General features: G+C 30.5%; 2 protein-coding genes and 2 long non-coding RNA genes across 6 annotated transcripts; 2 read left to right on the forward strand and 2 right to left on the reverse strand.

Annotated features, from left to right (window-relative positions):
- The first annotated feature begins 1,048 nt into the window (after positions 1-1,048).
- LOC121209737 (uncharacterized) lies at positions 1,049-2,341 on the forward strand. The gene is made up of 2 exons (XR_005904831.1): positions 1,049-1,678; positions 2,069-2,341. It is a non-coding gene; the product is annotated as an uncharacterized lncRNA (long non-coding RNA).
- An 8,007-nt stretch (positions 2,342-10,348) lies between these two features.
- On the reverse strand, positions 10,349-16,364 carry LOC121209738 (CDPK-related kinase 3). 3 transcript variants are annotated; one of them, XM_041081009.1, is made up of 11 exons: positions 15,593-16,364; positions 14,322-14,452; positions 13,982-14,023; positions 13,623-13,731; positions 13,440-13,518; positions 12,755-13,051; positions 12,451-12,560; positions 11,600-11,707; positions 11,305-11,367; positions 10,761-10,928; positions 10,349-10,656 (listed from the first exon to the last, which is right to left on the reverse strand). In XM_041081009.1, exons 1-11 carry the CDS (start codon positions 16,145-16,147, stop codon positions 10,519-10,521), a joined length of 1,800 nt encoding a protein of 599 aa, XP_040936943.1. In that variant the 5' UTR covers positions 16,148-16,364; the 3' UTR covers positions 10,349-10,518. The 3 variants fall into 3 exon arrangements, with proteins under 3 accessions (XP_040936943.1, XP_040936944.1, XP_040936945.1); XM_041081010.1 differs by having other exon boundaries at positions 14,322-14,465; positions 15,593-15,725; XM_041081011.1 differs by lacking the exon at positions 15,593-16,364 and adding an exon at positions 14,563-15,526.
- A 25,414-nt stretch (positions 16,365-41,778) lies between these two features.
- Positions 41,779-42,445, reverse strand: LOC121209739 (uncharacterized). The gene is made up of 2 exons (XR_005904832.1): positions 42,134-42,445; positions 41,779-42,034 (listed from the first exon to the last, which is right to left on the reverse strand). It is a non-coding gene; the product is annotated as an uncharacterized lncRNA (long non-coding RNA).
- A 5,593-nt stretch (positions 42,446-48,038) lies between these two features.
- LOC107942872 (rho GTPase-activating protein 3) lies at positions 48,039-51,979 on the forward strand. The gene is made up of 5 exons (XM_016876602.2): positions 48,039-48,945; positions 49,950-50,070; positions 50,159-50,278; positions 50,457-50,687; positions 51,223-51,979. The coding sequence occupies exons 1-5, from the start codon at positions 48,506-48,508 to the stop codon at positions 51,733-51,735; spliced, it is 1,425 nt and encodes a 474-aa protein (XP_016732091.2). The 5' UTR covers positions 48,039-48,505; the 3' UTR covers positions 51,736-51,979.
- The last annotated feature ends 20,110 nt before the right edge of the window (positions 51,980-72,089 follow it).

The raw sequence follows: 72,089 nt of genomic DNA on the forward strand, positions 1-72,089 counted from the left end.
CCCGGGCGAAATTAGGCCTTTATAATATTTACATGTTAAATATTTATTTTCTTTCCACCTGTAAGTATGGTAAATTTTAATATTATTAAATCAAATTATTATTTCAAATATCATTATTATTTTTATATATGAAATATTTCAATTAATTATTTCTCGAATATCATTATTTTTATATGTGAAATATTTCAAATACGCATACAAAAATATATAATACTAAATTTACCACACTTATGATTTGGATTGAAAAATAAATATTTCACATATAAAAATTATATTTACTAGAAATCATGATATTTTTATAATTACGTATAAAAATAATATTATTATTAGAAATAACCATACCCGCAATGTAGATGGAGAAAATAAATATTTGACAGATAAAAATTATAGATAAAGAAAAATATATCAAAAAATTAGTTGATGTTTTTAAAAAATAAAATATATTTAACATAATGATAAATGTTAAATATATATTTTTCCATTGTATAATTACATATTTATTATTTTATTTATATAAATAAAAAAGTTATTAATTAAAAAGATGAATTAAAAATAAAACAAAAACTTGAAAACAATATGTTTATTAATTAAAAAATTGATTAAAAATTTTAAAAAATTTGAAAAACATGAAATAAAAAATTCAAATGAACTTATAGTAAATGAATCAAACTTAAGACTAAAGAAGAACACACTAACATTTGACCATTAACTAAAGAAACTAATGTATTAAAGAAAAGCATATTTTATAAAAAAAAATTTTCAAAAATCACTTTTTCAAAAAACATCCCTCTAAATAATTAAAATTTGGGCTTATATCCCTAATTCTTCCTTCAAATATGCATATACTCCTAATTTGGGGTAGTGTTTTAATCATGTTTGGTGACACCATCAATCATCTTATGCCTAAGCTTAATGGTATGTTTTACTCCAATGGAGTCATTTAAACCGGTGAACTTTGAATGTACGAGGAGTTTAACATCGTAATCATGTAGGGAATCCATACTTCATAAAGGAGATTTCAGACATGGTTTTCTGATAATAGGTAAAAGTTCAAAACACCCAAAGTATAAAGAGAGAAAAAAAAAGTACAGTGTTGAGAATAATAAAAGAGAAAGATTAGAGTGCAATTGGTCGTGGTCATTTCTGTAACTAAGGAAATAGCTTGTAGAGTAGAGTGATCAGCTATGTTTTGCCTATTTTACTGTTGGTTTCCCACTCCTTTTTACTCATCATATACACCCCCTCACAGCTTCACCCGTATCATTCTCTTCATTATATCATTACCGCCCCACTTCATCACTCTCCCATCCATCAATCCTCGTTCGCTCTCTCTCTTTCTATCTATCTCAGTCCCCCTTGAAAACAGGCAAGACTCTAGGGGGTGGGGGGAAGAGATAAGACAATTGTATTATTAACCCCTGGAAGACAAGCAGATAGTTACAATCAATAATTCAAAGAGAAGTCTCTTTTGAAGATGGTTTTAATTGGGATGCCCTAAAGGAGCTACTCTTTTGAGGGGAACGTTGTCTGGCCCGAGGACACCAGTTCCATTTCCATTTTGCCTCTACGGAAGCTGTTCGTCACTTGGTTGTTAAATGGTTTGAGCTTGTGCCAGTGTTGTCGGACCAGGCTTCATTCCTCCCAATTATTGCTCCCATATCGAGCCGTGCAGTAAAGGGTATATATCTTAGATCATCGATTAGCAGCATGTAAAGGTTTGGTTATGATTATTCTGGGTGTTCTTTCTTTCCTCCTTTAGGAGTTATTTGTTAATGTGCAAACTGTGGGGTAATGATGAAGGGTTTTCTTGACCGGTATTATTTTCATCATTACTTTTTTTTTGGGTTCATATTTCTGCAATTCTATGTGTTATTTTGTCAGTCTCAACTCCCAACACTCCTTTCAAGTTCACCATTTTGGCAGATACATCCCATGATGCCTTCCACTGTCTGATCTGTCTATTTCAGCTGTTTTCAGATATGGCTTTGAGTTGTTGTATATAATGCATTCTCTCTTTTCTTTTTAAATCTATTGCTTTCTAACTCATTTTTTTTCCATTTCTCTCTAGGGTTTCATGGTGGAGAGCTTGGCCTTGGTAAAGCGCCAAAGTTAAACGGAAAAGGAGTTGCCCTTTCTTTAACAGTTTGAAATTGCCATGATGCAACCAGCTTACTTTTTCCACTCCTATGTACATGGGCTCTTTATCTTCATTCATCTTACACTAACAAGATCAGTATTATCTGTTACCTGCTTTGCATAGGGATGGATGTAAACGCATTAAATCTTGAATTTGGTATGATGCAGAGTAATAATGTGGATTATCTTAGTTATATTTGTTCTATTTTATTTTCTCTATAGATAGCTTGCTTGCTTTATTTGAATGATTAATAGATCTTTCATTGTAATTATTACAAGTCTTGTAGAGTCGGCATAGGACAATGACAGATTTTGCAAGAAGTAAGAGCTATGCCAATGCAAGTGTTGACACAGACAGATATGAAATATCTGATTAAAGGCGAACCCCCTAATGCCATGGTTTTGTCACTCATGACATCTAAAACCCTAAATTTGATCAACAAGATGTCACTATTGAATGTTCAAATTTAGTAAAATGACTCCCTTAATTGTTCCATCAAATGCTTTCATTTTTTAAAGACGCACAAATTTCCCCTCCATGGATTCAGATGCACGCTTAATTTTTTAGTTTTTGTTGAGCTTTAGTTAAGGAGCACAACCAGTTGAATGAAGGGAATTTTTCCCTATTTTCGTGCTTCTTCGTCGGTACGCATTTTGGAATAGTGATTAAAACGAGGTTTAAAATATTTTCTATTGTTTACCTTTCCCATCAAACTTTGTGCATAATTTGCTATTAGCTTTATTCATGGATGCTGAGAAGCATAACAAACGAAGGAACCGTTGATTAGAAAAAGTAGCAGGGAAAAAGGGGTTTCTTTTTCTTCTGTTTCTAGCTCTGTTGGCCATACTTAACCCGTATCCCGGTAGCTTGTCACACGGCACAAGCATTTATCATCTAAATCCTTGGCTCTCTTTGTCCTTCTCAGCATCCCTACATTGTCGAAAGTATTGATCAATCATCATATTAAGTTAACAAGCGAAGTTGAAAGATTAGCGAAGTACATTTCAAGGATGTTTATCACCTGAAGTATTTGAGATTGTATCATGTTTATTACCATTATAATATCTTTTTTCTGGTTAGCAATAAAAAAAACCATGTATACTTTGTATTACTTGCATGTGCATTGTAATGATTGGTCGGTTTTTGCTTATAAGCATGACCAAGACTTCAAAATGGCTTGCTCATTACTTGCAATACAGCGGGTACCATGTTGAAAATTGGCTTTTTCCCTCTAGTCTTGGTGTGTGATCGAAATGCATTACAGTATCGACTCTGGGTATTTGCTCATCCGTTTTCATATGTGATGTGATGATAGGAACCGATATAAATTGCATTTCTGCAATCTTAATGTGAGTAATCTGTTTACTTAAATAAAACATGGTTACCTCCTGATTTGGGGCTAGGTTTGAATGATAAAAATTAGCAGAGCTCAGATTTCTACAACTGCTTTCAACCATCTGCACACAAATCTTGCTTGATGATACATTTTTCGTCAATGTTGTGAATTATCAAATCACACAAATGCTTAATTTAGTCATCCACTTCCTAAAAATCCAAGGGAGAAACAAAGATTCAGCATTGATTTCTCCGGAAAATACAAACATGCATATGAAGTGGAATTAATTTGGTTTACTAAAACTGCACGTCAATGATGTTTATGCAATTTATAATTAAGTCCCGTTTCCTTTCTTTCTAATACAGTATTTATCATGCGCGCAAGAAAATTTCTGAAAATACATGGAGAAAAAGGTAAGTTTAAACTTTGATACTACAAGTCGAAATTACAAATGTTAACTGCTTCTTATTGCTTGCAATTTTAAGTAATAAAAAATTGGGGTGCTCAGCACCAGAACCCTAAAAGCAAAATCTATTTATCAAATTCTTCCCATATAACTTATATAAATTTTTAACACTAAAATTGTACTTTTTATTAAGCAAGCAATTTTTTTAAATATTTATTCTTTTAAAATTTTATTATATCCGAACCTAAAACCTCTCACCAAATATTTACCCTACAAAAATATATAAATGGGTTTATATTTTATATACTAAAAATGTATTTTTTTTAATTTCAACTTAAAAAATTGTCATGTGACTTATTTCTTTTAATCTTTTATTATACTCTATATGATATTTGTCTGTCACTCTAACCTGTATAAAACCTCATTAAATAATATACCAAATATTTTGTGTAGGACACAAATTTACAAATATATTGATGATTCATGAAAATTCTCGAATTATTTTAATCACCTATCAGATATTTTATCATTAGATGATGTGGATATATTATATTTGGGACACGAGAAGCAGCAATGGAGGGTGGTTTCAAACTCAATCCCTTGTTTGGGCTTTTGGGATTAAACTCCTCCATATCACAACATTTTCTTTGGATGAAAAAGGAGGAAGTCAGAGGTGAGTGTAGTTAATTATCATTATCAAAACTCCTCATCTTAAAACGTGGAGGACGGAAACACCGTCTTCAACCAGTCGGCAACGCTTATATGGTCTAAAGATGAAATATTCAGTAAAATATTTAACTGCCCAATCAATTTTAGATGACATCTTGATATTAAGGAATCTTTCTTAAGTTGTAGGGATAATAATGAGCATAAAAATGTCTTAATAATGGTGTGTTTTTGAAAGAAAAAATATCCGCCATTAACACCACACATAAACAAAGTCCAGTTTCCAACTTTTTTTCAGACTCTGCTTATAAAGGTTTATATGGTTGGGGAATAACAGACTCAATGCGCAACCATTTATATTAAGAAAATTCCAAGGTCAAAGCCATGCAGTATGAACTCATTGAACGTACTTGCAATAGAATTTAATTATTTTAGGGTTCCGAGGAGCTGTATTATTTTTATAATTTTATTTCCGTAATTGAGATTGCTTATATTTATGAACTTGCAAGTAATTGTCCATGTAATACCTCGAAAATTACTACAGTAAGAAAGTAAGATATTATTATTGATACAGTTAAGTAATGAAATAAAGTGACAAAAAGGGAAGTTTTATTATGTCAACATTGGGAAGTATATTATGATATATTACATTATTAATTCAAGAAATGATTAAATTGTAAAAATGAGAAAAGTTTTATTACCCAAGAGTAAATACTCAAAATTAGTGTAAATATAAAAAAGTTAAAGAACTAATAGTGCAAATATTTTAGGGGTGAAATAATCTAGAAATTAAGAAAAATGGATGAATTAGGACCAAATCGAATAGGTGAAAAATTATGAGGGACTAAATCATAATTTTTCCAAATTAAGTGATGACTCAATGATGGAGTTTTAAAAGATTATGAAAGGAAAAATAATCAATTAGTAAGAGAGAGAATTCTAGAATGTAATGATTATGTTGATGATATTTTAAATTAATTAATTAGATAAATATTATTTTATTAATATTTTAATAAGATATTTATAATTATTTTATTATTTTATTTAGTATATATATGTGTGTGGAAAAACACACACACACACACACCAATCATCCATTATCTTTCCATGCATTTCACGTTAGAAGAGAAGAGAAGAAAGAAAGTTTTGCTTTCTTTACAATTTAGTCCTTCTACCAAAAATTCACCATTTTCACCTAGAAATTAAAAGAATTTCCATAGCTACCAAGAGAGAAAAATGTTAAGGAGACTAAGGGAAGTTACAATATCAAGTTGGATTCAAGAAATAGATGTTGGAGGAGAGAGAGAAATCAAGTTACAGATTGAAATCAATAGGACAAGGTAAGACACTTTAAGACTTCAATATATTTTAAGTAGAGTTTCTCATGTAAGGTAATATCAAAAGCATGAAAATGATGTTAAGTTAGGGTTTTCTTATATAAGATTCTATCTTCTTGATATATTAGTGAAGGGAAATAAGAGAAAATGATGGAAAATATTATAGAGAATGGAAATAAGGGTGTTATAAACTTGGTAATCAATATGTTGTACTAAAACAGTTTTAAACAGCAGCAGTAGTTAAATTTTGAAAAATCACCAAAAATTTTGAAAATCGAATTAGAGGTTGAATAAAATATGAAATTAAATTTTATTGAGTTTAGTTTTTCATAGAAGAAACGGTGTAAGCAATGGAATTGTAAATTGTGAGATATAATAAATTTTATGAGACAATGTCAAAATAATTTCGGGTTTCTCTATTTTGAATTTGAAAATCATAAAAAATTGGATAAAAATAATTATAAGCTTAAATTTATTTTTTTAAATACTTAATGAGTCTATTTTCAAGAGAAATAAACGGAAACATCATCCAAATTCTGTAATAAAATATAATTAATTTTTAGTAAGGAAAGGTCGAAGCTGTTAAACAGCAGAATAGGGGTAAGTTTAAAGATTTTACTATACTTATTGGTTAAATTATAAATTTTGAAATTTTTATGGTAGAAATATATTTGAGTCTAGTTTTAGAAACATCAAGCGGTTCTTACTTTATAATTCTGTAACTCAAGATATAAATAATTTAGTGACTATGGCTCAAGTGGACGGCTTGATATGAACATATGAGAAAATAGTGGAATTATATATACATTAAGGATGTGGAATGGAGAGGAGAAGGAGGAAAATATATATGAATATTTAATTAGCATGGGTTACATTAAGTGGTTAATTTGCATGTTTTAGGTTCGTGGACTAAATTGAATAAAAGTAAAACTTTAGGGGTAATTTTGTAAAAAATATCAAAAAGGACCAAATTGAGTGAAATGAATTGTTTTATTATCTAAATTAATAAATTGAATAAAATTATTAATTTAGATCAAGATTAGTTGAAAATTTGAGGAAAATAAAAAATTATCGAAATACCCCTGAATCTTGGTATTTTTTGTAATTTAGCCAGATAAGTTTGTGAAACCTAATTATGTGATATAAGGAAATATGAGTTGATGGTACATGAAATATTGATATAATGAATTAACTGATTTATGTTTATAAAGAAATGGTAAGAGAATGATATTTATCATGACATGTAAATATGTGATTATCTTTGATACGTTGATACAAGGAAAATAAGTTTGTTTAGGGGGCAATATGTTTGATTTTGACTGGTCCCAAATATGAATGCTAGATGAAATAAAATGTTTGATAAATAAATTTGTAACTCCGTTAATACCTCGTATTCTGTTCCGATGACGAATACGGGTAGGGAGTGTTACAGTCCATTTTGATATTATTTTCAGTAATTAGACATAAAAATTGAGTATGAAGTATGCATCCATCCTCTTGTACTTGAAACAAAATTATAAATTGGCATAAAAACGAATATAAAGCATCAGTTTGAAGATGACATTTCCTTCTTTGGTGCCATTCCTATTCAAAGTATTGATGATGAGGAGGAGGAGTTGATAAATTCATGGCATTACTGGTACTGGGCGGTGATGTTAATAGACGTAGCACTTAAGAGCGTCCAACTTGTTAATTTTGGGGACAAGGAGAAGGATAGGGACATGGTAACATAATGTACAAATCTGATCTCAAAGAGGTGCTCAATAAATATTTAAACAGTATATGGATGATTAATAGGCCAGTAATCTATCAATCCTCTTTGCTTTTGTTCTTAATATATAGTGGATAAGATAAAATTTGACAGAGCTGAAATTAAAAAAATGGGGGTGCTTTTGAAAAATTAGGAAATTTGTTGGAATCCATTAGTTTCCTTGCTCGGTCTATGCTGAACCTAACATGCTTACTCTATACTGGGATCAGGAAAAGGACAGCGGAGGAGCAGTATCTTGTTTCCATCACAAGCCCCTTTTGTTTTATGCAATACATGTCTTCAACAACCCATTTCATCATCCATTTATAATTTGATAGTATTACTTTTATTTCACAAATTTATTAAAATGGAACACCGGTATAATTTTGCTATTATAATTTCTCTTTTTTATTACATGATTATCTACTAACAAAAAGAAATTCTGACTGAGTTAACAATTAGACTTGTATTTCTAAATCCAAAAAATAGAAAGTGTAAATTCTTAAGAATAAGAGCCAAAAGTATAAGCACTTAAAAGCATATTTTAACATTTCTATTTTAGGTATTGCTACTAGTTTTTGTGTAAACATATTCAAGAATTAAACTATCCGTCAAAATCCGAACACCCACTCAAAATTTAAGAGGGTCTAAGTAAAAATATTAACCTAAAAAATAATATTGGATAAAGAAAATTAGAATCAGGCTTGAATTATAATATTCAAAGCCCAAACCAATTGGACCCGACCTATTTATTGAAAACATGAGTCAAGCTAACTTGGCCCAACTATTTAAAATATGAGTCGACCAAGTTTCGGCTGTAATATTTAAAGTTCAAGCCCATTTATTTTATATATTATGTGAATATTTTTAAAAAAACATGTTATTTGTCGATTGAATTTTAGTTTGGTTGATTTTCGTATTGTTGATAATGTAAGAGGACGTGAGTTTAAACCCGCTCAAGTGCATTTTATCCGCTTATTTAAAAATTAAGAAGGGCTATACCTAGCTATACGCTCAAGCGCACTTTATCCGCTCAAGCGCACTTTATCCGCTTATTTAAATATTGAGAAGGGTTATATCTAGTTATAGGCATTGTATAAAAAAACATGTTATTTATGTACAGAAATTTAATAAAAATCTAGATAATAGTAGTATAATATATTTAATTAAATATTAAATAACAAAAACTATATGTAAAAATTAAAAAATAAAATGGGTAAAGTATAAACAACATTTAAGATTCTTTTTTCAGGTCAAATTAGGTTGGGGAAACTATGTATGTTAATATGATATTTACTTTTATACCATATACGAGCTTCACTTGACCCATGAACATTACTAGGAAAATTATGTATGTTAATATGATATTGATTTTTATACTATATATGAGCTTCACCCGACCCATGAACATCTTTATTTTGATAAACTATTTCAAATTTATTGATATTTTGAAATATTTTGATACATATTTATAGTCTAATTTTCAATTGAAGGTTATATATCTCAAATATATATTTAAGGCATATTGCACTCTCAAAATGAAAATGCAGCTTCGAACCTTAAAGAAGACATTATTAGGAGGGATTATCACTTACCTTAAACATGAATCATAAAACGGACATAAATAATTCGAAAAAGAATAGAAATTTTAAAGCTATTAATTAAATGACTTAATTTGAGGATTATTTTTATTTTAGTGTAATTATAAAAATAAAAAATAATTAAGAAAAAAGTATCAAAATTTGATTTAAAATATCAAAGTCTTGTATCAATGGACACATACATGCAAGCCTTACAAAGTTAATTCTTCAGCTGCGGCCCATCCACGCCAAGAACCATGCCCTCCCTGCCTCTCTGGTGTCTTCTTCCTTCCCCAGAATGTGCCAACAGGTTAAGAAGTCAGAACATTCAACTCACATCCTCACCTCTTCTCATCTCATGCACTCTGATTGCTTGCTGACTGTCTATTTACTAACCACAATTCGTAGTTACTAATATTCTTAATACAAGATCAACAGACATAACTTTCATTCGAAACTTCTTGGAACATTGCTTGAGAGTGCTTCAACAATAACGAGATAGGGATAATTGGCTAAAGCCTACACAGTTTCATGATCGTATCACAGACAAACAATATGCTTTAGCAACCACCACTTGCTGGCTATATTGAACTCAGGAACTGATTTCATAATATTTGGTCAGGAGTAACATTTATTTTATCAACTTGCTTCAAAGTTATGAGAATAAACTGTTTTTATTACATTTTGCAGCCTAATTGCTAATCGAAAAGAAGAAAGAAAAAGAAAATCTTGGGACAAGGGAGAAGAGGAAGGAAGAAAGAAAGAAAGACACGTAAGAAAGAAGAAACAATAATAATTAAAACCTTTTTTTGCCACATGTTATATTTAACGTCATCCATTTGTATGATGAAAAACCAGAAAAGGTACTTTAAAAGCCAATTTGAAAATCGGAGGCATAATTTAGAAAGAATTTCCATAAATTCTTAGGCGTTTGGAATGGAACTTGCATAAATAACCTTAAAACTCGCAGATCTCAGCCCTTCCCCGCTGAAAAGTCCAAGCAAATGTATAGGAACAAAACCACCGCACATCTTACAACAGTCTATCTTCTAGTCTAAGTAATCTTAATTCAAAGCTCAAAATCTGGAAGCCCGAGACCCACATTCATACATGCACGGTAAGCAAAAAATGGGACATGAGCAAAATCAATCTTCTCACTGTAACTTTTCCTCCACAATGTCACTAACAATATTCACTTATGCACATTTTTTCCCCCTAAAGCAAAAATAATTTTTGAAAAAAAAATTATCACAAGTCATTCTAAATGCCATGAATTTTAAGAACTGTATATATCAACGGCTATAGATTAATGATGTCTTGTATTTGAGCTACGAAGCGTCACACCATGTAAAAATTTGGTATATCCAAGCAAGCTTAGCTTTCCATCCGAGACCCTGATCCAGTCTTTGAGGAATGAATAAGCTGAAGGGCCAACATTCAACTCCTGCAATCAAATCAAAAGAAATCACAACCCCATTGTAGTAAAATAATAATAATAATTAGTCCAAGCTGAGCTAGTGAGATGCGTGGAAGCAACAAGCAACATACCCGTGCCAATTCTTCAATTGAGATTACTCTATTGCCCTCCTGTTCAAAATGTTCAAAAGCAGTGGAGGCAATCTGCTCCCAGCCTTCAACTGCTTCCAATTGATGTGTGCTAATTGCAGCAGCACAAAACTCTTCAAAGTAAATCTTCCTATATGCAAGTGTTCCCATCTGAGAAAACGGCAAATACAATATGATAAGGAACTGAAATTCAAATGACCAATAAAAGACCAAAGCAGAGGAGACGGGGAGATTGTCTTGTGGTATTCCAAGAAAGCACAAACATCACAAGGCAGAATTAAGGTGATAGAAGAATCTAACTACCATGAATGCTGATTAAGATGCTTATATATTTTGGAAAGAAAAAGCATACAAAGTCACCAAACTCCTCACATCTTTTCATATTAATAAAGCAATTTTAAATGAAAATCATTTTCCTCATGACGTGAAGACTCTTTAGCCAAAATGTCTAACCAAAGGGACTAAACCGTGAGACAAAAACATGATACAAGTTGCAACCAAGGAGAACTTCTATTAAGAGCCTTACAGTATTAAGAATGTCAGGTACCCTTGATTCACCCATTGCTTCAGTAGCATTTCGAGCAAGTGCCTGAAAAATGATATGCTAATATCATATAGACTTTTCATAAGCTAAATGAAACAATAAACAAAAAAGGAAAACAGAGAGATCAAAGAAAAGGGCTCTAGAAAAACTTAGATACCCTATAACTGTCTAATTAAGTCACATGTGAAGCCAAAGAAATAAACAGAGATTAGCTTCAAATCATTAACCATCTAAGTTTTAAAATTGAATTGATAGGATTACAGAGGCAGTAAATAACCATTTTAAAATTTTCAAGAGAGACACTCCCATCTCTACTCGGTTCCAACAGCCTGAATTGTGCTCTGAGATAAACCAGCTCATCTTCAGTCAATGCTTTTGAAAGAGCCTACAGTTGTAACAATTGCGAAAATACAAGTGAGAGAGTGAAAGAAAGCAAAAGTAATGTTCATGACTATTGTTAAAATATATACAATATTTTAGTTAAAATGCACCTTTACACACACAAACATACACATACATACTTCTACAAGCTCTAGCCAGCCAAAAACAATAATTATTTATATGGATATCATGATTAATTGCTACAAGAAAAAAGATTCTCACAATTTCTTTTGCAGTAAAAAATTGCAGCAAAATTATGAAATATTTGCATGACATAAGGAAGAGTTTTAATTTTCACATATAAAAGCCAAAAACCTAACTTCTGCTGAATTGTTACCAGTATAATATAGCACATATGTTAATTAAGGTAATGCCTCTGCCTGAAAACACCAATTATAGTTTAGAACTTTCATAAGCATACCACTAGCGTTCACAACAGGTTTAAAGTGGAAAAGGGTGTTTGGAAGTTTTTACTAAATTGTATAGCTGAAAGTCGAAATATTAATTCAACTAAGCTATTTTTTATAACAATCATAGCTTTCACTAAGACTTTTGCAATTTGTCAGAAAATATTTTGGCAACCCAGAGTAAGAAATGTTCTTAAAGAAGCCCTCAGAGAGAGAGAAACAGTAGTAAGGAGGAAAAGGAAAGCAAAGGTTCAAGAAGTTGCCGTGCACATTTCTGTCATAAATTAAGAGAGACAGAGAGATAGAGAGAGAGAGAGAGAGAGAGAGAGAGAGATCATACCTTTAGAGCTGCACGTTTGAATGGTGTTGCATGCAGATATGACTTGACTAACTTATAGACCAATATATCAAGAGGAACCGGACGACTGTCATCCCGCAACCAAGGATGAGCTGAAATGTCATAAAAGCATATTACTTCATCTGATTTGTGCTAATCCTACCATTAAAAGTGACTGGCTTCTCAGACATATGTAATTAATATGCTAATCCTACCACCAACAGTGACTTGTCAGACAAAGGTAAGTAATCATTTCAATGGGGTAAAGTCCACGTGTTCACCAGTTAAGTACAAAGTGTGAACTTACTTAGAGCTTGAACAGCAGTCATTCTTTTTCTGTAATCCTTGTTTAGGAGTCTCTTGACAAAATCCTTGGCCTCTGGAGTGACAGATGGCCAAGGCAAATCATCAAAATTTGGATCGGATCTTAGCACAGAACGAAAAATTCCAGATTCAGTACGTGCCCAGAAAGGCCGGCTTCCGCATAACAAGATGTAGGTGATTACTCCAATGCTCCATATATCTGCTTCCAGACTATAAGATCTATGCAGAACTTCAGGGGCAACATAATAAGCACTTCCAACAATGTCATTTAGTCTTTCATCTGTTACAACATTCATAACATCAAAAGTTAAAAAAAGAAAGCAGCATTAGCTTTGGTTTGATTCAGTCTAAAGATATATGGCCATCATATGAAGTGAGAAAAGTAAATTGATAGATATCCAACATAAATTTATCTGTTTCCTACTTAGTAATCCATTGGGGTTTAAAAATACCTCAACAGGCTCACACAATTTAGCTTCATTGGGGTTTAAAGGGTTTAAGGTTTTATACATATGAAAGCAACTTAATTTCTTCTCCAATTTACAGCAGAACAGAGGTGCAATAATATTGCGGATTGTAGGTTTAAACTTAATTACCCTACAAAAATCTACAAACATTACTAATCTACAAAGAAACCAACCAAAAAATAAGGTATAATCAGCTATGACCTGGTCTTATAAAATCAGAAAGACCGAAATCAATTAGTTTCATGTCTGCATCTTCACCACCAGAAGTGAAAAGGAAGTTCTGTAGCTCAAGCAACAAAGAATAGAATTAGAGATGTGATAATTTGACAGAAAATATACTTGTCAGTTTCACAGTCCATAAAAATCAAATGCAAAAGTGAGAACCTCTGGCTTTAAGTCACGGTGAACAACTCCCTGCAGATGACAAAATGAAACCACACTTAAAATTTGTACAACTATAGCTTTTGCGTCGTCTTCGGTGTACCTTCCTCCCCTGGAACAGAAAATTTCTCATTTCAGTTTCACAATGTATCACACTTATCACATTAGGGGCCTTCAATCTTCTGTATAATCATGAAAAATCTAAGGCGAAAAAAGTAAGGAACAGCCATTAACATGAATCAAAAGGGAACAAATACAATGCTATTTATCTAACCTTCTGCCTTCTGTAAAGATAATGACATTCAAACAGAAAGGCAAATAAGACGGCCTAAAAACACAGACATTATAAGAAAACAAATTACCTCGCCAAAATTCTGTCTAATAGCTCTCCGCCTTCACACAATCTGAAAAGATACAAAAGTCCACTACTGTCAGACCAAAACTTTAAAAATGCAGTACAAATTTTTTATGGTACAGTTGGAATGTTCTCAAATCTCTACAGAGCAAATCAGGCCTGTTATTACCATGCAGAAAGGTTCAAAAAGTTATGAAAGTAAAGCTACAAAAAAGAAGGAAAGGAACCAACTAGAAGACCAAAAATCAAATCATATGCAAGTAGAAAGGATAATGCATGGACATAGCTTTAATGAAGATAAACCATTTTACTACAATAAGTTTTAACAGAAACAAGAGAAGACGTACTCCATGACTATGTACACATTATTGGCATCCTCACATGCATCATAAAACTTGACTAGATGCTTATGTCCTGATAGTGCTTTTAATATTTTCACCTCCCTTCGAACATCTTCAATCGATATTGCTGTTGTCATCTGTCAAATAAACCTGGTTAAAATGCAGCCGTTGCAATCAACATTTCATACTTTTTATTTTCTCACTAGATTAAAAAAAGAGTATATATAACCCCATAGAGATACGGGACCTAGGATTTGATCCTTGTCCTGCGGAAGACCCCACCAAATAAAGGGAGGGGAGGAACCACCAGGCTGAGCCTTTGGTCAATCAACACACTTGTTCACCTTCTATTTTCTTCTTTTTTTTTTGGGGGGGGGGGGAGAGAGAACTTACCAGTGAATAGGAAACCAAAAAGAGAAAAAAGAACTATATTGGAAACTTAACTACAAGAATAATGCAGAAAAGAGACCTCTATCTGCTTAAATTATGAGAAAGGAAGGAAAAACAGGAATGATCCTAAGATAGAAATTTAGAAAGAGTTGCTTTGACACAAAATAAGGTAGAACAAGGTTGTCAGCCGCACTCACTCAACAACAATGCCATTCTGTAGGCAGAAAGATGGCCTGAGGATTTAGGGGATAAGATGTCGATATTACACCAAAAACCTCTCATTGAAGAAAGTAGAAAATAAAATTTGCATTCCAACCAAATTCTATTGTGCTTGATTTGGCTACAGTTGCATTTCCATTTTAGACTTTAGGTACAAAATATCCCAAGTAGCACTGCATTATTGCTATACACCCTAAATGATCACCGAATAAAGACAAATGCACCTTTGTCTTCTTTTGGTCGGAAATCGCGATCGCGTTGCCTCCTAACCGACAAAAAAGATACTGCTATTCAAAGCAAGAGGTATCCTTTAAACTCACGTATGTCCTATATAGCTCATATAATTGCCAAATATCAATGATCATGATCATTCTATAAATAGTACAGCTTATGTAACTTATTTTCTTCAACTAAGAACTACTCCGGACGAGTTTACTTGAATCAAGAAAACAAACATCCATCAAATGTTCGCAATACATAACAATACCATCTTGAGTTCTTAACTAAAGGCCATTCTCTTAAGACTATCTTACAAATCCAATACAACACCTCCAAATGCATTGAGAAAACAATCGAAATATCTAAAGAACTTAATAAATTAGCCAAAATTACTCATTATAAACAACATAAAAGAGGAGGGAAAATGAGCAAGAGAGAGAGCAGTGTACCTTAGCTTTTGAGATGATCTTAACAGCGACAGGTTGATCCTTGAGCTCACCCTTTTTACCTCTAGCAGAGCAAGTATGACCAAAATGTCCCCTCCCAACTTCCTTTCCAAGCTCATACTTAGCTCCAAAATTCTTGCCATAACCAAAGTTTTTATCCAAAGCTTGCTCCGGCTCAGTTCCACGATCCTCGGGGATCGGTCCTTCCTTTGGCTTACCGCCAAGACGCTTCACTAGTGAGGCCTTTATGTGTTTCGCCGGAGAAGGGGGTGGAAACGGCCGCCGGAAGAATCTCCTTGGCGTCGAACCCCTTGAAGCTCTCGCCGGAGAAGGCGATACACCAGGAGGAAGCGGACTGGCAGACACCCCGTGCGGGTATGGGCTGGGCCATGGACTCTGGCTCGAAGACCTAGCTGGAGTATTCTTCACTGAGGGAACATTACCGGCGCCATTAGCCGATTGTGCGGTGGCTTCGTCCCGATCCGCTGAAACCACCATAGTCGTCGTTGTTCCTTCATGAACTCCCGATTGATTAACTTTGCCGTAACACTGCCCCATCCTAAATTACCCCCGATCACAACGAAGTCAAAAGTCCAAACATCGGACGGTTCCAGAAATCTTCCTCCCTCCCCTACCTGATCTGATAACAGAAAGAGAAGTGCGGCGAGAAAACGATAAAAGAAAAGAATGAAATAGAAATTCGAGTCAGGGAAAAAAAAGTGAGACAAAGACACAGAGAAAGAGAAGGGCTGAGGAAGAAAATTATAAAGAAATTTTATTATTTAATGTTACAGTGAAGATTGATAAAAAGGAAAATTTTCATCATTCATTTTGAGACGTTAGATTTGAAGAATCTTGCTTATTTTTTTATTAAGGAAAGTTGAAATCACGATTTTTTTTTCTTTTTTAAAAAATTAAAATAGTGGGAAATTTCGTTTTACTTTTTCTCTTTTATTCGTATAATTTCCTTTTTATTTTGTCCTTTTCTACTTCTCTTGCCGTTATGTTATTATATTCTTTAATCAAAAAACAACAACGAGGGCTCGGATTCTATGCTTGTTCTAATATAAGAGAAAGGGTATTCTCGGACTTTCAATGGAAATGACTGGGGTAGGTAAATGACTAAAACGCCATAAATTGCCAGGTGGCTTGTTGTGGTTAGTCAAGGGAGGATACGCGTCGTGGTTAATTGTGGAAACTGATCCAAAGAGAGGATTTGAGGGAATCAGAGCTGATGCAACACAGGCAGAGACCTGGTCGAAGGTTCGAAATACGCGACATTTCATTTCAGTGATAGTCAGATGACAATTTTTTTTTTTTACCACTCGATTTATGCTTGAGATTAAAAATAAGTATTTAACTATTATAATATTATTATTAAAATTAATTAAATATATATGTATAAATGCAAATGCAACATGTAATAAGAGTTCAAGATGATTATGTTACATTAATTTTTTTACATGATTGCTCTTATAACTTAATCCGAAAAATTGGTTAGACTATTTAATGTTTTCATTTAAGTATTTTTAGTTATATGAAATTATTATTATAGTAAAATTAATATAATTTTTTTAATATTAATTTTATTATAAGTTATTATCATATTTATTTTTTTATACAATCTCTAGAATTTCTCCTTAAACCTTATCTTTAATACAAAGAGAATATGCTTTAACACTCAATTAGCAAATGAATATAATTTTTAAATCAATATAATTAAAAAATAATAAATGTATATAAATTTAACTATAAATTAATCAAATTATTTAATACGTTTAAATTCAAAAATAACCAAAAACGTCAAAGTGAGAGGAAGAAATACAAGCAGGAAAAAGAGCATTAGCAGGTGCTGTAAAACTTTACCAGAGCTTTAATGTGATGGGAATGAATTTCAATTGGCTGTAGTAACATTGGGCAATAAAGTGCCCAAATCATGCCACATTGAAGCTACTTTTAAACCCAAACCAAATTGTATCTTTACACTTTAATTTTAATTTGATTTTTTTTTTAATTTTAAATTTTAATTAAATATTTTTATTATTTTTAAATTTTTATGAGGTAAATATATTATCATGTTACCTTGCTATTTTTACTTATTACTTAAAGAAAAAGTTAGTCAATGAATTAAGTAAAGGTTTTTTTACATTAAAATTGAAATTTTAAAATTTAAAAATATATTGAAATTAGTAATGATTAAATTGAACAATATAAACCATAAGGTATGTTATGGTAGTTGTTCACCTCATCTCTTAATTGTAAGGTTTGATCATGAGAATTAATCACGTTTCTAATGACTAAAATTGATCAATTTAAAAAATACAATAAATTTACCATACAAATACCGAGAAGTACTAATGAAGTAAAGTCAAGAGACCCCATACTTTTTATCTAAAAATCTATTAACTTCAATTTATTTGGTTTAGGTTTAACAAGTTTATTGAATAACCATGAGAATATTGGAGAAAAAGTGAGTAACAATTTTTCATTAGGCATTTAAATTACATTAGATTTTAGCACATCTACGATGTAAGTGAAAACTAAATTTATATAGTAAAAATATTTATTAAAAATAAAGCATTGGTTGAAAGATATATTTAAGGTTTTACTGATGTAATTGATATAGGTTCAAATCTAATCATATGTATATTTTTATTGCTTTTTAAATAAAAAAATATTAAAGTATCCCTAAATAATATAATTTACTTTAAATATGAAAAGATGCTTTAATAATTTTCTTAATCGAGTTGATGCCCCCATTTACTCTTGATACCAATCATAAAAATCAGTTAAAATAAAATAATTTAAAAAAAAACTAATTGTGTGATAACATAATATTTTGATGAGAACAAACAACATATTATATTTCCTTTAATCCTAGAGTTGCACAATTTCAGAGGAGTCTATTGGTTCAAAATCTATATCCTCTAATGATTTTTCTTCTAGCATCGGGATCATTTTTGTTGCATTTAATGTTAGATCCTAAAAGAATTAACTATACATATTAACATATATAATAGTTGGAAAAATGAGCATGAATGGTTCAACAATTTGCTCAAGATTGAAAACATGTGCAAAAACATTAAAATAAATATCAAGCTAAACTTTAGCCATAGAGTTGAGGAATTGTGTCTATTGAGAACCTCTACAAATTTCTCTAAATTTCACGTAGAGTGAAAGAATTAGGAAAAGGAAGAGTTACCATCAAACCCAACTTCTTTTTATCTAAATCTTCACCTAACTAATATGATAACTACCTAAGTCAAAATAACCACTTAATAGTAACTACCTAAAATACATAAAATTATCTTATTCATTATAATATTAACGACTATGCAATAGTAATAAATATTCCTAAACACTTATGTCATCCATGTAATATATTTGTTGCTAACAGATCATCGATGTCACAAGTAATGTAATCTTTCCAGCATTACTTAGATATTAGGCCCGAATTTGAAAAATTATATCGGCGGCCACTGAGATGGCCTAAGAAAGTTATTGGAATTTATAAAATCTTAGAAAAAAACTTAGCTTATTTTTAGAAAAACTCATGAGTGGACAGAAATACAATTAACCTAATATTTTTCTTGAAAAATGTGATTACCATTGAAAACTTAGTTAATTTCTATTTTATTTATTAGTCAAAATAAATTTATAACCTAGCAGAAAAAAAGTGATATTTACATATGTTTTTAATAAAAATCGGGGTTCATGCATAGCTAATTAATTATTTATAATTAAATGTCCTAAAATCAAACTAAATGTCATGCAATATAAAAATAGAAAGAAATATAACCCAAATTCTATGTTCCATGTCACACTTCAAAATAAAGTTATACAAACTTTGAATAATAAAGTAAATTATATAATAAGCCTAAATAATTCAATAAATAAAAACAAAGCTAAGACCCGGATGTCGCGTCTACATCCTAACCTAGTGGGTTATCTATAAGGATGAAAATAAAAATGAATGAGCTATGAAGCTCAGTGTGAGCACCATCACAAGCAAAATTATTGCAACTGCATAAGTATACAAAAACACAACACATAGACCAAATCATAATAGCAATTTCAGAATATCAATATTTCAGATCACTCAACAATTTACACACATATATATATGTCATCTTAGAAAATCCAGTTTGTACACACATACTTATGTCATACAGTTTTGGTTTAACGAAAAATATCTTACCCCACCGCTAGACACCACAATAGGAATTCCCTAAAACTCCATCCACCAACACACTGAATTTGTGGTTAAACTACTACTGGTTCGCAAATAAACTACCAATGTTTGTGGACACATAGCAAAATCTCTACAAATGGAATCTACCCCTGGCTGTGGATACACAACAAAAAAATACAGATAAGATCTGCCATTGGCTGTGGATGCACAACAATTAACCCGGAAATGGAATCTATCTGATTGTGGGTGCACGACAAGACCCATAGATAGAATCTGCCTCTGGCTATGGATTCATAGCAAATTTGCAGATAAACTGCCAATACTTCCTCTGTATAAATCGTCTCACCCCATGCAAAGCAATATGGCATGCTTAGAACAAATTAATACGATAGCACTTGATATGCTTTTAACAGACAATACGGTAGCAACCAATATGCTTAAAACTGTAGCAAATAATATGCTTATAATAGATCAATCCAGTAGCAAAAGGTATGTTTGTCATGTGTTCTGTTTGACAGTAGCATAAGGTGTACTAAACATACAATCAGTAATGCAAACACAATAGGCATAAACTACTCACATATCATGCATATACAGTAATAATTTAGACATTCATATCACAAATCCCAATACTTGTATTATTAGGGGTTCAATTGTGAGAAATAAAACTCCAAAAATATATCAAAAACATGACCGTGTGGTTCACAAACTACACTAGGGTTTCTAGGGCACATGGTCGTGTGAGGGGTCATGTGGTTCACATGCCCATGTGGCACTAATCCTAGGCACAATTTACCCTAATTCGCTTTTAAAATAACACACACCTTTTATCGGAAGCCCGAATGACGTCCCTCATGTTCAAATTTGATCTAATACACCTGAAACAAGTCCTTCAAACGAAATTTATACACTAGTTAACAATCAATTTCGAGATTCTTCAAGATTAATCAAGATTATTGAAAATTTTGTCAAAAGTTGTGAAAGATTGACTAATTTATTTGAAAGGTTAATATCAGATAGAAATTCCACAAAATTGAGGTCTAAACTTTAGAACAAGGTGTACTTACCGGACTTGATGGTATTACAAAGGCTATCAACAATGAATTCAACTATCGGTAGAGAGTCAATTTATCGGGAATTGATTTGATATGGAAAACAAAAATAATTCCAGCAATGGAGAGAAAATATTTTGCAAAGAAGAGAATGAAAAAGAAAAGGGGGAAAATATGAGAAAAAGACCAATTCTAATAGGATTTGAAAAAGTAGTAATTGAAAACCAATTAGGAGATAACTTGCATAGGTACCTAGTGTTTGGAAACCCTAAAGACGGCTTGGGTAATTTACCCAAATTTTCAGTTGGAAAAAATAAAAGAAATAGAATTAGGTAAGGCATGGCTTAACCTTAATTTGCTAGAGGGAAAGAGGGAACACTTAACCATTAGGTTATTGTCCATACTTGTTAAGTTTTTACTCTATTTAATATATATACTAATGTGGTTTTTGTCATTGGTTGTTGAAAATAAAAATAAATGAAATGAAAAAGGAATGGATGGAACCTAGAATCTCTAAAAAGTGCACTAGCTACATAACCATCAAGCTTAATTCAATTTCTTAGTTATTTTTTATAATTAACCCCTATATTTTGGGGTGTGACAATTAAATTGGCTTACCTCATCCTGACAACTTTCCTTTCAAACGTTAAACCAATCATAGTCATAAAAACCTTATTCGTTTTGTGGACAAACCTTAACTTATCTCCCTAATCCTTAGTATTTGATGAGCTATTATTTTGTTGCTCTTTGTAAATAAGAAACCCAACAAAAGCTCTAACCTATTATCATGATCCCTAAATCTCTAGTACATACATTGAGTAATAGGGCATGTGTTGAGTAAGATCACAAACCCTCGAGTTTATTTTTCTTTGACCACTAGTACTATCTTGAAGCATTGAAGACCCTAAACTCATTTCTCTAATCCTTAACATTTAACTACCTAGTGACTTTTTGATTCCTTGTAGTCAAACAAACTCACCAAAATTTTTTCATTGTATTGCCAATAATCTTAACTCATTTCCTTAAATCCTAAATCTCCAAGGTCATGCATTAAGTAACGAGGCATACGCTAAGTAAGCTATAGACCCTCTAGTAATTTTTTCAACACCTTTTTTTTAAAAAAATATTGAGACCCTAAACCCTAATCCTAAAAATTAGCCCATAACCTCAAACCATGAACACTTGAATTGAAATATTTGATAAACACCCACCAAATTATTTTTCTCTACCATATTCTAGCTCCAATCCCTTGCAAGGATTTTCATCAAACTTTAACTTTAATCAAAGGCAACCCCAACTCTCCTAATTCGAATGCCTTGAATGGGCATAGACTTATGCAATTGTTAAAGCATGGATCGTGTACAAAGACATCCTTTAGCCTAAACTTAAATAAGAACTAAGGGTTGTGAAAAATCTTGTTTACGGTTGAGTTAGAAGTTTTCTTCATTATTGAACAATGCTTTACCACTTTGATTAATAGTGAGCCTTAATTATTATTTTAATATTATAAAACGTCGATGTGTTGATTGATGAGACCCATCACCTATCACTTTATAAACTCCTCCGCCTAGGATTATTTATTATTTTGCGTGAAAGTCTTACTTTAGATAATTTTTTTTCTAGAGTAAATATGTATATATATTGGTTTCATCCCAATACGATGGACGATTTATTTGTTAATAATTAAAATATATTAAATTAGTTTGTATTATTTAAAAAAATAAAAGATTTATAAATAAAATACATAAAACATTCAAAATAATATATTCAAAAAGATAATTAGAGAAATTAAAAAATAAATTTTCATAGTAAATATTATAAGAAATAGGTTTTTATTTTAATAAAAAAGTTAAGAGAAAACTTCAAATATAAAATAAGTTTGTTTAGAAAACTTGAATGAATTTTAAATAGAATTTGTTTCCTAAATATGAAAAATATAGTTATACGTAAGATTAAGTATTATATATTAATTAAGATGTAGGTTACATAATTATATTAAGATTATAATAGTTGAGGTGTGAAGTTATGAGAATGTCCAATTCTCATATTTCTACAATGCAACATTAATGGATTTCCTTGGAACCAACTTATTGTTTTGCTACATTAATTATTTGGCCCAGCAGGAGAAAAGGCAGAATCGATTTCCTCTAAAAAAAAAAAAGCAATTGATGTTAGAGAAAAATAAGGCAAAACTGATTTTGTTGTAAATAGAGGTGAGTTAAATTTGGAAAAAAATTGAATTTGAATTAAATCCATTTATTCAACTTATTTGGTTTTCTAAGTTAATTTGAATAATTAATTTAATTTTTTGAATTAAATTCTAATTAAATTTTACAAGTTTCAACATGAGTAAATTGATCTTTTTCAACAAAATTTACAGAAGAATTTGAATTTAATTTCATTAAATTTAAAATAATTTTCAAGAATTAAAAATATTTATATAAATTCTAAATTTCATAAAAAATTTGAAAGTAAAAAATTAAAACATCTAAATAATTTATAAAAAGTTATTTTTAAAAAAATCTAAAAATAATAATTTTGAGGAACTAAATAAGTAAATTATCAATTCTAATTTATAATACTAAAGTATCATATTTTTTCCGTTATTTTACTTTGATAGAGTTTTCAAATATATATGATTTTCTTTTCACCAAATATATATATATATGATTTCAAATTGATGTGCTCTAATAGTAAGATTTTAATTTCACATATTTATTTTTTTTAATTTAACTCTAACATTTTCACTCGATTCAAATTAAATTTCATTTCACTTGACTTAATTTAAGAAAAAATTCAAATCGAGTTAAGATAATAAAAATAATTTATTAACTTAACTAAAAAATTTAAATTGAGTTAAGATAATAAAATATAACTTATTAACTTAACTAACTCAAAATTTTTTCAAACATTCGCCCTTTATTGTAAATCAATTTTCCTCTTCAAAACCGAAATCACACGTATACATATAATAAGGTAGAAAAGCATAATATTGTGCAGCAAGTGACACATTTATATTCCATTTTAGTTTTTGTTTTCCTTAAATATAAATAAATAAATAATTTATTTATTTATATAAGTAAAATTCAATGAATAAATTAATTTTTTAAATTATTTATTTATTTATCTTTAACATACAATTATTAAAATATTCACTTAATAAATTGTTATAGATAATATATAATTAAACTATTAAAAATTTATTAAAATTTCTATTTATCTAATTAATTATTTATCTAAATAAAATAGATAAGAAAAATTATATTTATTTATATATTTAAAAATATATATTTTTTAAAACAAACATAACATCTAATATTTAAAAATTTTAGAATGGAAAAATTATCTAATTACTTAACATTTTAAATATTTAGTGAATTTTAAAATTAAAAATATAAAAAATTATATAATTTCAAATTATATTAGAAACATTAATCTTAAAACTTAAATTTAAAATAAAAAAAGGTTTCATTAAAAAATTATCATAATATAAAATATAAAATTTAATTTAAATGTAAATTTGTATTCATCTAACAAACAATTTATGTAATTAAGATAAGATAATAAAATGTATATTTATTTAATAATTAAAAATTAAAAATTCCAAAAAGAACATAACATCCAACATTTTAAAACTTTCATTTGGAAATCTCATCTACTTAATGTTAGTGAAATTTCAAATTAAAAATATAAAAATCTAATCATTTTCAATTTTATATTGAAAACTTTTTATCTTAAATAATTTTCAAATTAAATTTAAAAACTACAAAGAATATATAATTTATATTCATTACTTTTATTGCAAATCTTCCATTCCTTTCTAGCTTTCTATTACTTTTATTGTATTCTTTCTTTGTTACTATTTCATGTTATATTTTTTATTAATATTTTCTTTCCTTTTAGAATTTTATTTTTATTTTGGATCAAATTTAAAGTATATTTTCCCTCCTTTTTCTCCTAAAAAATCCATGTATATATATATATTTTTTAGTATAGATTAGGATCAAAATTAAATTTTAAACCCCTTATATTCTTTTTAATTGATTTATTTCACACGCAATTTTAAAACTTATTCCATTGAACTCTTGCATGTAATTTTTTTGTATTTTTCAAATTTGTGCATCAATTTTATCATTATAAATTCTTAAAATAATTATTTAGATTTGATTTTGATGTATGTGTTTCTCGTTGGTCCTCATCAAACTTAAAGTACCAACAATAGCTATAACCAGAGTGAAAATGATGATGTTAATTATGCAACACACGGCTGCTCTTTTTAATTACCTAAAATCAAAGCTTTATTTTATTTGTGAAAACAAACAAAGTTGACCAACCGGGTTATGTAGGAATATTCTGACCTCTGACACCTCTTACTTTGTCTGCTTCCTGCAAGGAGCATCAAAGTCAAACACCTGTAAATCTTTTTTTTTTTTTGCCTAAAAAAATCTGTAGCTTTGTTATTCTCTTTATATACGTGTTTTAAAAATCACTGACCTTAATGAGACAAGATACGTTAGATTTTCCTAAAAAAAATTAATTTTAATTACTTTGAAGTATATAAACACTGACAGTATAAGTCTACATATTTAATGGAGAGATTTTTTATATTAATGTAAAAACTCTTATGCGTGGTATCAGTATTATATCGGTGAGTATTAGATTTATCAATATTTTTATTTTCACATATATATTTAGGGTCTTGTATTTAATTTCTTAAAAATATATTATATATACATGAAAATATATCTCAATTATATCCATATAAATATATTTATATGTAATTATAAATTATAAATTTATTAATTAGGTTCATTAATATAATCTAATAATTATATCGTGGACAACATTACATCGCGAATGCATTTACTTCAAAATTAGTTGGCATTGAAAAGTCATTTTAAAAAAAATCTCAAGAAAACTTCTCTAACTCTATTTAGCAAATAGGCATAATTGTCGAAAATGCACTCAATGGTTATCGGTTTTTGGGTTTCAGCCATTAACCTTTTTTTTATTAGGATTGGCACCTTCAACGTTACAATTTTTCTAGAAATTAGCCCAATTTTAACGAGAAATGTGAGTTGACCGTCAATCAAGCGCATTTTGACGAAGTAACCTATGTGGCATGCCACATAAGAGTGAGGATGAAGATGACATGTCAAAAATAAAGAAATAAATAATTTGTAAAAAAATTCTAGGTAAAATTAAAAACAATCATAAAATCTCTAATCCCTTATTCTCAAATCGTAAAATCCCTAAAACTCTCACGATAAAAAAACTTCAACAATCTCTAATCTTCAAGAAACCACTATCTCTTAAGAAACCCAAATTGAAATCCCTCTCCTCTCATTATTTCAATTTACCACAAATCCTAAGAAATTGTTCTTTTTCTTCCTTGTCGTTCGAAATCATGGATTTAGGAAATTTGCTCAAATATGAATAACATAGTTCGAATAGCCAACTTAGAGAATGGGTATCGTATGGTTTAAGGGAAAAATTGAGGTATTCAAATATTGTTACATCAACATGGAAGGAGTATGAGTACAATAGGGAAGAAGTAAAGTGTTACTGTAAGAAGTTAGTTCCAAGAGACACTTCGTGGAGAGATTTAAATTTGGGGAAGAGATTTTGTTTTTTGCTTAGATTTTCAAGTAAGTGAAAAAGAATTTTATATGCTACTTCAGCTAAATATGGATGATTTCAAAAACTTCCCTAGGATGAGAGTTTATGATTTAAATTTTTTTTGTTGTCACTCACGGGGTTTGTTTGTAGGACGATTGTTATGGTTTTTTCAAGTGGAATAATGGGAAAATGTGTGACCATGCGACTGAATTACTACATCAATTGCGTGACAATAAACGAATCTTTCAAAAGACAATCTAGTACTTAGAAAGAAGGTTATGAATTTGGTTGCATTTGATGGTAGCCATAATGGTGACAATAATGGTGTTGACATTGAGGTTGAAAAAAGTAGACCAATTTGTGGTGTTGAAGGAGAACTAATATTAAGGAATAAAATGATGACCATGAAATAAAAAATGAAAGTTATCAAGAAGGATATGTCAATATAAAAGATATTTTTTTTATTGCTCATGTTATTTATTGTATGCATCACCATAGGTTTCCTTGTTGGTAGTAGTGTCAAGAGGCATGTGCAATTACCAGTTGGAAATGTTGATTGAATTTAAAATTTTCTAACATAACTCTATGTTATGTTGTTTATGTAATTTGGAGCATTGATGTACATTTTGCTTGGAATTAAAGACCAATTTTGATTGTTGTTTATGTAATTTATTTTAGATGTAGTAAATAATGCAATGAAAAGAAAGGTAAGACTGTAAAACATCCCACAGTTAATCATATAATTTCCTCATTACAATTAGGATAAAAGATGCTTTACAAAAGCATTCCACAGGTAATGATTTAGCCTATACACCATTCATGCTATACCAGCCAAAAACAAGTTTGATGTAACATATATAACATACTGCTGTAAGTAAGCTATACCTAACTACATCAACTAAAAAAACCAACATCTTGGTTATTAGTATAATAAAAAAATAGTTACCCTTGGTGTATTCCAAAAGCAGAAGGTTTTAGGCTCAAAATATGGCAAATTAAAGAAGATTATAGCACTTGCAACTATTTCTTCGATGATTTACTCATGTTTCCTGCAATTGATTCTTGTATTTCCAGATGATCGAGAGGAGCCTTTCTCTTGTTCTTTGGTGACTTGGGTGGTAAAGAAGATTGTCCACTACATCATTACATAAACCTGTCACCATGCTCATTGTGATTGTACCAGACTGCAAGTGTGTTTTAAGTTGATTAGAACCGTACACAATGTTGTTGGTTGGGAGATCAATAGAAAAAGAATAAAATTCACATAAAATGTTTGATTCCCAATCTTCAGATTTGTATACAACCATATTCTATGTATTTTTGCTTTTTGGGTTATTTTCCTTAAGATTTATCTGAGGTAATTGACTTTTTAATGGGAGATTTCCCCTTCTGTTTCGGTGGTTGTGTAGCTTGCTGCAAAACATGGACCATAATGAAAGTGATTAGACATAATAAATTTACTCAAGTTATATAAGTGAAGAACAACATTGTACCTGTTTAGCATGTTCACTTTATTGTGTGCAAGATTACTTGTTATGGCCATGTTGGTCACGTTGTGTACATGTCATGATTAGACCTTTCCTACTCAAGTGGCCAGACTTCAATTTCTTCGATTCATCTTTGATCGTTATCTTGTTCTTTTTGGGCCTTCCAATCATCTTCCTTTCTATAGGAGGAAACACTAGCTTAACACGAACTTTTTCCCAATCATGTGGCCCATTTATAGGCTGCATTAAAAATGAGTAAACATTCTTGTAGGTTTCTATGTAATAAAATTCATGCAGGTAGTCATCTAATTGAAGCCCTAAGTGATACATGGAATGATGGAATCCCACTAATCTGTCAACTTCTACAGCTACATGTCATTTGACTTAGGTCCACTGTATATTGATAACTTTGTTTTCCCATCTCACATCTATTTTCTTCCTTCCATAACAATTGCCACTCTATACAGTCTTTGTTGGCATCAAACTTAACTTTCACCAGTAGACCATGATTTTGCTTGTATCCATTACAAAACTTCATTTTCTTTACTATCCGAGTTATCATCTTGGTCCTAATATCCTCAGGCATTTTGATAATGCTTTTGAATCTAGGTTTAGCAATGCTTGAATTAAAGGCTTCACATAGATTGTTGTCAATTAGATCTAATTTACAAGTAGTCCCTCAAAAAATCCTAGTCCATATCTTTGGAGGCTTTCTCATCAAATTATCATAAGCATCATTATTTTTTTTCTTTAGTGTTGCACAAATTTCCTCCCACACTCTCTCAGTCGTAGACTTCACAATCTGCTAGAAATCACACTCAAAAGATTTCCCTAGCTTCCTTCCTGACCAATTTGCAAACACGTGTCTTGTATAAATCGTAATATTAGAGCTCTATTTGTGTCATAATGAACCAGATATATTGTTAGAAAAATGTAGTTAATTATAATTAAAATAATAATAAGGTAACACCAAGCACAAATGAGTTAATTAACTAACCTTTTGTTGGTCACTAATAACTATGTACCCATACCCATCTTCTAATCCTAAATCAGTTGATAGAAAATTAAGAAACCAGGCCTACGAATCAATGTACTCCACTTTAGCCACAACCTATGCAATAGTGAACATTTGGTTGTTTGTGTCCTTTCCAACAGTTGCGAGAAATTCACTTTTAAATGGGTCTTTTAAGAAGCAACCATCTAACCCAAGGAGTGGCCTACAGGCTGCTTTCCAGCCTCTCTTTAGTGCATTAAAGCACACATAAAACCTCTTAAAATGAGGAGGAGAGTCTATTGTCACCCTTTGAACAACCATTTTTATTATGTTGCCTGGCATCTTTGACTTTAACTCACGAGCATAGCCCTATAACCGGTGAAATTTTTCCTTAAAATTCTCAATAATTTTCTCCTTAACTATTTTTTTGGCTCTATAACAAAAGTCAATGCTTACATTTACATGAATCTCTAAAGTACTTCTTCTTTGAATTTTCCTTAGCTTCATCTTAGGGTTATCCTTGACAGTTGCTTCAAAATGTTGGGCAACCATAGCAGCAATCACCATTTTGTTCTTAAAACTAACTTAACAATAGTGCTCTTCCTTAAAAGTCTTAATCTGCAAACACTTGGCAACAGGATTGTAGCTAGCCAAAACTCTCTATAGACAATTAAAGGAAGCAATGCACTTCATAGCAACCTTTTTCGGTTCATTATTAAAAAACTTCAGTTGTCTTTTACTATCTTTGGAGTAATTTCGAATTGTAGTCTTAAACTATTTGCTATCCTTAAACATCATTTTCAAACAAAATTTTTGTTTATTTGATCGGTCATTATATAAGGGAAACTTGCTTCTTCTCTCATCATCTTCATGTTCTTAATCTTCATTTGATCCAACCAAGTTTCCATGTTCATCTGAGTCTCATACCTCAATCTTATTCCCATCCAGCACTGCCTCTGACTCCTCTTCTCCATTAGCTGGAGCAGCAACATTGTCCACTCCAACTGATGTTGCAAAATCACCAACATTTTCATGACTAATAGATTATACAAACCATTATAATTATCTTCTCTAATTATTGATCCTGAATTTGTAACACCCCCTAACCCTTATCCGTCTTCAGAACAAGGTTACGGGGCATTATCGGACTATTTAGATCAATTATGAACAATAAACAAGTTAAATAGAAAACACATAATAAATTAATTATATTGTCCCTTTTATGGGCTCTCGAGGCCCAATATAAGTAGTTAAAACGAATCGGGACTTAGTCAGAAATTCAGAGAATTTCTTTGTGAAATTTCAAAATCTTTCCTATGTACAAGGCTCACACGCCCGTGTGACCCTAAAACATGTCTGTGCTTCAGATTGTGTCCTACCCTGTGTAACTTTCTGACTTACCTTGTAATGACCCGAACTTTAAGGTTATTAGGAAAGTATATTTTTGGGTCTCCATTTCTGAAAAATGGATTCGTAAATATTTATTAAAAATATTTACGAAGTTAAGTGAGTAATTAATTTAAATTTTAATGAAGTGAATTAACTTAAATTAATGATAATTAGATAAAAAGATTAAATTGAATGAAGAGTGAGAGTTTAATTATAGAATAAAGAAAAATAAAGGGACTAAATAGGAAATAAGTCAAAAAGGAGTGCCAAGTGTATGGCAAAAATAAAATACATGTGTAATTAATATAATACATACATTTGTAATACATGTATGTATTTACTTATTATTTAATTAAATAATTAATGTATTTATTATTTATTATTATTAAATTGATATTATATGATAAATAAATTAAATATAAGATAAGTGTATGGTAAAAATAATTTATATGTGTACCAATAGTATACATACACTTGTAATACACATATATGTTTGCTTATTGTATAAATATATTATATATTATTATTAAAAGTAAAGTAAATAAAAAAAGAAATAAAAGAAATAAATAGAATGAAAAGAAACAGAATGTGAAACGAAACATGGGAAGGAAGAAAGAAAAAGAGAAAAGAAAGAAGAAAGAAGAAAAGAGAAAATTAAAGGTTTGAAGTTTAGAAGTTTAATAGGTAAGTCAATTTAGCCATTTTTACTTAATTTTGATGCTTTAGAAGCTTTAGAACAAGGTTTTGATGAAGTTAAGTTGATATTTTGAAAGACAGTTAATTATTAAACGTTGTTCATGTTGAACAAAAAGATGAATTAAGGGCTAAATTGATAGTTTTGAATGGTAAGGATTAAATTGAAAGAAATTCAAAATTATGGTTTTATGCTGAAATTAGTTTGAAGTGGAAATTGATTAAAAATATTGAGTTAAATATGAAGAATAAAAGTTAGTTTCGGTTTAGGGACTAAACTGGAATTAAGGTAAAAGTTGGATAGAAATTGAAATATTCAATGTGAAAATTTTAATGATTTTAATGGCCCATTTTTAGTAAAATCAAAATAGTAATTTCGTGACCACAAATCCGATCTAGAAAGAAAATTTATTTTAATATTGTGGCATAGTCTATATTACGATAGGAATACTGCATGAAAATTTTAATAGGAAAATTTTATTGATTATATAGTTAAATTGATAAAAAGAGAAAAGAAAAAAAAGATGCATTCTCGGGACTCCGTTCCGATAAATCAGATTCGTAAATATTTATTATAAATATTTACGAAGTTAATTGTGTGTCTAATTAGGTTTTGATTAGGTGAATTCGACTTAATTAGAAGTAATTAGGAAAAAAGATTAGATTGAAATAAGTGTGAAAGTTTAATTATAGATTAAAGAAAATAAAAAGGACTAAATAGGTAAATATGCCATTATTATAAAATGAGGCGGTTTAACGTTAAAAGAAAAAAAAATCTAAGATATTTTTTATATAAAATATATATTATATATTATATTAACTTAATATTTTAGTATTAATATATAATATATTATATTATTATATTATATATAATATAATATAATATATAAAACATAAAGTAAAGTAAAGTAAAGTAACAGAATAAAAAGAAGAAACAAAACAGAATAGCAGGGACGAAATAGAGAAAAAGGGAGAAAGAAAAAGAAAAAGAAAATTTGGGATTTCAAGGGTTCAAATTCAATTTGGTAAGTTAATTTAATTCATTTTCTTGTAATTATTGAGTTTTTATGATCCTAGAACAAAATATTATTAGGTATATGTTGAAATTTTGAGAGTTAGTAAATTTTTTTTATATTGTTTATGTTGAATTTATGGATAAATTAGAGATTGAACTTATGAAAAAATTCAAATTAGAATTGAGAAAAAAGATTGAATTGTGAAATAGATTGCAATAAGGAGTAAATTATAAGAAGTTTGAAATTGGGGTTTATTAGTGAAAATTTTGGAGTTAAACTAAGTTATAAGTAGAATTTAAATAAAAATAAAGTATAGATTGTAATAGAAATGGAAATAATTTTAGTTATGGAATAAATTGATATGTAAGTTAATGTAAGAAATGATGAATTTATTATATCATATTTATTTTTTTTAATAGCATAGGAAAGTCATTTAATTATTTTTCTCTAACATATAAATATTATATGTTTTATATGAAATTGAAGAGAAAGAGAAGAAAGGAGAGGACCTAATTGAAGAAAAAGGAAAAGAGAAGGCTAAGGAGTGAAGGAGGACATCATCTCAATCTTTTTGTTGTAAGTACTACAAGATTTTTTTTTAAATTAATTTTATTTAGATGCTTATATTGTAGTATAGAATTATTTAGAAATAAAAATGTAATATATATGTATATATTTAAATTTATAAGTAAATAAATAATAATAATAGATTATGGAATTATGAAATTTGAAAAGAAAATTATAATTGGAGAATATAAGAAGTTATATTGTTTGAACATTAAGTAATAATGTTGTGACAAAAGTATATGTGTGAAAAAGATGTGATATTTTTCGAGATATTTATGTAAAATATTTAAATATATGAAATTCAATTTTAATGCCCAAGTAGATGAGTTTTGAACTACTAGGATATTAATGGCATGCCATTAAGGAATTCTAGCGCGCTATCTGATTATTAGCACATTAGTGCTCTCCGTTCTATTATTAGCACGTTAAGTGCTCTCTGTTTAGCACATCTGTGCTCTCTATATAGCACTTTAGTGCTCTCTGTTCGTTTGTGCATAATAATGCACTTCTGTATTTGTTCCGTATATCCAGTGTGTTCTATAAAGTCTACTTTGGGCTAAAGTTATAAGTTGTGAACCAAAGTGAATTATCAATGTACTAAGGTAAGTTTTATAACTTATATAATAATAAATTAAATTTTGTTAATATGAGATACAGCTAAAGAAACTTATATGCATATAAATATATATTGATCAAATGGGATTATAATATTTTAATAAGATTTATTCGCCTATTTATTCTTGTAGTGCTTACTAAGTCTTCACCAGCTTAACGCGTTTAATTTTAACGCGTAGGTACAGTTAGACTCGAAGAGGTAGAGTCGACTAGAAGATCTCTCATCTCATCACATCCTCAAAAGCTTCATAAGTAGGCACCATATTTTGAATTAAAAGTGGCATGTACATAGGTGTTATTTTGATCACATTAGAATGTTACAAGACTTTTGTTGTAAAAAAAAAGAAGGTATTTAGTATTTTAATTTTATACTAATGAAATGGTATAAAAGTTTATATAGTATATATATATGGTATTGGTTGTTTTTGGTTTGAACTTGCAGAGGGTTTTATACAAAATAAACAGAAATGCTGCCGAAATTTAAAAAAAAAATCGTTCCATTCCTAATACGTATTTTGGGCCTCGAGGGTCTATTATAAAGACTTAAAAGTTAAACTATGCTATGAATGTTATTTATTTATGAATTATTTCTAAGTTGTCCAATATGTTTGATAATACTCCGTAACCCTGATCCGGCGATGGTTTAGGGTTAAAAGGTATTACAATGATAATGTATTAATAATATTTAATTAATTCCCGTAGCTAATGATGTCTCGAAAAATCTAGGTTAAGCAAGGATAAGGCGAAGACAACGGGAGTTAGCTCGGAAACCACGGTTTGTATTTCTATAAACCGAATCTAAAAATTATTTGATGAAATTATTTATTATTATTATTATTATGGTATTGAATTGAATAAAAATTCAGGAATTATTGGTAATTGTTGAGTTGATATCGAATTGAATGTGTAAATAGTTTGAGAATATTGAATGGAAATTGAATAATGTATATTGTATTGAAATTGAATTGCATGTGGATTGATATGAAAAAGTGTATTGAAATGAAACTGAAAATTTGAAAGTTTACTGAAATCTCTATTAACTATATCGGGCTAGTCGGATATAGTTGGCATGCCATAGGATTGGAAGTCTTCAGGGATATTCCGACTGTGTGTTGATGAGACACTATATGTGTCGACTACTGTGATTGTTCCGGATTTGTTCCGAAGAGCTACTCCGTACCTGACTGTTACTGTTCCAGATTTGTTTCGATGAGGTACTTTGTGTACCGCTACTGTTACTGTTACTGTTACTGTTACCCTTACGGTTTATTCCGACTTCGACCGATGAAACACTGTATACTATCCCCGGTGTGTGGGTTGGATTCGTGTATCTGTCCAGGTCCGAGTCATGTTAATAGGGGTAATGAAAAGTATCAAAGACTGTTTGTTACTGAATAGTTGATTGTTATAGAATAAACGACTGATACTGAATAAATGAATATTACTGATTAACCGATTATTACTTTTGACTGACTGGTACTGAACGATAAAGATTAATTGGTTGTTACCAAAGAATATTGACTATTATTGAAATGAGATAGTACAGAATATTGAATGAAAGGTGAATAATATTATTACTCAAATGAATTGTAAATAAAAGCACTGAAAAACTAATTGTTACTGAATAATGGACTGCTACTGAATGTCTGAATGATATTGTACACAGGTTATTACTGAATAAATATGAAAAATCGACGGATAATGAATAAACATTGAAATTGTATACAATTCATCGAAAGTGATTAACAAGATCTTAGCATTATATATTAAAAACAAATGATTGAACTATTAGGAGTAATAGATTGAATTCTCAAGGTTCATTGATATATGATTTATTATTGACTTAAGTATTGGTTTATAGAAATACCACTGAGTTCATACTCAGCGTACGGTTTGTTTCCGTGCGCAGGTTAGATTAAAGGCAGATCGTCGAATCAGCATCATAAGCCGATCCCGAACTCAAAAAGGTAAAGCATGTTAATTATCGGTAATGGCATGTACCTAGGATGTCTTAAGTGTGTTATATTGGATTGTGATTGTAATAGTGAAATAAGTAAATTGATAATTGATAATGATACATGATAAGTGTTTAAAGTTAAATATTAGATAATATATAAAATGCGTTTGAATTGGTTTAATATTGGTATTTGTATTGGTTGTGGATTGAAATTTACAGGATTGGTAAATTTTTAAAATACAAGATTCATTTTGAGTTCACATAGTTTGTCACACGGGCGTGTGCCTTGGTTGTCACGGTCGTGTCTTAAAGTCAGTTTAGTACACGGGCAGGCCACACGGACGTGTGTCATGGCCATGTTTAAAAGTCAGTGTTGCACACGAGTTGAGGACACGGGCGTGTCCTATGCCGCATGGGCATGTTAAATTAGCCGCACGGGCGTGTGGTACTGTTCAAAAGAAGAAAATTTAAAATTTCATGGAAAATTTACTAAGCTTTAGGATCGAATCCCAGTTTGTTTTAATTACACTTGTAAAGTATTGTAGACCCAATAAAATATATTTAGATGAATATATTGCTTTTATACTTGTTTATGTGCAAATGTATTGTAATGACTAGTAATACTCTATAATCCTGTTCCGGTAACAGGACGGGGTCAAGGGTGTTACATACCTCACACGGTCAAGCCATACGCCCGTGTGCTAGGCTGTGTGGTCAATTTATTTTTCGAATTTTAGGTGCAATTTTCACACAGCAGGGCATATGTCTGTGTGCTAGGCCGTGTACCTCACACGGTTGAGACACACGCCCGTGTGGCAATACCTGGACATTCTGTTTCTAAAATTTTAAGTTGCAAGGGACACACAGCCTAACCACACACCCATGTGTAAGCCGCGTGTCTCACACGGTTTGATCACACGCCCGTGTGCCAGACCGTGTGAACTCAAAATGAGTCTTATACAACAAGTTTACCAACCCTGCGATTCTTAAACAACAAGCAACTCAAATACCATTTATTCATCCAATCCAAAATACAATTAAATACATCTAAAACATGTTTAAACTATCAATATAACGATCTAACTCATGTATGTTTATAGATATCTAACATAAATTATCTAAACAATTTATTTAAATACCATTCAAATCAATTCAAATTAAACCATGTAAATAACCATATTATAAGACATATAATTGTATATATAGATCAACCAATATCATCTTATACACCATTAATATTCATATCTCAAAATGACATCAAAAGACAACTTAGGTACATGCCATTCTCAAAAGAGAAAATACTTTACCACTTTGAGTTCGGGATCGGCTTTGGATGCTGATTCAACAATCTGACTTTAACCTAACTTGCTATGGAAAACAACCGTATGTTGAGTATAAACTCAGTGGTATTTCTATAATCTGAATACTTTAGAGAAATAATATTATAAAGCATATATTTGTAAGCATATGTAAACATTAATCAATCAATCAATTCATCCATTTAGTCTTCATTTTTCGTCAATAACTAATTCCAATAAACTTTCTCACTTTGATTCACATAACATTTGGAAATAACAAAACTCTTTTTATGAACCCTTGGTTCATACATATCATTTGTACAATTCAATTCAATATCAAATTTCAAATTCACAATTCAATAACAATCTTATTGCCAATTCATTTATTTACCCTATTAACACAACTTAGACTTTGCCGGATACACGAATCCAACCAAAACACACTAGTATGGCACCCAGTGCCTCATCGGATAATTCAAAGTAATAGATTGACACCTAGTGTCTCATTAGCCATGCCGAAGCAAGTTGTACCCAGTACCTCATCGAATTTATCTGAAGTAATATTTGACACCCAGTGTCTCATCAACTCGAGGTCAAAGTATCCCTGAACACTTCCAATCCTATGGCATGCCAACTATATCCGACTCTGCCCGATACAGTTAATAGGGTTTTCAATTCACTTTTCAACAACAATCAATATTCAATTATCACAATATTTATATAAATCTCAATTCAATATTTTCACATTTCAACAACAATTAATAGTTTCATCAATCACAAATTCATATAATCTCAATTCAATATCAAGATAATAACAAACAACACTCACCTTAATTACTCACCATACATATTAATTTAAAATACAACAAATAAAAATTACTAAATTCAAATTATAGAAATACAAACCGTAATTGCCGAGCTATTCCTCGTTAACCTTGTCTTTTCCTTTCGTAGCCGAGGTTTCGGCTCAACGTTAGTTACGAAAATTAAAACAATTTAAAATCATCAATACACACAATTTCACATTGAATATTTCAATTTATACACAATTTTTGCCTAAATTCCAATTTAATTCTTAATCAAATCTAACTTATTTTCTTCAAAATTTTATTCTTTATTTTTATTCAACTACCACTTAAAACTAAATTTAACTCTCTAATTTCACCATAAATTCCTAATTTCGAAATTCTCTCAATTTAGTCCCTATTACTCAAAACTTATGATTTATTTTACAATTAAATCATTTTCTCAATTCCAACTTGAAATTCTATCAACTTAACCCCTAAGACTTCAATTTATTCAACATGAATAACATCTAAAAATCCACTAACTTTCAAATTTTTAACATAAATTAAGTAATATTTTGTTCTAAGATTCCAAAAACATAAAAAATTCAAGAAAAGGGACTAAATTAACTTACCAAATTAAGCTTGAACTTTAAAAACCCTAATTTCCCTTTTCTTTTCTTTCTTCTTTCCCCTTTTCTGTTTTCGTTTCAACCCTCTGTTTCTTTTTTTCTATCTTTCAATTATTTATTTATTTATTTTGTTTTATGTTTATTATATTATTATATTATATTAAAATAATAATTACTTAAATTATAAGTAAATATATAATAATTACAAATATATATTTATTGTTTACACACATGGAATTTACTTTTACCACACGCTTGTAAATTTTAGGTTTAATTACTTAATTAGTCCCTTAACTTTTCTCTATTCTATAATTCAACTTTTACCCTATATTCAATCTAGTCCTTATACCTAATTGCTCTTAATTTAAACAAATTCAACTATTCAAAACCTAATTAACCACACAACTAACTTCGTAAATATTTATTATAAATATTTACGAACCCATTTTACTAAAATGGAGATCCGAAAATACACTTTTCAATACCCGTAAATTTTAGGTCGTTACATCATCTACCCACCAGTTTGCCAACCACCATGCTCATCTACCTCAAACTGCGCATCAGTCACACCTTCCCCATCAGCTTCTACCCCATTGATTCCTTCAACATCACCATATGTGCTCCCTTCTCCTTCATTATCAGATTTATCTAAATGGGGGGAGGGGCAGTCAATAGTAACATATCATCATCAACATATAGGTTAATCTCCTTAAACTTAACCCAAAAGTCTAACATAGCTATTATGGTAGTGTCATCATAAACCACCCTTAGATAATTTTGCAACCCTACTGTACTAGGCTCATGAAAATATATTAACAGGATAGTGTGAATCCCTAACTCATTTTTTAACTATTTTACATAATTCAAAATAGGATATTGTGTTTGAGTTCTCTTTAAGCCTAATCACTTCCCCACCTACATATCTAAAATATGGATCCTTTACAAAGTGCCCACCTACATGCAAAATAAGGTAATATTCCTTATCACACGACATCTGGAAGTTTAAACAAACAATTTACTCTATAAAAACCAACAAAAAAACAAAACCCAAAACAACATAGAGACTATTTCTTTGAATACAACAACAAAAACTAAGGCATTACTAAAAGTAAACAACACAACACAGTAGGCATCTACCCTTTTCGATATTCAAACATTTTTTAAAAGTTTTTTTTTGGAATTATTACTTTTTTATGCAGTTCGGTCCCTACATCTTCTACCCCACTATCGCATTGAAAATCGATAACACTAACAATTTTCAACCACCATTGCAAGTAAAAAAAATAACACTAACAATTTTCAACCACCATTGCAAGTAAAAAACCTGTTTTTTTTCCCCATTGAAACTGTGATTAACAATCCTAGATTGTTGTCATAAACCCTTTGATTTTGTGTATCTAAACTATACGAAATTAAAAATAAAACAAAAACCATAACATTTGCTCAAAAAACCCAATAAAAAATCACCTACCTTTCAATATGGGTTACGGAGTTTGCCCTAACCGTATCAATCTTTGGCTCCCCCTCCTTTCGTTGAAATTTCTTTTACTATTGCAAAAATCTAGATTAGAGATTGTTAAAGTTTTTTATTGTAAGTGTTTTAGGGATTTTACTATTTGGGAATAAGGGATTAGGGATTTTACAATCAATTTTAACTTTACCTAGAATTATTTATTTCTTTTTAATTTCATATTTAATTCTTTATTTTTGACACGTCATCTTCATCCTCGTGCTTATGTGGCACGCCACATAGGTTACTTCGTTGACCTGCACTTGATTGATGGTCAACTCACATTTCCCATTAAAATTGGGTTGATTTCTTAAAAAATTGTAACGTTGAGGGTGTCAATCCCCAAAAAAAAAATTAAGGCCTCAAACCTAGAAACCTTTAAACATTGAGGGCAACTTTTGGTTTATTAAAAAAATACTATAAAATATTGTAAAAAAATATTTAAAATTTTAAATAAAAACATTGTATCTTAGAATAAATTATATCTTTGTTAAACACATTTAAAATATTTAAATCTAATATAAAATTATATTTAATTAAAAATAAAATTAATTTTTATAAAAATACATTCTAAAAATATTTTAATAAAATATTTTCAAATTTTCAAAATTTTAAAATACATAAATTTTCAATACTTCTCCAATGTTACTAGTGGCATACTCCTTATTTAATGTTTGAAGTAAATTTCCTTCATTTATAATCATGCCCGTACTTTCTTTATTTTATACCAAAATTCTTTAAAATGGTCAAACACTGGACAATAGTAAAGATATTGGCATATTCATACATTTGCGAGAATTTAATTTGTAATTGTGATAGTAAATATTAATAATTCAAAAAATATTTGGATTTAAATATTTTAAGACAACAAATGCATATATTAAATATTTATATATTCACTTCACTTTTAAAAAAAATATTAGTGAATTTAAGATATTAGTGTAGAGACAAATCAAAAAAGTAAAAATATTTGAAATAATTAAAAAATATTATTTGAATTGAAATAAAATTTACATATTTAAAAAAAAAAACTTGACCAAAGTAGGAAAAATGATATACTTTAGAGAGTAGAGCGTTAGTAAACCAATTACTTTAGTAGATGAATACATAAGATATTATTATACCTATGAGACCCTTGAAATGTTTACATTGCAAGATTAAAGTTGAAAATCACCTAATTAAAAAGTTAAGGTTTAATGCTTTAAAGCTTTGAAGTATACTGGTTTTTTTCACTTTCATCGTTAAACATTTTTTTTTACCTACTTCGCTTTTAATTATGCAATTAATTATTTACTTTCTTGTGTCATCATTTCAAAAACTCTTAAAATTCTTCTAAAAATGAAATATTACAAAAATTTACTCAAAATTATTAAAAATATAAAATTACAAAAAAAAATTAAAAAAATTATTTTTTTAAAATATTAGAAAATTTAATATTTTAAAATTTTATAAATTACATTTACTATATCTTGAACACGAGCTTGATGTCTCTTAAAAGGATACCACCTACTATACTTGATTTATAATTCAATCAATCGAAATTTATAATTAGTAGACTATTTTAAGTGACAAATTTGGATAAGTTTTTTTTTTAATTATTTAAATAATAAAGAATAATATTATTTGAATTAAATAATGTTGTAAATAATATTTTAAGCTATTTCAAGAAAAATTGTTTGTTTCTAGATCAATATCTTAATTGACAAACATTTTTTTTTAAAATGAAGTGATATCTAAATATTAACATGTGCATCCATCGCCTTAAAATATTTGAATCCAAATATATTTATATTTTATGAATCTTCAACATTTATGATCACAATTAGAAATCAATGCCTACAAATATCCAAATATGCCATCATTCTCCTTAAGTCCGCCATTATTGTCAATGTTCGACCATTTTAAAGAACTTTAGTACAAAATAAAAAAGGGCGTGCATGACGAGGGATAAATGAATGAATCTTACTTTAAACATTAATTATGGAGCCAAATCAAATAACCATGTTGCCAGTAATACTGATAAATTACTAAAAATTATATATTTTAAAAATATTAAAAAATTAAAATACAATTTTTATAAAAAATTGATTTTATTACCATATACAATTTTTATATCAATATTTTAAATGTGATTAGCGAGTATATACTTTATTAAAAGATACAACAATTTTTATAATTTTTTAAAAGTTTTAAAAAAATTTAGGGACATAAGAGAAATTTCCAAAAATTATGAAGACCAAGGCTGAAGGCTCGCCTGCCTCCTATTACCATCAGCCCCTGGACATAATTTAGTTGTTTTTGTGACAGTGCTAAAATTAGTCTATGTTTCATTTTCAAATATTAACTTAGAAAGCAAGGATATAAAAGAGAAAAGGTAGCGAAATGAAAAACTTTCAAACAAATTTTAATCTTATCGGATTAGTAACTTAAATGCTTTGGTCCAACTTAAATGCGTTTAATGGATGCTTATAATAAGGGAAAACATGAAACTTAGAGAAAAAGAAACCCTCCCCTCTCTCTCTCTCTCAATCCAGCAGGTAATGGATCTATGCTTCTTCATTGCATTGTCAGGCTGGTTTATTGTCAATGAAGCATTCAGCAATCTAAATTTCTCTTTAAAACCTAACAGCGAGGAAGATCTGAGAAAAAAAAAACCCAATTAGCAAATATGAAATTACAAGAAGTCTTTAATTCATAATATTTTTAATACCACAAAAAAAGAAGAAGAGAGTAATTACTGAAGTTGGTGAACAGGGCCAGCTAATATTGTAATGAATAGGCTGTGTGAAGAGGGAGACCCATAAACTTAAAATCGGCCGCACATGGTGGAGCGTATGAGGAAATTGGGTTAGCATGGGGCAATGCCTATGAATGCGGTGGATGCTTGAAAGTTGAAAAGCCTCACTGAATTAGCGTCATAAGAAAATGTTGGGGAGTCACTGCAGTGTTAGGTAAATCATTTAAACCGAGGAAGCCATTGATTACTCCACTGCAACTCTTGTTGAGTAAAACCATTTAAACTGGACTGCCCACTCAACTTCATCCTACCACGCTTTACCATCCCAAAGACCAACTGGATGTTTCTTTTCTTTTAAAGATTAAAGGCATATACATGTAACTATAAACTAATTTTTATATATATTGATTTATTTTGGTGGAACACATAATGTCAATTGTGGAGGAATGGGACCCAAATAAGAGTAAATTGAATTAGTTTTAGGAAGATAAGTGTGTGATACTGGGTTTAAATTTTAGTTTAAACTGAATTAATTGATCTAATCGATTTAATTCGATTAATCGGTTGGTAGCTGAATTTAGTTTGATTGGAGGTCGGTTAATAATTTTTTAGAATTTTAATTATTAGTTAATTCGGTTCAAAATTAGGTAATGAACCGAATTAACCGAACTTAATAATTAATATTATGTGTTAATTTCAATACTTATGTAGTGCTTTTAGTTATGTAGTGTTTCAAGACATAAATTTTTGGTTAATTCGGTTAACTTTTAAGACAAAAATATTTCTTTCGGTTAATTTCAATATATATTTTTTATATGTTTTTACTTATTTTAACCAAAAGACAAAAATATATAAGTTTGGGTTAAACTTTTTTTAAAAAAAATATAATTCGATTAACAATTAAAAAATTATATAATTCAATTAATACTAATTAAGTTCGATTAATAACCGAACCGATCATTTGAGCACCCCCATTTACATATAATTAGATTCTTTTTCCAGCCCTAATAGTATACACACCATCAATCCACTCAAATGAATATATACATTATACCAGAACAATTTGTTTGTCACCAGCCCTGTGGGATTTTAATATTAAAGAGTTTGCGTTTTCTAGAAGTGGCTATTAATCTTACCGAAAATCGAAAGCTGGTCTGAAAAATAAGAGGGTTAGAATAAAAATATAGATTTGAAAAATAGGCTTAGGTAAAAAAATAAGGGTTCATTTAGAAAACGGGTTAGACTTCGGGTAAGACTTTTTTGGCCTAAAATTGCAAAAATAAAAAACAACTGTTGTTTTCTTGCATTTTTTACTGTTTTGCTAATATTTTCTTGTTGTTTTCTCACTATTATGTTCATACGATTTTGTTGTTATTATTTGGAAATTGTATAACTATTGTTTTGTTGTTAATTTTGTTATTATTCTAGAAATATTTGCTTGTTAAGTTGTACGTATTTTATTGTTAGTTAAGTATACATATATATTTTTAAATTTATTTTTAATTTGTTGGGAAATATTTATTTTAATGTTTTTAATATTTTTAGTGTATTATATTTTTTTAAAAATATATTAGAAAATTTTATACGAGTGGGTAAGGTCGGGCCTGAATTTTAGTATTTTTATTTAGGTTGAGTTTGGACAAAATTTTAGACATATTTTTTAGGACAGGTCAAGCTCAGGCCTAACAAATAGGACTAAGATTTTAGTTGGGCCCAACCCAAAATTGACCCATGGGCATCTCTAATCCTACCGCAGGCATTGGGCTTTTTTAATAGGGTTCAAATCCCACCATATGAAAATGTCAATGTGGCTTTGGTTGTTGGTTAAGGCGAGGATATTAAATTTTTAAATTTAAGTTCAGGTCTTATCATGTGTAATTGTGATGAGTCACTATACTATATTGTATTGGAAATGATAACCATAAATTTAGATATAAACAGTAAGGGAGACATGAAAAATCTAAAAATTAAAAAATTGGCTACCTTATAAAAGAAATTTAAAAAAGAAAATTAAAACCTTATAAGAGAATTAAAATTTGAAAAAAGAAAACCTAAACGTGTTGTGTCTCCCCAAAATTTTAATTATTTTAAATACTTTAATTAAAGTACATATTAATATATTCGTATTTTGAAATTAATAATATGAGATTTTAGAATATTATTTATTTTGATATATCTTCTTAATAAGTATATTTGATTTGAGTTGTGAAATTTTTTTAATTTCATAAAAAGAACGAAATTAGTGTGGTATCACTCTTTTAAAAGATTTATTTATTTTTGTCAGTTTTACTATATTATTTTAGATGCCAGCTATTTAAACCAAGTTATAGGGTAAGAAGGTATTTTCATTTCATTTTCCAACTTTTTAAATTCACCAAATCCACTCATTTAACTCCTGTGTTAATTAAACCAATATTATGTTTATGCCAAGGAAGCTGTCCATTTTTTTCTATAAATGAATTAAGCACAATGAAATTTAAACCCTAAATTTTATTCATTTTCACTTTATTTTTTAAAATTATTCTAATTCTCAACCTCTAAATTTTAGTCAAATTACTTTATTTTAGAAGAAAAAATTCATCCAACTGCTAAAAATTTAATGACTTGCATGATAGTTTATATGTACATCATTATTGACATGAATAAATTTTTTAAAAAAGAATTATCAACTTTTTTTAAAATTTATTGAATTTTTAATAATTTTTTGTGAAATACACACGAATTATCACATTATTGTAGTTAAAATTCTCATGGTCCAATAAACTTTTCTATATAAAAAAAATACAATTTAACTAGAATTCAAAAATTGACCACTAAAGTGACAAAAAAAAATTAGAACCAAAACTATAAAAAAAATATCATTAAAGACTACATTTATCATTATACCAATAAATTACAATATTTTATTTTCCAACAAAGTTATCAAAGATTACTTTTTGCTCACTAAATTAAAAGCTAAATGTTAAATATCAAATCTATCAATAAATTACATCAATATTATTGAAGAATTTCATAATAAGATTTCAGTTAACAAATATATATACATAATTATTTGGTACATAAGTAATGAAAATTTTGAACTCTGCAGATGAAGTTGAGATTTCATCATGTGGTTTCAAGTTGTATTTAAAAGATTTTAAAAAAAAGGGACATTTGGCAAAATCTCGACCCATTTATGGAGTTAAAAACTTCCACTGCTTGTATACTAAATAATTATACATTAAAGAAAAGATTGTATGAAATACAGATACTATCCATTTTCAATAGTTTAATGTCACATCAATAATTTTATCTTGAATTTAAGATTTTCATTTTGTTTAAAATAAAAATACTGATATAATATTAAACTATTAGAAAAAAGGATATAAATATCGTGATATCACTTGTTCTTACAATCCTTTTCCAATATATTATTATCAATTAAAGCTTCACATCTTTCTTATTTCATTTTTATTTATATATTTATGTTATACATTGTGTTATAGAAGCAGTCTATACCACTATAATTATTTAGGAAAGTTCATTAGATTTCATCTTCTTTAATGATCTCAACTCTAAGAAAGTTATATTCGACCCACTCAATTCACCAACTCTCAAGATGATAATAATGGCCTGTATCCTAAATTACATCATTAAGTTCTTAAATCCTTCTCTGCCTACAAAGACCATATTTGTAGGAAGAATAAGAGAAAAAACAAAAAAAAGATAATACTCTACTCTTTTACTACCTCATCTTTCTCTAACAATCTAGTGAATCTTCACGCTACTTCATGATGTCTCATCCAAATGACATGCTGATGTGAATCACCCATGATAACCTTCAAAATCTGGTGTAGCTGTAGTGTTATCGCAAGCTATAACCAATTTTGCATGCTGATTCACTGTGCAAATACAAATTGTTTTGAGTTAGTTGGGGCGTTAAAAATCATTGGCAATGCCAACAATAATATTTACATTTTCACTCAACTTTAATTTCACATATAATCCCATGCATTGCATGTTTGTCGGCATGCTACAACCCAAAATAACCTTCATACATCCATCAATAAACAGTTTAAATATACTCCGTAAAAAGAAAAAAAAAAGGTTAATAAACAATACGATGGGTCAAGTTGCTTGGAAGCAGTCATAATATATTTTTTTTCTTTACGTTTCAACTTTTATGTATAGAATTATCTCTTCATCAAAAATAAGTTTAGACGTTTAAACTTAAAACCTCAAAATTTTTAAGGTCTCTTCATTGCCATTAACCCAAAACTTCAGATGAAACTAGACATTACTGATATTATATAACCAATTAACTATATATTTAATACCAAAAAAAAAAAAAACTAAATATTTGTTTCGTCCCATTATGTTGGCATTTGGAATCAAACCAAAGTAAAGAGTTGAGTTAAGCATTGTTGACGTTGTATTCACTATTCATATTGACTTGGAGTGATGTTATATGGGCAGTTGAGGGTTTTGTTTTAAGAAAAAAAAACCATCACGCCTAACCCAGAAAAAGATGTTTGACATAGTTTATGTTTGTTGGGCTTACATTTGGAGTGAGGTTGGAGCCCCACAAAGAAGCAAAAATAAAACACATGAAGTTGCTTTGCCGTTGATTAATGTTTCATCAATTTTATATAATCATTTTTTGTGGATTTGAATTAACTAAATCCTTGTCAGTGTTAGGTTCTGGCATTGTAAACTAATCCATCCAAAAGACTTTTTCTAACTAGTTCAAGATGTTGTGTTTCAAGTGGACATCTTTAATTTTTTTGGTTACAGATTGCCGGGGATTTATTAATACATCTATAAAACCAACAATTGAATTGCTCCACCAGCTTTGATTTCATTTGTTTATTGCACAAAATGTTGCCTGCAACGGTACCACTATATCTTTATCTTTTAATTTCAACTTAGATATACCTAAACTCATTTCTCAGCTGCTGCTGATTTGATCACCGTTTATAACTTAACGCACGACAAAAATCTGACTCCATCGTCCATCAACATCAAACGGTAGTAAAGTAATGTCGGGTTAGCTGCATTTTACTTTGTTTACCTGGCAGATGTTATGGGTTCACGTGCCAGACATCCTAAAAGGACCACAGTTTTACCATCCAAATTTTAATTCAAGGTTACATAAAATGCCTTCCGTTTGGGGGATAAAAAATTTTAAGTTTATGAAACTAATGGGAGCATTCTGTCTTTCTTTTTTGTTGTTATTGATACTCTGGAAACTCGTCTTCTACAATGACAGGTTAATTAGTAGGGTTGAAAAAACCCACAAAAGATTAAGGTTTGGGACATGTAAGCTACACTTGCCATGTGACCCATGTGACTACATTGTGGGGATTGGGCATGCAACCTTACAAAAACATCCAACAGCTGCTATGTACATCCAATTTCCTCGTTTCTCAATCCACTTAAGACTGTCCTCACGGAAGAAAAAACAAATCTTGGCTTAATGTGTCCTTAGATCCTAAATTATGATTGTCCACCTTAGCCTTTTCATGTTGGTAGGGCCTCCAGCCCTCAACAATTCTAACTTTTACCAATTTTGAGAAAAATAAGAAAACAACCATGTTTTAGGTTAAACTAGTAAATTTAATTACGCTTAATCTTTATCTTTTATCATTTTGGTCTGAGCTGAAAAAAAAGTCAAATTTCAAGAATGAATTTTTCATTAATTTCTTTTTGGCAAACTGTCCTCATTTATCAAGTTGTTTATTTATGAGGTAGACATTTTATTCAGAGAAATCAACTCACATCTGATACTCAATTTCAATTTATTCATAATATAATTTCGTTTTAATCATCATAATGCACCAAAAAGAAGTAGAGAAATATTCATATAAATTGCGACTGTCATTTGGATCACAGTGATATAGATAGATAAAAGATGAAAAAGAAAGACCCAACAAACACAAAAGATATGAAGTCCGCAAACATCCAAGGCAGGCCACCCGCACATTGATGTATGTAGCCGCCCTCTTCTTGGCCTTGGCTGTCGAGTGAGTGTCGACTCGTAATCTGGATTAGCTTTCCTTATTCTACTTTTCTACACTGACTCTCACCTTTTCAGTTTTTTGGTTTTCATTTCCCTTCCCTCCCCTATCAAAACTTTACACCACAATGTCCCCATCAACCATATCTACAATCTCCACTCCCAAGCAACCTCCGCCCCTCTCTCCTTTTTCTTTTTAATCTCACAAAATCTTTTTCTTCTTAGTTTCTGACTCTACTACTCCCGCTCCTTCCTTCATCACTCTTCTTCTCTCTTTTTTATTATTATATTTGTATGTTCCTTTCTTCAATTTCTATTCTAAATCCCTTTACTTTTTAAAAAGGAAAAAAAAAAAACAAAGACTTGACAAAGAGAAAGATGAGTGGGTTGTTCCGATCCAAATCTTGTGGCCTCGTCGGAATCACCGAGAACCATGCTCCTCCGAGTCCATTCTTCCACCAACCCGAAACCAACTATTATGAAACCAGTGACGAAGAAGAAGAAGGCTATGATGGGAACCCCATCGCTACAACGCCGTTTATAAGCCCCAAGTCGAGATTTGGTAGTAGTCAGAGGCGAAGCGGTCATTCCACGTCCAAAGACAATAACCAGTTCCCTTTTTTGGATATTTTGGCGGCTTTGTTAAGAAAGTCGCTGGTCACGTGCAGCGTCGATACTGACGACGTGTCTTCCATGGATATTAGCTTGCCAACTGAAGTCAGGCATGTTTCTCACGTGACTTTTGACCGCTTTAATGGTTTCCTCGGCTTGCCTACTGAGCTCCAGCATGATGTTCCCAGAAGGGTTCCCAGCGCCAGGTTTGGTTCTAAATTCTAATTCAATTCTGTTTATTTGCACTGCTGATTTTGATTTATTTTTTTTTAATTTTGAATTTATTAAGAAGCTAAAATCTTCTGAATCTATTGATTTTGGGATTTTCCAATTTTTTAAAAAATTTATCTTATTTTTTATAAACAAATTAAATGTCTTGAATAGAGGGAATTTTTGTTATAAAATTAAATTAATAGCCTTTTCACTTTTGCATATAAGTATGATATTAATTGGCAAATAAAGTACTTTTTTTTAATAAAAAGAAAAGAAATGCTATTGTTGTTGAAGGTGTATTTGTATGTTTTGACTTTCACTTGTTTGTCAAAAAAAGAGACATTAGCTTATGGATGTCATTGATTAAAGCTGTACGAGAAAGGAACATTCCAACTACTTTTTCCATGTTAGATGAGGAGCTGTTGTTGTTCTGCAATAAATGTTTTGCTTTTTCCTGAAAATTCAAAGGATGGTGCTTTTATTTCATGCATTAGGATGTGCTTTTTCACCCCTGCCTGCATTCTTAGTTGTTAATATTCTGAGTCAAAAGGGGTAAAGGGTTTTGATTCAAATGACCCTTTCACCGTGGATTCTGGGTTTGGATGGTTCTGACGACTATTTGAAGAAGTAGTGATTGACTTGGATAGATCCAAAAAAGATCATATCATGCGTTCTAAAAAGATCAATTGATTCTTTGATGATAATTAACTGTTACTGTGCTATGCATAGTTTGGATATGGGCCATTGTTCTCTCTTGATTAGCAAGTTATTCATGATATTTCTTTTTATCAATTACCATGCAAACAACTTGTAGAGCAGAGTTGATTGCTAAGGGCATTTCTTTTGTTTGAAAACAGGAAAACCAAAAACGCTTTGTTGTGTACGGAATCTCCTAGAAAATATTTTTGGAAATTTTTTGTTGTCACCTTTTTCTTGCATGATTTAGTATGTTGTTTGATATATTAAACATACAAGATGCATCTTTTCCATTGAGCAGTGCAAGTGTTTTCGGAGTTTCTGCCGAGTCAATGCAGTGCTCTTATGATGACCGAGGGAACAGTGTGCCAACTATTCTTCTGATGATGCAGAAACGTTTGTATGCAGGAGGAGGCCTTAAGGTTAAGTCTAAGCGTATGTATTGGATTAATGATTTTAAGTATTCTAAATGCTTAAGGTTTTCACAAAGATGGGTTATGTTGACTGAAGGCGGAAGGGATATTCCGGATTAATGCCGAGAATAGTCAAGAAGAGTATGTCCGAGACAAGTTAAACAAAGGTGTAGTACCACGTGGAATTGATGTCCATTGTTTGGCAGGTTTGATAAAGGTACATATACTATACTATGGATTGATTACCCGGGTTTTGTTCCAAATACTTGTTTCCCAGTTTTTCTTAGTAAAGAGTCAATTATAATTCATAATAATTATTTTTCAAATCGACTTCCTCATGCTCCACAATTTGACTTCCATTTTTCAATTGGTCCTGTGCTTGAAATGCTTTGTAGGCATGGCTTAGAGAACTTCCTAGTGGAGTACTTGATTCCCTCACACCAGAGCAGGTGATGCACTGCAACACCGAAGATGACTGCAATGAACTCGTGAAGTTACTTCCTCCAACAGAAGCTGCTCTCCTTGACTGGGCTATCAATTTGATGGCTGATGTGGTGCAGCATGAAGAATATAACAAAATGAATGCACGAAACATTGCCATGGTTTTTGCACCAAACATGACTCAGGTTTTCTTTTACCATCCATTCTTGCTATTTTTAGTGTCACTAGTGTAATAAATGTCAGGTGTCAAACTAGTTAATAGTGCTTCCTGCTTAAAATTTGACGAAAATCATCGTTCTCAGAGAGAGACACCTGGTGAGTTGATCTCAGTTTAATTGGGTGTTTCACAACAGCCCGTTTGGGATATCTAAACATGTGGACATGGGGATGCACACGATTGTCTCTCTTCCTTGGGGTTGTATGTAACGGCGGTATAGTTCTTTAAAGAATTTTTGGCTGAAGTGTAGTTGGCCTTTAATGCAGCAGAGTTGAGCATGAACCTAGGCTACTTCTCTCAATGATTCTGTTATTATCATGGGAGAGGGCACGGTTAGGACCAGAAAGGATCTATCTTCAGAGATTTCACCTTTTTGTTATTCCATCTTTCTTTTGCTGGATATTTTAGCCAATAACTTTCCAACTTGAGCTATTATCAGAACGATGCACTTGAGAGTTTTCATTTTGAACACTAATTTCGGTCTAAATCTAAATATGGTCCAGATGGCTGATCCTTTGACAGCATTGATTCATGCTGTGCAAGTAATGAACTTCCTCAAAACACTGATCTTAAAGACACTTAGTGAAAGGGAGGAATCAGCTTCCAAGGAGAGGTTGCTGCCATCATATTCTCCTACTAACCACTCTGCAACTGCAGACGGTGGGATATCCAACGAGCAAGTTCTGGGTTCAAGTCCATCTAAGGAAGCTTCCACGGCTAAGCTATTGAGGGCTGCCACTCTCAGTAGACTGGAATGTGATCCCGAAGAGAAACTATGGAGCTCTTGGAGTGGTGATGGGGAAGAGGAATTTGAGTCTATTTCAGATAACAGCACGCCAAATGCATCTGAAATGGCAACTGTTGAACATGAATGTGGGGGTGGTCATGATAGCAAGGAGTGGCAAAGTTTAAGAAAAGGTGTAAGGCAGTTATGCAGACACCCTGTATTTCAGTTGAGTAAGTCAACTAAGAAGAGCCGAAACCTGGGGATTGTAAATACTAGAGGAGGTGGATAAGCTCGAATGTTTATATGTTAGTTTATAAGCTCGAATGTTTGTTTACCGTATCCCAAAATGTTTATATGTTTGTTTTGTATCATTGAGGTGATTTGTGATTGTGTATGCGAAATTTTATAGTTTGTAGGATTGGTTTGGAAGTACCAACTGAAAGCTATATAGATGAATGATTTCTTCTTAGTCTCCTTGTACTAGCTTCATGATATGCAATAATAGTACAGAGACCAAGCAAGTTTGAAAGAAATATAAAATACTTTTTATGATTGCGTTGCCTTTCTGAATCCAAAGTGAAGCAATTTAATAGAAATAATTTCCAATTGCAAACAGCTCATTTGGGTTTTATCTCTTTTATGGGCATTGTTGGTATAGAGCAGACCAGAAGTTAGCTTCTAATCCTTAACCCAGAAGAAATATAGCTAAAACCAACAGTTGGGATTGTTTACATTACAAATTTATTATATTTCTATTAAAAAAAAAGAAAAGATTTGTGATAGTAGCAACTATTAATGCAAATTGGTAGGGGGATTATGTTCTATCAAATTAACACCTCCATATCTGATTTTGTCCAAAAATATTCTACATATTTGCACACGAAATTCAAGTTTCAATGGTGGAATGAATCTTGGGCATGACCATTAAATTAAATTAGGGTTTGGAGTAATTACCATTTTCCAAACACAAGTAAAGCAAAATCAATGTTTGAACATCATGATTGATATTGAAAATAAAATGCTTCTTTTTAGTTACTATACGTTAATCATTCAAAGTATGATTATTTCGGGCATTTTCCAACTCTAAACAATAAACTATATATTATTCATAAAAAGAAGATCAAAATTAAAGGTTTTGATGTTGAAAGGGCTTCTAGTCTTCTACTCATTGTTCTGCTTGTAGTAACACAATAAAGTTATTTATAGGTGGAATTGGGCTCCAAAATTGTGTTATTGTTTTGATTATATCAAAATTTTGGTTAAAATATGCTCATGGTATATTTAGAATTTAGTCTCTCTCTCTTTTTTAATTTAAAAATGTAAGTCCAACTACCAACATGGTTAAAATTTTTCTATTAAATTCATGACAATGTCATTGTTTTAGTTATATTGCTACCAAGTGGGGTTTTTTTTTCTTACTTCAAAATGTCATACCAATAAATTTAACAATTGTACTTGAATCTAGAAACATTAAAAGTAGATGGAATAAAATTAAATGAGCTAAATTTCAAATTTATTAAGAGTATAAGGGTTTATAACATATTTTAACCTAAAATTTTAAAATATATTTAGGGTAAAATACACCAATGCTCACTAAACTTTGGTTAAAATAACAAAACAATCACTAAACTTTGAAAAGTTACAACTCAGTTACTGAACTTTAGAAAAATAACAAACTAGTCACCAATAATCATTTCTCGTTACGTCTGTAATGGAAAGCTAACCTGTCATTTAATTGGCCACGTTGGCATCCTAGTTGTCATGTTAAACAACCCCGATTTAAGGACCCTAGTTGGGCAGTAGAAGAAGAAGAAGAAGAAGAAGAAGAAGAAGAAGAAGAAGAAGAAGAATGGCAAGAGGAGGAGGAAGAGAATAAATGGAGATGCTGACCGTGATTTCAGTGTGATACTGTGGAAACCCAGTCAATTTAAAGGCTTCTTGGTCTAATGACAACCCAGGTAGGAGGTTTTTTGGGTATAAGAAGTATGAGAGTGTATTTCAACTTGGTTTGATCCACCATTGATGCCCCGTTCACGAATTTTTGTTGGGTGTTTTGAAACAAGTCAAGACATTTCTAACATCCCGATTTAGGGTCTAGTCGGAACAATGGTTTCGAGACCACAAATTCTGTAATGACCTGAATTTTACGATTATCGAAAAAGTGTATTTTCGAGTCTCCGTTACTGAAAAACGGATCCGTAAATATATATCAAAATATTTAAAAAGTTAATTTTGTGGTTAATTAAAGTTTAATTAAGTGAATTTAGCTTAATTAAGGATAATTGGATAAAAGGATTAAATTGAATAAAGTGTAAAAATTTAATCATAGATTAAAAGAAAATAAAAAGGACTAAAATGGAAATTATGCCATTTAGCATAAGTGAAATGGCATATAAAGTAAAAATCTAAGATTTTTACTTAGATTTTAATTATAAAATATATATTTATTAGTAATAAATGATATTAAATTAATTTATTATAATTATATTATAAGATATTTATATGATAAATAAATTAAATTGTGACAAGTGTGTGATAAAAATAAAATATATATGTAATAAATATTATACATACATTTGTAATATATGTATGTATTTAATTATTATTTAAGTAAATATTAATGTTATTGTTATTATTAAATTGATATTTTGAAAGTTCATAGGTTTTCAAATATGGTTCATGTTGAATAAAATGATTGAATTAGGGATTAAATTGATAGTATTTTAAGTTAGAAGTGAAATAATGATTGAATTGTAAAGTAATTCATAAGTTTTATGCTTTAGGGACTAAATTGAAGAAAATTTGAAATTATGGTTTTATGGTGAAATTAGAGAGTTGAAATTTGATTTTAAGTGATAGTTGAGTGAAAATTAGAGAATAAATTGTAAAGAAAACAAGTTAGTTTGAATTGGGATTAAATTAGAAGTTATGTAAATATTGAGTTGAAATTGGAATAAATAAAATGAAATTGTATATTGATGAATTTTTAATTTTTTTAATTTCTGTAGCTAACATTGTGCCGGAAATCTCGGCTAAGCAAGAAAAAGGCAAAGTCGACGAGGGTTAGCTTGAAAATTACGGTTTGTATTTCTATAATCCGAACTTAATATTTAATTATTGAATTTATTACTTAATATGTATAGAAAGTGCTTTGAGATGAATATTTGAATTAGAATAGATATCGGTTAGAATTGAAAAATGAAATTATTTATTAATTGTTGAATTTTGATTGAATATTATGATAGTAACTGAGGTGAGAAATATTGTATTTTATAATTGAAATGGATTGATTAGGTATGTGTTAAATTTATTGAATTTATACGTATATATCTGATTATTGTGAAAATTGAATATTTGTTATTGAAAAAGTGAAATAAATTATATCGAATTATGAATATATATGATTGTTGAGATGTGTAATGATTGGAACTGAAAAATGAATTAGAAACCCTATTAACAGTATCGGGCTAAGTCGGATATAGTTGGCATGCTATAAGATTGGAAGTGTTCAGGATATTCTGACTTTGTGTCGATGAGACACTATAAGTGTCGCCTTACTGTTACTGTTCCAGATTCGTTCCGAAGAGGTACTCCGTACGTTACTGTAACAACCTAATTTTCAGTGGTGTTGGAATAGTGATTCGAGATCACTAAATCCAACAAATGAGTAGGAAATATTATTAATTTAGTGAGTATAAATTAAATGTGAAGTTAGGAAAAATTTTGAAACAGTGAATAGTGTACTAAAAATAAATATTAAAATAATTAGAATCGAAAACAAGGTTTCGAGACCTCGATAATTTTAAATCGAGCCATAAATATTTTTATAAATATTTATGGAGTGTTAATATGTTAGTATTAAAGTTTCGTCAAGAAATTTTAAAGTTCTGATAGTTAATTGAACAAAAAGTACTAAATTGTATCAAATGCAAAATTGTGGGAAATGATTAAATAGCTTAATTGATAAAAGAAAGAGGGTTTAAAAGGAAAATAGACCCAAATTCTATTTGGGCTGGACGGCAAGGGCATGAAATCAGCAAGAAAATAAGGAGAATTAAGGGCAAAATTGGAAAATTGTAAATAAAATTTACTTAATAAAGCTAGGACTAAAGTGGAATTATCTAGATTTCTCTTTATTTTTCTGCATTCTCATCAGAAAAACGCCATGGAAGAGTTCTATTAAGCTGTTTTTTTTCATATTTTTACTTCAAGTAAGTTCAATTCCTGATTATTTCTTGAAATTTTTGTGTTTTTGTGACTTTTACAACTAGGTCCTATTGTTGAATTCATTAGTTTTTGATTCTATGAAAGAAATTGAAAGTTTCTATACATATATGCTGGAAGTATATGATGATTTGGCATGGAATTAGAGCTTTAAATTGTTTATATGTTGATTTTATTGTAAGAATTGAATAGAAAGTGAATGTTTGGGACCTAATTGTAAAAGAGTTTGAAGTTAGATTTTTATGTGGAAATTCTGAAATTAAATAGTTATGAAATAACTTATAATGTTTAGGAAAAGTATTAATTGAGAAAATTATCTTAATTGAGAGGTTAATTGAGTAAGGACTGAATTGTATGAATTGTGAAATTTGGGGCAAAATGGAAATCAACATTTTGCACTAAAACTGTTTTGGACAGCAGCAGTAGTCTAACTTTGAAAAATCACCAAAAATTGTAGAAATGAAATTAGAGGATGAATGAAATTAAATATTATTGAGTTTAGTTTCTTATAGAAGAAATAATGTAAGCAATGAAATTGTAAATCATGAGATATGATAAATTTTGTGAGACAAGGTCAGAATGATTTCGGGTTCCCCTGTTCTGAATTTGTAAAATCATAAAAAATTGGATAAAAATAATTAGGGGCTTAAATTTATATGTTTAGAATCCTAAATGAGTCTATTTTCAGGAGAAACAAACGGGAACATCATTCGAATCCTGTACGAGGAGATAATTAATTTTTAGTGAAGAAGGGTTGGAACTGTTAGACAGCAGAACAGAGGATACTTCAATGAATAAACTGTATTAATTGGCCCAACCAAAAATCATGAAAATTTTATGGTAAGAAGATATGTGAATCTAGTTTCTGGGAAAATTTATGGATCTTAATTTGGAGTTCTGTAGCTCAAGATAAAAATAATTTAGTGACTATGACACAAATGGATAACTTGAATATTCACATAAGTAGATAGTGAAAATTATAGATAATGTTACTTACAAGTGTGTTGTTTATATTAAGGATGTGGATGGAGAGGAGGAGGAGGAAAATATACAAAAATATATGAATGACTCGTGTATAAATTGATCACATGCCCGATTATAATCGATAAGTGTTGAATTAGAAACGATATAATGTTTTATTTGGAATATTTATTATGAAATTATGATTATCGCTATAATACAAAAATCGAACTTGTGAGTTTATATAACTAAATTTAGTGACCATTTGTTAATATTATTAAATTTCAATATTATTTTATGAATGGTGATTAATATTTATGTATGTTAATTGTTGAAAATAAGTAAATTATGTACAAAAGTTATGAAATTAAACTGAGAATTTCGGAGGAACGGAACGCAGGAAATGAGTACAATCTTTCAGTGAAAAAGATGAATTGACGGTAAATTACCCAAGTAAACCGAGATTCAGCATTTGTTGTGAATTCTCGTGTTTACTTTCCGTTTAGCTCTTACGAGCTTCCGTTAACTCATATGAGTTTCAGTTAACCCTTTTGGGGTTTCAGTTCAGCTCTGATGAGCTTCAGTTAGCCTCCGAGCTTCCGTTTAGCACTTATGTGCTTCAGCTAGATTTCGGGCTTCAGATCACGATGTACTCAAATCCGTAAGCTGTTCCTTGGATAGACAAGTTGGTAAGTCGTAAATGTAACATGTGGAAAAAGAAATGTAAGTAATGTTATCATTATTATTATTGAGCTCAATTATGTGATTTTATCATTCAGAGATTGTGTTTGACAGGATATGTTAGTAAATTATGAGTATGTGAATCAAAGTGACAAAATTTAAACACCTAATGAGGTTGAGCTGATTCACACGAATTTGTCATTTGAAATTGTGATTGACAAGAAGAAACAGTGAATTACATGCTTATCAATGGTTACACATAATTATCTGAAAAACAAGAAAAAATGACGGTTATTGATATATGGAAATGTAAGACATTGATATATGAATGTGGAATATGTTTGATAAATGTGTTCATTCTTAACTATGGAATTATGTACCTCATGTGTGCTATTTGCATAAAGATGATATTTCAAATACTTTGGTGAGTAAAGCTTAAATATGAAATAGTATGAAATTGAGACAAGTTGTTATGAAAATATATTTAAATTATCTGTAAGTGTTTTGTACTCCTCGGTAATGCCTCGTACTCTGTTCCGGTGACGGATACGGGTAGAGGGTGTTACAGTTACAGTTACTGTTATTGTTCCGGATTTGTTCCGATGAGGTACTCTGTGTACCACTACTGTTATTGTTACTGTTACCGTTACGGTGTATTTTGGCTCCCGCCGATGAAACACTGTATGCTATCCTGGTGTGTGGGTTGGATCCGTGTATCCGTCCGAGTTTGAGTCATGTTAATAAGGGTAAATAAATGTATTGGATAACTAACTGCCACTGAATAATTGACTGTTACTAAATAACTGACTGCTACTGAGTAATTGACTGTTATTGAATAATTTATCGTTACTGAATAACTGACTGTTAAAGAGTGACTAAATATTATTGAACAACTAATTGTTATTGAATGATTGAATGTTACTGAATGAAACTGATAAATTGATCGATATTGAAAATTATTTACTGATATTGAATAGTGAACAAAAGTATAAGTGAGACGTATGAATGGAAAATATTATTATTTAAATGATTGTGAATTTATTTGAAAAGCTAATTGGGTTAATAGATGATAAAGATTGAATGAGTTGTAAAGAATTTATCCATGAAATGAATAAATGAATATTTATGATCATTAAATGATATTAAGTGTATGTTTTACTATTTAATGTTTGGATTATAGAAATACCACTGAGTTCATACTCAGCATACCGTTTGTTTCCGTGCGCAGGTTAAATTAAAGCTAGAACGTTGAATTAGCATCCTAGGCCGATCCCGAATTCAATGAGGTAAAACGTGTTAATAGTTGGTAATGGCATGTGCCTAGGATGGTTTTACGTGTGTGTCGTTTTGGATTGTTAATGTATTAATGAAATAAGTAGAACTAAGTTTGGTAATGGTATATAGCAGAATTAGGGTAATAAGTATGAATCTGAACTATTTGATCATATATGATAATTGAATAGAATTGAGTAATGGATAATATATAAAATGTCTAAATTTGGCAAGTTTTGAGTATATTTAAATGTGTTTAGATTGGTTAAATATAGGTATTTTATGCTATGTTTGGTAATTATGTGTATATTAATTGTAAATTGTCCGATAGGTCCGATAATGCTCTGTAACCCTATTTTGACGACGATTTGGGGTTAGGGGTGTTACAAATTTGACGTAAAAAAATTTATTTTTATTATATTTTTATGGTCTAAGATTTCACGAAATGATTTCGTGAAAATTTCGTTTGAAAATTTTGACGTTTGGGCACTTAATTTAGTCAAAAGGACTAAATCATAAAAAGTACAAAAGTTGAGTTCTACATGCTAGAGGTGTCCAATTGTTATGAAATTTTAAATTGGAGGTCCTTATATGGTAATTAGACCATTGGTTAATTTGGTGGACAAAAATTGACATGTTTAGGCATGTTTCCAATGTTTTTCATTAAGGGCATTTTGGTTATTTAGTTATTAAAATGAGTTAAAAACAAAAATAAAAGCCCAAAAATTTGTACATCTTCCTCCTTGGCCAAAATTTGCAAGAGGAAGTCATGCCTAGAGTTTTTCAAGCTTTCAATCTCGATTGTAAGTCCGTTCTAGCCTCGTTTTTAATGATTTTCACGTTTTTAAAATCCTTGTAACACGATCTAGCTATTTCTACCATTAAATAGAGATATGACGAAGGTCTAGGTTTTGAACCATGTTATAAATTTGTGTATTTTGATGTTTAATGGTATATTATTCATGTTTATGGTTAGAAAAATGACTTTTATTAAGTGATTTTCGGTGAAAACGTCTAAAAGGACTAAATTGTAAAATTTATAAAATATGTAGTAAAAGTGTGTTTTAATGGAAATTATGGGATGCTATAGTTATGAAAATGATTCAGATAGGCTTGTATGTTAAAGAAGTTGAATAAATTTTATTTTACGAGCCTAGGGGCAAAAGTGTAATTATGACAAATTTTAGGGGCAAAAACGTAATTTTTTCATAGTAAGTTTTTGGGTCACATTGAGTAACGTGACTAATAAGTGGGCTAAATTTGATATTATAGATCAAAGAAAACGAGATTCGGGCCTAGAACGAAGGAAAATGAGTAATTGACGGTTAGGTCCCTCTTTGCCATTTTGGTGTCAAGGTAAGGTCATATGTAAATAGTGCTATGCTATCTTTGTGTTTTAAATATTCTAATTGTTTTGATAATGTATGAAATAAATGATTGATTCTATGATTGTATTTAACGAAGTTCGAATAAGTGAGAAAAATCTCGTTTGAACCTTAGGAATAGAATAGGATACGAGTGACATGTCACTAAGGATATTGTGATACATGTATGATTATGTGATCCAGGTGCTGGTCTCGTATGTCTACCAGTGGCTGGGTAGTTCAGCATGTATTGCGGATACCTGACAGCTCGTGTGAGCAGCAGTGGGTAGATACGTCTTGACTGCCAGCTTGTGTGAGCAAGCCCGAGATTTGCTCAAGAGCAAGCATTTATGTGATATGAGATATGAGGTAGCTTTAGCTACATATGTGACACTTATGTGCAAAGACTTTTCGTGTATCCATTTAGTATTCCAAGTATTCAATGGGAATGTCAAAGATGAGAAAATAACTAGTTATGTTACGAGATGGTACATATATGTACGTAAAGATTTTAAGTATTGACTTCATGTTATTGTGAGTTATGATCGCTATGAAAGTGACTTTGGGATAATCCTATGCTTGTTGATTTATGGTTATGATGTATAAATGCATGGAAACACGGTTGATGACTATATGTTTGGCCTTGGAGGCCCAATTGATTGGTGAGATAGTAAATGTTGTTCATTTGAATTGTGATTTATCGGTTATGAGTGAAAGGAAATATTGACCTAATTACCTATTAAAATGGTTAAGAAAGTATGGAAAGAAAGAGTTATTACAATTTGAAATATGTTGAGCTATATGCATGATAACATGAATATACATAAGTAACGTGTACTTTTACTAAGTTGATTAAAATGATTTGATAATTATGAAATATGCTACAATGGAAAAATTATGGCTGCTAGACTAAAAGTCTAGTAATGTTAAATTATTTTGATAAATCAAAAGAGAGTAAATATGTGAATAGGTTATATTACAACCTTGAGATTTATAGCTATTTTTATATTAACTTGTGCTTATATTGTCAAGCATAGTATATAACTAGCATTGGTTGCTTATTATTTACATATGAACTTACTAAACTTTAAGCTTACTCCCCTTTTCTTTCACGTCTCTTATAGGTTAATTTAGCTAGCTCAGGTTAGAGACCACCGGAAATGCCATCAAACTATCAAGCTATCATTTGGGTATAAGTGAACACAAGTATTTTAAGTTTATGGCATGTATAGGGTCTTTGTCTTTTGATTAATTATGTCATTGTTAATGTGGCCAAATGTGTTGGCCTAGAATGGTTTATGGTCCAATTTGTATAAGGCCATGAGAAATGACTCATATTGATTATTTGGTTGTAAACCTATTCATATATGCATGCATGTGCCAAGGTCATACATGATGTGGTTAAAATTGTTTGGCATGGATGGATTGTGGATATGACTATGGATGTTTGATGATGGAATTGTGAGTGAGTGGTATGATAATAACCAAAACATGAGTATGTTAGATGGAAGTAAACTTCAACTCTTAGTGCATGCAAACTTTATAAATTTGGCTTGATAAAGTATGAAGTTTTATGCATGTAATAGTGAAGATGAAATGATCATGATCATGTCTTGTTTGTGTATGTTTAAGTGCTCACTTATGCCATGCTAAGTGCCTTTGAAGTCATGTATATGTTTGTGCAAATAAGGGTGGCAATTGGCTTGGAAAATAGCCTTAAAGTTGTCTACATGGGTAGACACACGGGCATCTGTCTAGGCCGTGTGAGACACACGGTCAGCCCCCATGGGCGTGTAATCCGGCCGTGTGTCCCCTACACCCTAATTAGGTAAAACAGAATACCCTGTAGCAAACACAAGGGCAGAGACGGCCGTGTGTCTCAGCCGTGTGAAGGACACGGCCTAGCACATGGGCGTGTGACTTGGCCGTGTGATCCTATTTCGATTGATGACGTCATAAACAGAGAGTTACATGGGCTGAGAACACGAGTTGTCCCAAGCCACACGGGCGTGTGAGACCATACGACCCATCCACACAGGCATGTAACCTTCCAAAATAAGAAAATTTCCTAAGTGTTATATAAGTTCCGAAAGTTCTCGATTTAGTCTCGAACCAACCCCAATATCTATTTTGGGCCTCGTGTGCCCGTACAATGGACAATATGCTTGTGTATAAATGGTTTTAATTTAGGTGAAATTTCATGGTCCGGTTTTGTATGAATGATTATGTTTGAGTCCGGTAACACCTCAAACCCTGTCCTGGTGCTGGATACGGGTAAGGGGTGTTACAACATTAAAGGATGCAAGGAAGTGGGAGAGAAAAGCATGATTGATGGTGTTGTTGTTTGTAATATTGTTGTTGTTGTTTAAATGAAAATTTTATGTCACTTTTGGTATTGCTGTTGAAATGGAAAACCAACTTATGTGATCATTGGTATTGTTGTTATTGAAATGGAAAACAAACTAATTTTTTGGCAAAAACAGTGTTAAATGGTTTTAGTGACTTCTGGAATTTATGTTCAAGAAGGGGGCATAAAACATTAGAAAGTTTGAGTTATGAAATTTGATTGAAAAGTATAAATCCCTAATTTGCTTTATGGAATGGATTAGAAACATGAACCATATCTGGTACAGATAAAACAAAAGCAGAAAACATTGCAAAACATTATACTTATTTCATTAATTATGGCCAAACTATAGTCAAATTTGCCTACAATTCATTACAATTGAACTCATTTAAATTGTAACACCCTTAACCCCGTCCCGTTATCGGAACAGGAATTACAGGGTATTACCAGACATCTCAGTACATTTGCACTTAAAACAAAAATAAACAAAATTCTATACATCTAAACATAGATTTAATGGGCCCACAGTACTTATTATACACAATTAAAATAAAATGGGGCTCATCGGAAGCTTAGTAAATTTTTCGTACAATTTCAAATTTTCCTCTTTGAAAATAGTACCACACGCCCGTGTGGCTAAATTAACATGCCCGTGTGGCTTGGGACACGCCCGTGTGCAACACTGACTTTTTAACATGGCCACAACACACGTCCGTGTGGCCTACCCGTGTACTAAACTGACTTTATGACACAGCCGTGGCAACCATGGCACACGCCCGTGGATTAACTTGGTTGTAACCATTTAGGTGCAAGGGACACATGGCTCAAAAACATGCCCATGTGCAAGCCGTGTGTCTCACATGGTCTGGTCACACGCCCGTGTACGAGGCCGTGTGGACTCAATAATGAGCCTTTCACACTTTACTATCCAACCCTGCAAATTTCAATCCACAACCAATACAAATACCAATACTAAACCAATCCAAACGCATTTTATATACTATCCAATACTTAACTTTAAACACTTATCATGTATCATTATCAATTATCAATTTACTTATTTCATTATTACAATCACAATCCAATATAACACATTTAAGACATCCTAGGTACATACCTTTATCAACAATTAGCATGCTTTACCTTATTGAGTTCGGGATCGGCCTGGGATACTAATTTAATGATCTGACTTTAACTTAACCTGCGCACGGAAATAAACAGTACGCTGAGTATGAACTCAGTGGTATTTCTATAATCCTAACATGTAAAACAAAACATACACTTATTGTCCTATAATAATCATAAATATTCATTTATTCATTTCATAAGTAATTTCGTTACAACTCATTCAACCTTTATCATCTAATAACTTGATTAGCTTTTTCATTTAATTCTCAAAAATAATATTCTCCATTCATATGTCTTACTCATGTTTCTATTCACTATTCAATATCAGTAAACATATTTCAATATCGATTAATTTATCAGTTTCTTTCAGTAACATTTAGTCATTTGATAACAGTTAGTTATCCAGTAACGATTATTCATTCAGTAGCAATCCTTTACTTTGTAGCAATCAATTATTCGATGACAGTCAGTATTTTTCAATATCAATCATTTAATAATTATTATTCAGTATCAATCAATCATTTATTCAGTAACAGTCAAATATTCGGCATCAGTCAAAATTTTAGAACCTTTATTTGTCCCTATTAACATGACTCAGACCTGGACGGATACACGGATCCAACCCACACATTGAAAATATTTGTAACGCCCCCTTACCCGAGACCGTCACCGGAGTCGAGCATGAGACATTACTAAAGTTATTTTAGCATTTAAACAAGTTCAAACAATTCTCGTAGTAAACTGTCCATCTGCGTCACAGTCGCTAAAAAAATCATATCTCGAGTTACGAAACTCAAAATTAAATTCCGTAAATTTTATCTGAAACTATACTCATATATCTACTTACTAATTAATTTCTAGAATTTTTGGTTGGGCCAATTAGTACAGTTTATTAGTTAAAGTCTCCCCTGTTTCAGGGTTTGGCTACTCTGACCCCTGATCACTACGAATCAAATTTATTCCTGTACAGAGATCCAATGACCATGTTGTTTGTTTCTCTTAAAAATATACTCAATAAGGAATCCACAAATATAAAGTGTGAGTCATAATTATTTTTACACAATTTATGATTAATTTCTAAAGACAAAACAGGGAATCCAGAAATCGCTCTGACCCTGTTTCACCAAAACGTAAATATCTCATAAAATAGACTATTTTACCTATTTTGTTTCTTCCACATGAAAATAGATTCATTAATATTAAATTTCATATTTTATTCATCATCTAATTCTATCTCTACTATTTTTAGTGATTTTTCAAACTCATGTCACTGCTGTTGTGTGATTATGTTTTATAGCCAATTTCACCATTTTATGGATTTCCATAGATTAGTTAGCACATAAAGCATACGTGTTATCAAATATAATCTTGATTAGCCACTCCAATAGCTAATCTTTCTCAAACATTTCCATGCCATCCATGAGCCATGTCATAAGATTATATACACAAAATTATTATAATGCTATACATGCCATATTCCCAAAATATACAAGTCATTATACCGAAATAGTTTGTTGATAGTGTGAGCGCGCCTCTGACCGTTCCCGATCTCCTAGCCGGCTTGACAAAACTACAAAGAATAGAGAGGAGGGAGTAAGCATAATTTCTTAGTAAGTTCACATGTAAATAGCAAGTAACATAACCATGCAATAATACGAAATCCACATTTGCATAATATCACCAAAGCATTCATATCATATTTCTCATTCGTGATCCTACCATATTATTGTTATATTGAAGTCTCAACCTGAGGGTTAAGTACATACCTGACAAATTTTCTCATTCACCACACTTACCAACATGTCACATTCGTTTTAGGTACTCACCTTATCCACTTAAGACTTACCCGTTGAACACATCGGAATATGATTCGAATACATGAATTTCATGCACATAAGTGTCATACCCGCAGCTAGACAAACTCAATAGCCTGTGGAAATTATTTAGCCAAGGTACCATTTAACCCGCCCATAAGTGAACTCGGACTCAACTCAACGAGCTCGGGCGTTCGAATCCATAAGTGAACTCGGACTCAACTCAACGAGCTCGGAACTCAAATATCTTAGTGACATGTCACTTGTATTCTAATCTATTCCCAAGGTTCAAACGAGCTTTTTCCTCGATCACACATCTTTTCCGTCTTCCACGGAATATCGAAACCGATACTCGATAGCAATTCATATTTAACAAGTAGCACACATAATTTGCATATTACTCAATAATAACCACAAAGCATAATATTTCATGATATTAATCATCATATCATATAAATAACATTAAATTACTTAAAATGACAATTATGTTACTACATTTACACCTGAACTTACATCGGTACAAAATAAAGAAATTTTGCAATTTAGTCCATAATTTTTTCCTTTCCCTGATCAAGGTCGATTCCATGTCTTTCTTGGTCTAAAATAACACATTTAGCTGATTTAATACTCAGATTTATCAAAATAGTCCTTAACTCTAACTTTGGAAAAATTACAATTTTGCCCCTAAACTTTTGCATATTTACACTTTTTCCCCAAAGATCAAAAGTTAATTTTTTTTCCAGAATTATATGTTTTATAACATGCTGATCATTTTTCCCTTCTATGGCAACATCAAATTCTCACTCTAACATGTAGTTATAAACATTACGTATTTTTACCGATTATGTCATTTTACTCGTTTTCACGTAAAATCGTTTAGCAAAAGTTGTTTAACACAATTTAAAGCTTCATATTCTACCATAAAACATCAAAATAAACACATTTCACCTATGGGTATTTTTCCAAATATAAACCTTAGGTTAAATTATTGCTAGAATAAGCTAAATCAAGTTACCGGGACTCAAAAAACGTAAAGAACATTAAAAACGGGACTTGGAATCACTTACTATGGAGCTTGGAAGCTTGAAACAAACCCTAGCTATGGAGAACCCTTGAAATTTCGTCCTAATGAAGAAGATGGACATATTTTGCCTTCTTTTTCCTTTTTTTAATTTTTTAATTACCAAATGACTAAAATACCCTTCATTAAAAACTTTGGTTATTTCTACCTATGTATGTCCACTTTTGTCCATGAAAACCTAATGGTATAATTACCATTTAAGGACCTCTACTTCAATTATGCTCTTCAATTAAATCCTTTAACATCTAAAACTCATATTTATCAACTGTTTCAATTAAGTCCTAATAGGCAAATTAGACATGCAATTCATGAAATTTTCTATCCATATTCTAACACATGCATCTAATCACTCAATAAATTATAAAAATTAATCGGAATAAATTTTTCTACTTCAGAATTGTGGTTTCGAAACCACTATTCTGTTTAAGCCTTATTCAGGATATCACAATAGTATATAGTGTTTCATCGGCCGAAGCCGGAATACACCGTAGGGTAATAGTAACAGTAGCAGTAACAGTCACAGTCAGGTCCAGAGTACCTCTTCAGAACGAATCTGGAACAGTCACAATAGCCGACACATATAGTGTCTCATCGACACACAGTCGGATATCCCTGAACACTTCCAATCCTATGGCATGCCAATTATATCCGACTAGCCCGACACTGTTGATAGGGTATTCAGTAAACTTTCAAATTTTCAATTTCATTCGTAATTTAATTTCAATTAAATTTAATACATTTTCCATATCAATCTACATGCAATTCAGTTGCAATACAATATTCATTTTGATTCATTTCAATAATCATAAAACACAATAATACTTACCTTAATTACTTACCATAACATTCAATCAAAATATAATAATTAACAATTAAATTTCACTTTTTAATGCATCACCCTATACATTAAATAATAAATTCAACAATTAAATATTAAGTTCGGATTATAGAAACACAAACCGTGATTTTCGAGCTAACCCTCGTTGACCTCGTCTTTCCTTTCTTAACCGAGGATTTTCTGGCACCCCGTTAGCTACGAAATTAATACAATTTATAATCATTAATACAGTACAATTTTCACATTGAATGTTTCAATTTTTAATTAACTTTTGTCTAAATTCCAATTTAGTCCCAAACCGAGACTAACTTTTATTTTTCACCTTTAATTCAATATTTTCATTCAATTTTCACTTTAAACTAATTTCAGCTCTCTAATTTCAGCATAAAACCATAATTTCAAAATTATTTCAATTTAGTCCTTTAATCAATTCTAACTTGAATTTCTATCAATTTAGTCCTTAATTCATCTTTTTGTTCAACATGAACAATGTCTAATAATTAACTATATTTCAAAATATCAACTTAACTTCATCAAAACATTGTTCCAAGGCTTCTAAAACATCAAAATTAAATAAAAAGGGCTTGATTGACTTACTTATTAAACTTCCAAGCTTCAAACCTTTAATTTTTCCTTTGTTCTTTCTTTCTCCTTTCCTTCCCCCATTTTCGTTTAAACATTTTGTTTCTTTCATTCTCTTTTTCTTTTCTTTATTTCTTTTGTTTCATTTACTTTTATGTTTTAATTATATTATAATATAATATTATTCTTAAATAATAAGTAAGTATACATGTATATTACAAATGTATATATATCATTGGTACACATATAAATTATTACCACCACACACTTGACTTTATTTAATTATTTACTTTAATTAATTAATTATAAAATAATAATATTTACTTAAATAATAAGTAAATACATACATATATTACAAATGTATGTACAATATTTATTACACATGTATTTTATTTTTATCACACACTTGGCACTCTTTTTTGGCTTATTTGCCTATTTAGTTCCTTCACTTTTCTTTATTCTATAATTAAACTTTCTCACTTCATTCAATTTAATCATTTTTTCTAATCACTCTTAATTAAATTAAATTCACTTAATTAAACTCTAATTAACCACTCATTTTACTTCATAAATATTTTGTAATAAATATTTACGAATCTATTTTTCAGAAACGGAGACCCAAAAATACACTTTTCCGGTAACAGTAAAATTCAGGTCATTACATGAATTGTAGGCAAATTTACAAAAAAAGAATGTAATTATCTGCCTAAGTTTAGATATCAATAGCAATAATTGACAAATTTACAAAAAAAGAATTTGTCTAAGTTAATAAATCAGTAGCAGTAATAGGAAAATTTACACAATAAGCTCAAAACAATTAACAAAATAAACTTTCGGATTGCAAGTTTGGTTCACAATGTCATCGATGGGTCTGAGACAAATGACTCTTAAGTAGAAGGCATCTATCTAACAATGGTTGGTTCTCTAGCTAGTTTCCTCTTGAATGGAAGCTTTTCTTTTAGGGCAGCCACTTGGTTATGAACACCAACTTTGTGTCTTGTGATATATATGAACAAGTCAAATCCATCAAACTAATGAAGCCAAGGCAAATGACTTACTAGAAGGTTTTGGCCGACTCTGCAACTCCTCTTATTGTGGCCAAATTTCTTGCATTTACTACATTTCATTTCCACCCCTTTCTTGGTCAGCTTTGTTGTTGTTTGTGATTCATTAGGCTCTTTCCTTATCATCCTAGTAGGTCTATTAGGTGGCCTTTTTAACTGATGAGGCAATATTAATAGCATGTCTAGCACAAACTCTTATTGCTTAGGACCCCTTACTGGCCTAATGAAGTTGGAGTAAATGAAAAGTTGGGTTTCCTTAATGTACTAGGCTTGTACATAAGTTTCAGTGTCTTCATTTTTTAGATGAAGGTTAACTGTGTATTCATCACCCGCTAAACAAATAAAGTCTTTCAACAACTCGAGTCATCTTCATTGTCAGAAATTCAAGTCTTTCTGTGTCATTAAATACTTCAAACTCTTATGATCAGTAAAGATGTGACACTTTTCACCAAATAAATGATATCACCAAATTTTTAATGCGAAAATAATAGCAGCCAACTTTAAATCATTCGTCGGACAATTCTTTTCATATGACTTCAACTGTTTGGAAGCATAAGCTATCACTTTACCCTCTTGCATCAAAACACATCCCAAACCGTTCAATGACGCGTCGCTAAAAATCACAAACTCTTTACCCGACTCAGGTTGAACTAAAACTGGTGCTTCAGTTAATAATACTTTCAGTTGTTCAAAACTTTGTTGACATTTCTCAGACCATTCGAACTTCACATCTTTCTGTAGTAAAGGAGTCATCGGTGTAGCAATCATCGGGAATCCTTTTACAAAACGCCGATAGTAACCAACTAATCCCAAGAAACTTCTAACTTTGGATACGTTTCTTGGTGGTTTCCAGTCAACAACTGCTTAAATCTTGTTCGGATCAACTCGGATACCTTCCGCTGAAACAACATGCCCCAAAAATCCAACTTCTCGAAGCCAAAACTCGCATTTACTGAATTTAGCAAACAATTGCTTATCTCTCAATGTTTGTAATACAATCCTCAAATGTTCAACATGCTCTGACTTATATCGGGGATAGATCAAAATGTCATTAAAGAATACAACAACAAATCTGTCTAAATACTCATCCGTATCTTTGATATATCTATTGAACCATTCGGAATACTATCGGATACTCGGGAGTCTCACACCCTAAGTTCCAATATATAGCCGAAGCTATCTCAATCTCATATCACATAAAATGCTCACTCTCAAGCTATCAACGGGTCTGCTCACACAAGGTGACGGTCATTACATAGCTACATAGTGCTGCTCACACAAGCTGACGAGAATTTGTAACACATGCTGGATAACTCAGCCACCAGTAGGACGTACAGACCAGCACCCAAATCACATAACCCCTAATGACATGTTATTCGTATCCTAATCTATTCTTAAGGTTCAACCGGGATTTCTCAACGCCGAATCTTCGTCAATTATATCCGCAAGGTCGTATTCACAAATAATTCAATAATAAAGCATTTAAAACACAATTATACAAATGCTTATTAACATACGAACTTACCTCGAATGCAAAAACGATGAAATGAGTCGATTAGTCCAACACTTTGTTTTCCCCCGATCTAAATCCGAATTTCGCTTTTCTTGATCTATTTGCAATTAAAATTAACTTATTTAATTATCATTATATTCAATTTATCTCAAAATGCATATTATGGCAACCTTACACTTTTGCCCCTAATATTTCAACATTTTTACAATTTAGTCCTTATCTCATAAAAACACAAATTCATGCAATTAGGCCCCTACCCATGCTAGCCGAATTTCATATAGCTCCAAAGAAGTCCATATTTTTCATCTATTTCCCAATTTAACCACAAAATTTCAACATTTCTCAATTAAATCTCTAACTAACTATTTTATAAAAAAATCACTTTATAAATGTTGTTTATCTAACAACAAGCATACATTTTCTATCACCAAACATCAAAATACACATGTATTCATCAATGGAAAAACCCTAAACCTTTAAAAATTTTGCAAATTAGTCATTGGGCTAACTAAATTAAGCTACAACGATCACAAAAACATAGAAATCATTAAAAACGGGATGAAAAATTACTCACATGCATGAGAAATAGCTTGGCTGAATATTAAGCTTCTCCAATGGCTATTCTAGGTTGAAATTTTGGTTGTGAATACATTTAGGAAGATGACCATTGTTTTCTTTATTTTTTACTAATCTTAATTATTAATTTACCTAAATATCCTTTAATTAAACCATTAAAAATCACTTAAACCATGTACATAAATGTCCACTCATATTTCAAATGGTATAATTACCACATAAGGACCTCCACTATTTAATTTCATAGCCATTTAGTACCTTTAGCTAATAGAACACAAGTTTTACACTTTAAGCGATTTAGTCCTTTTTATCAAATTGAACACTCAAACGATAAAATTTCTTAACAAAATTTTCTCACAATCATACTATCATGCTGTAGACATTAAAATAATAATAAAATAATTAATTCGACCTCGAATTTGTGATTCCAAAATCACTATTCCGATTCGACTAAAAACGGGCTGTTACAACTTCTATATCATCCATGTTTAAGCCATCTAGATTAACCCTAACCTTATCTCTTTCATTCATTCCAATATTATTTAATGTTTCAGAATCATCATTATCAAACATATCAAAATCAGACAGTTCTTCACTTTCATTAAATTTATCATCAAGTAAACCTGCCAAACAAATTTAACATCAATAAAGGCAGTGGGGTCTTTGGCATACACAACCTAGGCAATGGCAGGCAATAACCAAGCAAAGGACATCACAAAATACAATACATATTTCTCTCATGCACATGGCAGACAATAATAAAAGAAATCCAAACTTGCCATACACTTTAATAACCAAAGAAATCCAATTCATTGCATATTCATATAATCTAATTCACTGCATATTCATATTCATACACTTTAATAATCATATTTGAATTAACATTTAAAAAATATTCTTAAACTCTAGAGTCCTATTCACTGCATATTCATGTAATCTGATTCTTTCCAAGTTAATTAGGAAATAAATTAACCTAAATGAACCTTTTTCTAAACATGTAAACAACCAAATTATAAAATAAAAATCCATTGATTTGCTAAATCTCAAACTCCCAATCCATAAACAAATTTTCTCACAATGATGCAATCAACAAACAGAATCTGATGAAATAACCAAAGAAATCCATTTCTATCATGCACATGACAGACAATAAACCTTATGCAAATGCAAAATATTTCAACAAAGAAATCTAAAAAACC

The sequence above is a fragment of the Gossypium hirsutum genome, chromosome A11, assembly GCF_007990345.1.
Source record: "Gossypium hirsutum isolate 1008001.06 chromosome A11, Gossypium_hirsutum_v2.1, whole genome shotgun sequence".
Lineage (NCBI taxonomy): Eukaryota > Viridiplantae > Streptophyta > Magnoliopsida > Malvales > Malvaceae > Gossypium > Gossypium hirsutum.

Excerpts from the sequence above, each read along its gene's own strand:
- LOC121209738 (XM_041081009.1), bottom strand. The coding sequence starts at position 16,147 with ATGGGGCAGTGTTACGGCAAAGTTAATCAATCGGGAGTTCATGAAGGA. Across the intron at positions 13,519-13,622 it reads ACCGTGACTTAAAGCCAGAG|AACTTCCTTTTCACTTCTGG; the intron begins GTTCTCACTTTT and ends CTTGAGCTACAG. Across the intron at positions 10,929-11,304 it reads TACCTGACATTCTTAATACT|ATGGGAACACTTGCATATAG; the intron begins GTAAGGCTCTTA and ends CCGTTTTCTCAG.
- LOC107942872 (XM_016876602.2), top strand. The coding sequence starts at position 48,506 with ATGAGTGGGTTGTTCCGATCCAAATCTTGTGGCCTCGTCGGAATCACC. Across the intron at positions 50,071-50,158 it reads ATGCAGGAGGAGGCCTTAAG|GCGGAAGGGATATTCCGGAT; the intron begins GTTAAGTCTAAG and ends TGTTGACTGAAG. Across the intron at positions 50,688-51,222 it reads TTGCACCAAACATGACTCAG|ATGGCTGATCCTTTGACAGC; the intron begins GTTTTCTTTTAC and ends AATATGGTCCAG.